The sequence below is a fragment of the Oryctolagus cuniculus genome, chromosome 21 (assembly GCF_964237555.1).
Source record: "Oryctolagus cuniculus chromosome 21, mOryCun1.1, whole genome shotgun sequence".
NCBI lineage: Eukaryota > Metazoa > Chordata > Mammalia > Lagomorpha > Leporidae > Oryctolagus > Oryctolagus cuniculus.
The window spans coordinates 12,874,616-12,944,769 of record NC_091452.1 but is presented as its reverse complement, the minus strand read 5'-3'; the positions used below and the strand labels follow the sequence as shown (position 1 = coordinate 12,944,769).

Here is a 70,154-nt window from a genome sequence, read left to right as displayed (position 1 = left end):
CGTGAGGTTGACAACTTCCGGCTTCAAGGAAACACGGAGACTGCCACAAAACGGGCAACGGATGCTCGCAAGGCGCTCTGGGCAGGACAAGGGCCCTGCGGTGACCAAGCCTGGACCAGCCTCCCAGCCTCCTCTCCCACCCGCGGCTCAGCGAAACCCCCGTGGGGGTGGGGTGGCTGGCAGGGCCAGGTGCATGTCACCCACCAGTGGCACGGTGGCCCACTCTCTCGCTGAGTTCCAGATGCAGCTCCTGTCCTGCGTCAGCTCCCAGCCTGGGGATTCGGAGTCTTTTTGGCCACTCAGCCTGCAACATCATGACGCCCTGGGTGCACACAGAGGGGAGAAAGAGGGAGAAAGAGAGACGCGGCGAGTCCAACACCAGGAGGACTTCAGTCAGAGCCTTGGAGAGACGCACTCTGCTGGAGAAAGACCTACGAGGAAGGAAAAGCACAGAGGATTGGGATGGAAGGAGGCAGAGCGAAAGGGGTGGGAAATCAGAGACAGAAAAACAGAGACCGGGAGCTGGGTGGTGCGGGCCTGGCTTCGCTGGGCTCGAGCCCCGAAGCTGGGAGCGGGGGCTGTTTTCCCACGGGCAGGTCTGGGACGAGTGCGCATTGTTCACGTTACTGCTGGCATTCCCGCTCCCTGGACGGTCGCCAACAGGAAACTCCTGGGACAAATCTTTCCACTCAGAGTCTTGAAAAACTAAACTTTTATTTATTTATTTAATTTTTTTTGGCATGGGTTAAAAAAAAAAAAGGAAAATTTTAAAAGAAAAAAAAAAGAGATGAACCACCTGGTCTTAGAAAAACGGATTGAGCCCCAGCCCCAGCCCCAGCCCCACCGGGCCAGGGGAGGCTCGGGACCCACGGTGTCCCCTCTCCACATTCTTCCTCCAGATTTATGACCTCACACTCCCATGACATCACACAGCGTTGCCATGGCCCTGCTTTGTTGTCATAAACAAAGGCTGTTCCTTGGGACGCTGGCTGGCTGAGGGGCAGGGGAAAAAGCTCTGTGTGATGTGTTTTCCTGGGAAGGCCGCTTGTTCAGGAGTCTGGAAAGCTGCGGAAACCATTGTACTTGTTCCTCCCCGTAGCCCTGTGGCCTCTGGACAGGGTTTGGGCCAGGAACAGCCAGGCTGACATCAGCCCCCCTGCAGGAGGAGCCCGGGCATGGCTGCTCCCCCAGGCCCCCCCTCCTGCTCCCAACAGGCTGCTCATTCACGCCCCTGGGGATGCACTGAGCACCTACTATGTGTTAGGCACCGACCGAGCTGGGTTCGTAGAGTGTTGAAAAAGCACAGACATCAGCCATGCTCCCTTGGAACGTGCGAGATCCAGCAAGTACAGGAGGAAGCCCAGGTGAGCGTGTGAAGTGGCAGAGTGGGCTCGCTGGGCGGAGGGAAGCGAGGATGGGAACAGAGGGAGGACGGCGCTGAAGATCAGCAATGGATCAGCACCTCTCTGGGAGGTAGCGTTGTTTTAGATTTAAAAGATTTTTTTTTTTCACAAGGCAGAGACACAGAGAAAGAGATGGAGAGACAGAGAGGGCTCTTCCGTCTGCTGGTTCACGCCCCCAGATGACTACAACCACCAAGGCTGGGCCAGGCCAAAGCCAGGAGTCGGGAGTGCCATCCGGGTCTCCCACAGGGGTGGCAGGGGCCCAAGGGCTTGGGTCATCTTCTGGACACTTCAGCAGGATTGGAAGTAGAGCAGCCAGGAATCCAACCGGCGCTCATACGGGATGCCGGCATCGCCGGTGTTGGCTTAACACGAGCCCCGAGATAGAATCTCGACATTCTCTTAAGAGAAATAAAGAGATCTGAGTGGCACGGCTCCGTACGCCGTTCCTGCCAGGGGTGAGACAGAACATACGTTAGGCTCTGTGGCGAAGTCGTCTGTATCGCGCTTACCCGCTGTGCTCTTCACAGCCCGGACGTGGCGGACACGTGGGCCCGAGCGTTCGGATGAAGCGCTACTTAAAAACGGGGGGCGGCAACTTGGCCCTGCTAGGACAGCTGCATCTACAAAAGCCCCAGTGACAAGCGTGGGTGAGGATGTGGAGACGCCGGAAGCCACCTGCGAGGACGCAATGATGTAACTGACTAGAGAAAGCAGCCGCCAGGTCCTCAGATGGTTAAACACAGCAACACTGGCCAGCGCCGCGGCTCAATAGGCTAATCCTTCACCTAGCAGCGCCGGCACACCGGGTTCTAGTCCCGGTCGGGGCGCCGGATTCTGTCCTGGTTGCCCCTCTTCCAGGCCAGCTCTCTGCTGTGGCCCAGGAAGGCAGTGGAGGATGGCCCAAGTGCTTGAGCCCTGCACCCGCATGGGAGACCAGGAGAAGCACCTGGCTCCTGCCTTCGGATCAGCACGGTGCGCCGGCCGCAGCGCACTGGCCGCAGCGGCCATTGGAGGGTGAACCAACGGCAAAAAGGAAGACCTTTCTCTCTGTCTCTCTCTCTCACTATCCACTCTGCCTGTCAAAAACAAACGAAAAACCAGCACCACCTCCCCTCCCCGGGCAAATACGCAAGGATACTGAAAACGTAAGTCCATAGAAAGCTTGGGCACGGCTGCTCATGGCAGCACCATTCAGATAGCCACCGAGGTGGAAAGGGCTCTGTGTCCACCAACCACTGCGTGGAGAAACACGATGTGGCCTGTCCACCAATGGAATATTACTCAGCATGCAAAGGACAGCAGGCCTGCTCCAGGCCGCACCACACGTGAGCCTTGAAGGGCAGTCAAGTGAAAGAAGCCAAATACGAAAGGCCACCCATCGTGGCTGGGGAGCATCAGGCCCGTGGGCCGGGAAAGGCTGGTGAAATCATTTGGTCTGACCCCTGCCACTGCCACCGCGGGCTGATTTGGAAGCCGGGAACTTTGTATGGCCCATGAATGATGTCATGGATCTCCAGGTGGCCCTGGGCAGAAGCAGGGTTCCCCAGCTCTGGAGCCCGCTGGTGTTAAGGGTCTCGAACAGACAGCTTCATAGAGAGAGAGGGGGTAGGTTACTGGTTTCCAGGGGCTGCCGTGGGAGGGACCAAAGAAGGGGAGTGGGGGAAGGAGAGCTCAAAGCTGCAGGGATCTTTCTGGATTGATGGAAGTACTCTGGGGGGCAGCCCCATGGCATGGAGGCTAAGCCACCCCAGGGACGCCTGCATCCCACACCAGACTGCCGGGTCATGTCGCGGCTCCTCCACATCCAGTCCAGCATCCGCTAATGCATCCCGCAGGCAGCAGGTGGTGGCCCAAGCGGTTGGGCCCCCGCAACCCACATGGGAGACCCAGATGGAGTTCCAGGCTCCTGGCTTCACCTGGCATAGTCCTGGCTGGGCAGGCATTCGGGGAGTGAACCGGCAATGGCAGATCTCTCTCTCTCTCCCTCTCTCTCCCCCCCTCTATCTCCCCCCTTCTCTCTGTCCTTCTGTGTTTCAAATAGATCACACACACACACACACACACAACTCTGAAGCCAACCATGGTGATGGCTACACCTATCTGTGAATACATTAAAACACGGAATCATCTCTCAACAAAGCTGAAATTTAAAAAAAATTACTGATAAAGCCAAAAGGGCAGGAGGGAAATTTGGGGGGTCGGTAGAAGTGCTCCCAAAATTGATTTTGCTGCTAATTGCATGACTGTATATGTGTGTTAACATGTATCAAATTATTCACTTTAAATAAGTGAATGTAATATTATGCAAATTATACTTCAATCAAGTTCTCCAAGGAAAAATATGTGGTCGATTGTATTTGGCCCATAAGCCATGGCATGCTGACCCCCAGTCTAAATGGGGAGGCGTTTTAGACACTGGTTAAGATGCCTGCATCCCATATCAGAGTGTCTAAGCCCCAGCCCCAGCCCCAGCTCCAGTCCCAGCCTGCCACTGGTCCAGAGCCTGAGAGGCAGCAGGTACCGGCTCAAGTGGCTGGACTCTGTCCACCCATGTGGGAGACCCAGCCTGGGTTTGTGGCAGGCACGTGGGGAGTGAACCAGCAGATAGGAGCACTTGCTCGCTCACTCACTTACTTTTCAATTTAAATTCTATTTTATTTATTTGAGAGACAGAGGGAGAGAGATCTGTCATCTGCTGGTTCTCTCCCCAAATACCCACAACAGCTGGGGCTGAGACCAGCCAAAGTCTGGAGACTGGAACTCAGTCCAGGCCTCCCATGTGGACCGCAGAAACCCAGCTACATGCACTGTCGCTTGCTGCCTCCCAGGTCCCCATTAGCAGAAAGCTGAAATCTGCAGAACCCGCTCACTTCCTATGGGATGTGGGTGTCCCAAGGGGCGGCTCAACCCTGCTGCACCCGACACCCTCCACTCCCTGCCTAACTTAAAAAACCGGGGGGTACATCAGCACTCCACAGATCCCAAGTAGGCAAACGACTCCAGCAGGCTAGGGCAAAATGAAGTCACCCAGCGAAAAGTGTCGAGGAGAGATGGGATCTATTAGGGCTCTGCACAGAGGCAGAACCAACAGGCGCGCACACACACGCACAGGCTGGGCCCCATGTAGACTCGGACACGTGTGTGCACACCCACAGGCTCACGTGATGGCGGAGGCTGAGCAATCCACGCTCGGCCATCTGCAAGCTGGAGACCCGGGAAAGCCGGTGCTGTGCTTCCGTGCGAGTTCCCAAGCCCGAGACGATGTCAGCCCCAGCCTGAGGGCAGGAGACCTATGCGAGGCCCCGGCTCCCACACAGCAAGGCAGGCCAAAGGAGTGACTGCAGCCTTCCTCTGCGTTTTGCTCCATGCGGGCTCTCAGCAGCCTGGACACTGGCCACTTCCAGGAGGAAGAGCCAGCTCCTTCACTGAGCCCACCGATCCGAGTGCTGATCCCATCCACAAACCCCTCACACACGCACACACACACACACACACACACACACACACCCAGAAGCAATATCTCACCAGGACGCCCCCAGCCTGGCCGCGTGCATGCATAAAATCAGCCATCCCAGGTGAGCTTCAGGCATGGCTGGATCTAGGGGCGCAAGGATCAGCAGAACCAGGCCTCTCTTCTCCAGGCCGCTTCCACGCTCAGTCTCCGCGAAGTCTCTCCCAGAGGAGCAGCCTTTTCCAAAGACTCTTCTAGGCATCACCATGTCCCTTCGATTCTGATTGGTCCGCATGCTCAGGTCAGAGCCAATCCCCATGGCCAGGAGAGTGCAGTGTTATGATTGGCCCAATTGTGAGTCACATCACCCCACCCCCTGAGCTGAAGAGAGTGCATTTAGTGTTGCCCAAAGCTCAGAACAGGAGAGGTGACCCTAGTGGAAAACCAGGGTGCTGAGCCCGGGGGAGCCCAGTGACATCACCAAAGCACTTCTTGTGCCTTTTTTTTTTTTCTTTGCTTAGGCAGTTTCAAAGCAGAGGAATTAAATCAACGCTGTCAGTCATGTGGTGTCTGTGAGAGACAGGAGCCCCCAGGAGTGGAGGCAGCCTGCAGGTCGTGGCAAAGCCAACCCCCGGCCCGGGGAATTCCACCTTCGCTGTCAGCGTGGGGCATACCCAACGAGGGAGGCAGACCGGAAGGGGTCACTTATTCCGCAGACGGTCAGCACAGCCAGCCACGCACACCCTGTCTGCGAAATTCTCCGAGATCAGGAAATTGAAAGTCCCAGAAATGAAAGGGCAGATGTGACAGCTGTGGAGCTGCACCCCGGGCTGGCGCCCGAGCTCTGGGGGCAGTGCCCACTGCGCGGACGAGTCCTCTTGGGCAGGCAAGAGCCTTGAGGTCCTGACCCCTGCTCGATGCTAGCAAAACTGTGTGACCTCAAACAGTTTTGAGGCCTCGGTGATGGCCAGGAGTGAGAGTCTGCTCACGCATCAGACTGTGCCCAGCCCTGTGCCCGCGTCACCTCCCCGTCCTACCTGACAGGTCCTGTCTCTTGTGTCTTGGAGACCTGCTGGCTTTCACTGCCTTCCCCTCCCCCCATCACAGGGCCAGCCCAGGAAGGCCTCTCCCGACTGAGAGCCCCTGGCTCTCTCCCTCACAAGGTCTGCTGTTGCTTTCGCTGTAGCACTGAACACCGCCATGAGTGTTTTCTTTAGCTCTCATCTGTCCGCCTCCACTGGAGTTCATACACATCGCGAGAGCAGAGGCCGCGTGTCTTTCCTGTGTCTCTGTCGTCTGGAGCCTACAGGGGTGTCCGGCCCTGAGGGGGGGCTCTGAAGCACCTGTGGGGTGGCGTGAAATCCTGCCCGGCGTCAGAGCCCAGCCATGATGCCCTTCCCAGCTCCCGCGCCTTCCTGGCCGCTTTCAGGGCTAATTTCTTCCACCTCTTTTGAGAACTTCTGTATTTATTTTCCTTGTATTTGAAGATATAGGTAGATCTTCCATGGGCTGATCCACTCCCCACATGCCGCAGCAGCCCAGGCTGGACAAGGCCAAAGCCAGGGGCCTGGACTTCAATCCAGGTCTCCCAGGTGGGTGGCAGGGACCCAGGTACTCGAGCCATCGCTGCTGTCACCCAGGGTGTGCATTAGCAAGAAGCTGGAATCAGAAGCAGACCTCTGAGAGGGGGTGTAGGCCTTAAGCACAGCGCCAAATGCCCGCCCCTCGCACCTCTTTTTTTTTTAAGGATTTATTTTATTTATTTGAAATACAGAGTTACAGAGAGAGGTAGAGACAGAGAGAGAGGTCTTCCATCCGCTGGTTCACTCCCCAGATGGCCGCAATGACTGGAGCTGCGCCCATCCGAAGCCAGGAGCCAGGAACTTCCTCCGGGTCTCCCATGTGGGTGCAGGAGCCCAAGGACTTGGGTCATCTTCCACTGCTTTCCCAGGCCATGGCAGGGAGCTGGATTGGAAGAGGAGCAGCCGGGACTAGAACTGGTGTGCATATGGGATGCAGGCGCTTCAGACCAGGGCTTTAATCCACTACGCCACAGTGCCGGCCTCCGTACCTCTTACTTTGAGCATTTGTGTGTGCCTGGGTCTTGAGCCCAGCTTTCCCACCGTCATGTGACTCTGCACCTGTCACGCCCCGCTCTGAGCCTCAGCATCCTGTTCTGGGAGCAGGAAGGGCGAATGGACTCCGTGCCGTGGGGTGTGAGGGAGAATGGGACAGCGGCTCTGCAGGGACTGACGTTCTGTGTGCTGTGTGTTCTCTGCTGAATTCCTCAATGTCCATGTCAGTGCCAGGCATATAGAAGGTGCCTAATAAATGAGCTCATGTCAGTGAACTGCTTGGCATGGTGTCTGGTACAAGTCAGTCATCCGTGAGGCAGGACTTGATGTTGTCACATTCTGCATGCACGTGTGTGCTTTGAGTGTGCATGTGTGTGCCCGTGTGTGTGTGTGTGTGTGCGTCTGTCTCCAGCACTCTGCATGAGCCCCCCTGAGGCCAGAGCGTTCATCCTAATTCTCTTTGGACACTGAGGGTCCAGCCAAGGAGTGCAGTTCCAAGATGCTTAATAGATATTTTCCCAAAGGACAAGAAAAACACAGGCAAGGACATGCAAGTGCATCTTTGCCCAGGACCCCAAGTTCCATCACCTGAGCCAGTCCCCAAGCCCGGAGCGGTGTCCGGTCTGTGCACAGCAGAGCAGCCTGGCTCACACGCCCTCTCCTGGTTTCTCCCGTGCATTGGTCAGTCCGGAAGTTGACCGTGGGCCTCCGTCCTCCCTCCCACAGTGCTTTGCCACCGCAGGCCCTCAGTCCTAACTGCCAGCCAGGACAGCTGCCCCACTGCCCATTCCGGCAGGGTACAGGGTTCGGACGGCTCTCTGTGAGCCAGGGCCCTTCTGCAAGTCCTGCCAGCCCCCACCTTGGCACCACTGCAAACCAGACCCCCGCCCCTCCCATCAGCTCCCTCCCATCCTCCCTGCCAACCCCTGGCATCTTCTAGGGGCGACTTTGCCTTCGGCCTTAACACCCTTCCCTGTTTCTCTGCCTCCTGCCAGTTCCCTCTTGGGAATCAGCTCAGTACTATAGCTTTCTAGAAGCTTCTTGGAGCAGCCCCTCCCTCTCTCCCTCCTCAAGGCTTTGTGCCCTAAAGGAAATTGCCTGCTGCCTTGTCTCTCCCTCCCCCACTGGATGTAAACATCTTGAGGACAGAAATGATGTCATTTGTCTTTGCTGCACCTAACAGTGTCTGGCACACGGTAAATGCATGATGGATGCTTTACTGCAGGAATGGATGAATCGAGTGAACGGATGCAGGTAGGAATGTGAATGCGGTGGGACTGTATCCATTTGGTCTCCGGTGTTGCTGATGCCTGAAAGAGGCTGGTCTATGGTGGGCACTCAATATTGAATCATTGAATGAATGAAAGGAATGGGGGGGGGGGGCGGGTGGATGGATGGACAGACGGATGGACGGAGGGGCAGATGGCTGGCTGGATGATGGATGGACGGATGTGTGGGCAGACAGATGCATGGCTGGCTGGATGGCTGGGTGGATGGACAGGTGGACGGGTACATAGATGGAGGATTCCTTCAAAGCTTAGGTGAAGTCGACTTCTCCATGCAGGATGACAAGTCACCCCAGTTTTCTCGGATCGTGGGCTACCCAGTGCTAAATGCAGGCAAGTCTCAGACAACCCCACCCTTCTTCCTGCACAGCACCCTGTGGGCCCTGACCCCTCACGTGCTCCTTCCACGTGTTCTACAGCTTCCTGACGGCTTCACACATGTATCCCTGCACCGTAGTTGGGCGGAGTCCCTCCTTCCTTCCAGTGACAGGAACAGATGGGCAGGGCAGGCATTTGGCACGTCCATTAAGATGCCACTTGGGATGCACGCACCCCATACCAGAGCGCCTGTTTCCAGTCGCGGCTCCGCAGCTTCGGAGGCAGCTTCCTACCAACACGCACCCTGGGAGGCAGCGGTGGGGGGGTGGCTCAGTTGGGTTCCTGCTGTCTGCGTGCATGGGGGCCCCCTGCCCTGAGTTCTCCGTTCCCAGACATTTCCAGAGTGAATGGGAGCTCGCTCTCTCCCTCTCTGCCTCTCAAATAAATAACTTGTGAATACCTTTAAGAGCGTATAAATGTTATTGACGCGCCATAACCATACACATTCGTGGAGCTCTGTGTAATATCTTGACCCACATACGGGTATACAATCTGTAGGAACCAAAGCAGGGCAATTGGCATCCGCATCACCTCAATCATCTTTAATTTCTTTGTGTTGGAAACATCTCAGATTCTCTCTTCTATCAATCTGAAACATGGAGTAAGTTGTTGACCACCATCATCCTGCTGCGCCGGAGACCCCCAGGGCCTGCCCTCCCCTCCACCGTCTGTTGTCCGTATCCACACCCGAAACCAGCCCTCCCTCTCCCTCTGTGTCTCCTCCGCCTACAGGGACACCTATCACTGGAGACAGGGCCCGTCCTAAATCCACGACGCCTGCATTTCGAGACCCTGGCCTGGTTGCATCTGCAAAAAGGTCACACCCTGATATTGCGGTGTCATGAATTTGGGGACCACCACTCAACCCCCTGCAGAGGGTGGCTGCCTCGGGGCCTCCCAGTGTCCACTGAAAATGTTGCGCTCGTCCCCACCCCCTGCCCCTGTTGCCAGGACACTCCTGCAACAGCTGCTGTGGAGGAGGCTGCCCCGCACCCCCCGTTCTGGGAGGGGCCCCTGCTGGCCCCCTGGAGGTCTGGCAGCTCTGGGATAAGCCCATAGCCCTGCTGGGAGAGGCGTGGGGGCAGCCCCAGGTGCAGGAGCCCAGCGCGCAGAGAGGGAGCGTACTGACTGTGGCACGGAAGGCCTGGCAGATGCGCGGCTTCCTAACCCCGCAGCGCCTCGCGGATCCCAGCGCCTTTGCTCGTGTGCGTCTTCATCAAAGCGACGAGCGCTGGCCCCGTGGCGGCCCGGCCTCTGCTTCCACTTCCCATGCTCGGTTCTTCTGCCCGCTCTCACTCCTCCTTCCCCGCGCCCTGCGCCCTGCGACCCCTCCCTGTGTTCATTCCTGTGCTCCCCTTCCCCAGCGCCCCTCCATCCCATCCTCATCTCCCTCCCGTCCTCCTCCTTCCCGTGGCTCAGTGAGATCAGCATTGGTTGAGCACATGGAACCCCAGCGTGGCTTGGTCCATGTGGGCCACGGGTGGCTCATGTACAAACAACAGCCTTTCAGGGCGGGCAAGTTCAAGATCGGGGATGCCAGCAGGCTCGGTGTCTGCTGAGGGCCACCTCCCCGGTCACAGGCGGCGCCTTCCTGCTGGATTCTCACAAGGCAGACGAGCAAAGGAGCCAGCCGTGCCCCTCCGGCCAGGGCGGTGTGCAGGTGCAGGGGTTCAGCAGCTGCTTGCAATGCCCACATCCATGTGTCAGTGCCAGTTCAAGTCCCAGCTGCTCCACTTCCCACCCTTCATCCTGCTAACGCACACCCCGGGAGGCAGCAGGCGAGGGCGCCAGTGATTCAGCCCCTGCCACCACATGGGCGATCTGGGTGGAGTTCCGGGCACCTGGCTTCGCCGACCTGGCCCAGCCGGGGCTGTTGTAAGGCATTCGGGGAGTGGACCAGCAGATGGGAGATTTCCATCTGTCTCTGTCTCTCCTTCTCTGTTACTCTGCCTTTTAATTTTTTTTTTTTTTTTTTTTTTTGGAAAAACCATCAAGCCCATTTTACAAAGGCACTTGTCCCACTCACGAGGCAAATGCTCATGACCCAGGCCCCGCCTCTCGCTACAGCACCTGCGGATCCGACTTCCACACAAACGCAGGAGGGAGCAAGCGTTCAGACCCCAGCCATGAGGCCCTGAAGACAAAGCAAATGACAGCACTTGTCCCGCAGGGTTCTCGTCACCTCTTCCTGCCCTGCCACTTGCTCTCCCTCCTCCCTGTGTCTCCCCTCCTTGCTCCGGGGATCTGATCTCTCTCCTTCCAGTTCCAGGCCAGGCCGGGCCGGGCTGCTTCTCCCTGCTTTGTACCGGGCACTGCGTCGAGTACCAGGGATGAGAGCAGGACTACCCAAGGAGGTCAGACTTGCCTCGGTCTCCCCACTCCATCTTGCCTCCTTTCTCCGTCATCCCCTCTTTCATTGCTGCAAACACGACCATGTTCTCCCTTCTCCCACTTGCAGTCCCAACATCGGCATCCTGAACCCGACAGGCACCATGCTACTCGCTCCCTCTGGAGCTGAGGCCTGGCTTGGCCAAACAGCGAGGCAGCGCTGGAGCCCTGGGCCAGGGGCAGGGACTGGCCGATGCACACAGACAGCCCACATCCAAAAGGTCCAGGCTCAGGACTGCGGAGCTGCCAGATCCCTCCGACCGAACAGGAGCAGCTGTGAAGGGCCCAGGCTCTGCGGGGGACACGTGAACGGGAGCAGAACGACACGTCCCTCGCCTGGCTGCGAGCCTGGCTGGCTGATGGGAACCGACGTGCAAGGTCACTGGTGGGTGGGACCCCCCGGGGCTGGGGGTGGGGGCGGCCCAGGGCAGATAGCCAGTGAGGATGCCCAGGTGCTGGGCTGCAGGCTGCAGGAAGGCCTTCCCGGGGCTCCGCTTTCCTGAACGCCCAGGAGGTTGAGAAGGAAGCAGCCGTGGGTTCAAGCCCAGGCTTGGGAGCGAGACCGCGTAGCCACCGGCTGGGTTGTAGCGGGGACGTGCCTTTCCCTGGATTTCCTATTCTGTAGGAAGTGTTGACTTGTCTTTTTCACGCATGTAAATTTTTAAATAGTCAAAAAAAAAGCACTACAATGATAGTAGTGTATAATTAGTATCATTTTGTTTAACAAAGATTTAAACAAAGTTTGACAAAACACTGAATTTGCAGCAAAATTGATATGGCTTCTCTCTCTCTCTCTCTCTCTCTCTCTCTCTCTCTCTCGCTTTCTTTTGATTTTAGCTCCCACACGTAAGGGAGAACATGTGCTCTTTGTCTTTCTGTGTCTGGCTTATTTCACTCAACGTGATGTCCTCCAGTTCCAAACACTGTGCAGCAAATGATAGACTTGCATTCTTCCGTACAGCTGAGTAATACTCTGCCGTGGCTCTGGACCACATTCTCTCTGTCCGTTCATGTGATGATGGACACCTTGCTTGCTTCTCTGTTGAGGCTCTTTGGAACAGTGCTGCAGGTTCTCTCTCTGGTACGATGAGTTCATGCCTTTGGGGCGTATACCCGGGAGTGGAATTGTTGCTTCATTGCTAGCTTCTGTAAGAAATCTCCCGACTATTTTCCACAGTGGCTACACTAATTTACATTCCCCTGTGACTTCTTCCTCTTCTTCTTCTTCTTTTTTTTTGACAGGCAGAGTTAGACAGTGAGAGAAAGAGACAGAGAGAAAGATCTTCCTTCCGTTGGTTCACCCCCCAAATGGCCACCACGGCTGGTGCGCTGTGCCGATCCAAAGCCAGGAGCCAGGTGCTTCCTCCTGGTCTCCCATGCGGGTGCAGGGCCCAAGCACTTGGGCCATCCTCCACTGCACTCCCTGGCCACAGCAGAGAGCTGGACTGGAAGAGGAGCAACCAGGACAGAATCTGGTGCCCCAGCCGGGACTAGAACCCGGAGTACTGGTGCCGCAAGCGGAGGATTAGCCTAGTGAGCCGTGGCACTGGCCTCTCCCATGACTTTTACAATCTAAAGCCACTGGCACTTCAGTTGTGCTGACTGTAACCTGCAGCCTATAGAATCCTCCGGAACAGACTGGCACAGCCTTTCCTGTCTCCAAACATCACGAGAGCTCCTAAAGCCTGCACCCCAGGACTGCTGTGAGAATTCAGGAAGCGGTGCCTTCAGCGGGGTGCGGGGCCCCCAGGGAGCACCCAGGGGGTGCCTACAGATCAGTGCATTCTTTCCCATCCGTTAGACGTGGTCACTTCTGGCCTTCTCCCCACTTCTTGGTCCCTGTGAGTAATTCACACCGGCCAGCCCCACCCCCACCACCACCTTGCAGCAGCTCGGACCAGTACTGCCCTGCGGCAGCTCAGGCACACTGGGCACACGACGCTGCCCGCTTCAATGCCGCTTGGACAGAGGTGCTGATGACAAAGCCGCCTGGCCTCCAGTGAGCTAGCTCTTAACTCAGACACACCTCCCCTGAACGGGGCCTGCGCAGCCTGGAGCGGCCCCGCCAGCTGCTGGATGGGGGCTTTTCTGGACGTCTGGAAGACGGTGCTGTGTCTGGTCCAGTGGGCAGTCACGGACTCCTCTCAGCCCCCCGAGGAGTCAGCCATTTCAGAGCCGGCGTGTGGTGCAGTGGTTTAACCTGCTGCTCGGGATCCCAACTCCCAGTGCCCATTTGAGTCCCACCCGTGCTGCTTCTGATCCAGCTCCCTGCTAATGCACCTGGGAAGGCAGCAGATGACGGCCCAAGTATTTGGATTCCTACCACCCATGTGGGATACTGGCTCCTGGCTTAGCCTGGTCCAGTCCTGGCTGTTGAAGAATGAACCAGAAGATGGAAGACCTCTCTCTCTCTCTCTCTCTCTCTCTCTCCCCTCCGCTCTGCCTTTCAAATAAATAACTCTTTAAGAAAAAAAAAGTGGGGCTGGTGCTGTGGCACAGTAGGTTATGCATCTGCCTGCGGTGCTGCCATCCCATATGTGTGTAAGTTCAAGTCCCAGCTGCTCCACTTCTGATCCAGCTCCCTGCCAATGTCCTGGGAGAGCAGTGGAGGATGGCTCAAGTGCTTGGGCCCCTGCACCAGTGTGGGACACCCAGAAGAAGCTCCTGGCTCCTGACTTCGGATCCAATCAGCTCTGGCCATTGCGGCCATTTGGGTTCAACCAGCAAATGGAAGACCTTTCTCTCTTTCTCTCTCTCTCTCCCTCCCTCCCTTCTTCCCTCTCCCTCTTATTCTCCCTCTCTTCCTCTCTCTGCCTCTCAAGTAAATAAAATAAATCTTAAAAAAAAAACAGTTGGCAATTTCAAAACATACTCACAACAAACAAAATAGCGAGGGTTGGTGAGGATGTGGAGGAATCAGAACCCCTGTACGCAGCTGGTAGGAGGGAAAATGGTGCAGCTGCCCTGGGAAACAGTCTGGGCTCAGCACAGGTAGCAGGTGCAATGGTTAAGATGCCACTGGGGATGCCCACACCCCACATCAGGGTGCTGGGTACAAGTCCTAGCTCCACTTTAAAAAATTATTTATTTGAAAGTCAGAGTTATGCAGAGAGAGAGAGAGAAGGAGGGATCTTCCATCGCTGGTTCACTTCCCAGATGGCTGTGACAGTCAGGGCTGGGCCAGGCTGAAGCCAGGAGCCAGGCACTTCTTCCAGGTCTCCCACATGGGTGCAGGGGCCCAAGCACTTGGGCCATCTTCCACTGCTTTCCCAGGCACATTAGCAGGGAGCTGGATGGGAAGTGGAGCCACCAGAACTGGAACCAACACTGATATGAGATGTCAGTGTCGCAGGGGGCGGCTTTCCCTGCTGGGCCGCAGCGCCAGCCCTTCCCCTCCATGTTTTAAAAGTCAGAATTACAAAGGGGTAGGGAAGAGAGGCAAGAAAGAGGAATGGCGCCCAGCTCCACCCTAGAGAAACCCAAACCCACATCCTGCCAGGCCCCAGGCACTTTCTCGGCCTGTCTGTCCGGCACAGAGCCTGACGCATAGTAGGTGCTCAGTGACTGTTCCTTCTACACCTGCTCCCCAGGTAGAGGGAGGAGCCTCTGTCCACCGTGGTCACCGCCGCACTGGCCCCTTTGGGCTGAGTCGCATCTGCCCCCGAGGGAGGGGCCTGTGCCCTTGTGCTCTGCCACAGGCCTGCACCTCGGGACCGGCGCCACCAGCAGCGCCGCTTGCCAGCTTGAGAAATCTGCCCAGCTCAGCTCCAGCCGGCGTAATTACACGTTGTGCTGGGTTTCCCGGTAGCTATTTATAGAGCTGGCGTCTCCCTGAGCCATTTGTTAGGGTCTTTGGGGCCTAGCTGGGCCTCCCCCGTGGCCACAAGCTCCAGCGTGCCCTGGTTGCACGCTGCTTTCCGGAAAGCCCCATTCCCTGCCACCAGCCTGCCTCTCACCTCCTCCGAGAACCCCTGGGCTGGAAGCTGTTCTTGGGGTTGCTAAGGGGAAGTGGGGGCGGGAACAGCAGCTGTGGCCCTCTTTACCTGTCTCTCCCGGCCAGAATGCAGGGATCTGCCCCGTGCTGGGCATGGGCTGGGCTGCACATGGACATGAGACTGCTTCATCCTAAATCCCAAGGAGTTCACAGTTTGGGGAGGGAGGCAGGGCCGGGGCAGGGGGTGGGGGGGAGGAGCTGTCCCTGTAAGATCCGCAGCAGGAGCAGGCAAGGAATGCTCAGGTCTGGTGCGAAATGACAACGGGGAGCCCCTTGTTCAAACATTAAGACTTTGGGGGCGGGGGTTTGGCACAGCCCGTGAGACACCCTCACCCCATATCAGAGCACCTGGTTTCTACTCCCTGCTCCACTTCCGGTTCCAGCTTCCTGCTAACGTGCACCCTGGGTGGCAGCAGGTGAGGCTCAGATACACCTGCTGCCCGCGTGGGAGACCTGGAGTGAGTTCTGGGCTGCTGGCTTCGGCCTGGCCCTGCCCTTGGCTTACTGCAGGCGTTTGAGGAGAGAACAAGCGGATAAAAGACTCTCTCTCTCTCTCTCTCCCTCTCTGTCTCTGGCTCAGTCTCTCTGGCTTTTAAACAAAATGAAAATAAGTAAACTTTTTTAAAAAGAAAAAAATTTGACTTTCAAGAGCTTTAAACACACACGGCCTTCTAAGCTCCGGGCCCTGAGTGGCCGCCGTGGTCTCCCACGGTGCAGCTGTGAGCGCTGCTAACAGTGACCCTGAACTGAGCACTCAACATGTGGGCCATGGCTGCAGGGCTCCGATTCCAGCTCTGTGTCCTGAGACCTGGGTGATCTGGGCACACGCCCCAGTGCCTCCAGGCCTCAGGAGCCACCTCTGTCAGAAGGAGGCAGTCCTCGTGGAGAGAGTGCAGGCAGGCGTCAGCTTGTGGTCTCAGCTCCAGAGCTCTGAATTTCCCGGAGGGACTCAGCTCATCTCCATAGCAACTAGAGATGGATGCCAGTGTTACACCTGTTGCCAGATAGGGAAACTGAGGCACGCCCAGTGTGAATGATGTAATCTCAGCCACCGGGAACCTAGGCATGGATTTGAACTCAGGGGGCCCAACAGCTGGGCTGTGGCCATGACCTTGTCCTATAAGGAGAATGGAGGAGTGTGCAGGGGAGGCCTTGTGTCCAGGCCTGTGGGGCAGGAGGCACAACTCCTCCCTGGAGGGCCTGTGCTGTGTGGGGCTCCCCTGCCCCAGGAGAGGGGCTGAAACTGAAGAACTGGCTTTAAGGACGGATCTGGGGGGTGCGGGCACTTTCACAGGGCTCAGCTGTCCGTTCAGCTGAGTTTGAGCATTCCCAGTTCCCAAGGGGGGCGTCCGGCTCAGCCCCAGGGACGGGCTCCAGGCCAGCGGCGCCCAGCCAGGAAGTGGCGCATCTGAGCGTGCTCTCCTGGCCCTCAGACTCCAAACCCCAGCTCTCTCTGGCCCAGGCCGCTGATCCCTCCGGGCCCTGCTTCGCCAGGGAGGACCAGACCTCCTGAACACTGCCACCATATCCTTCTTTTTGTTTCTTTATTTAAAAAAGTTACCTCCTTTATTTGAAAGGTAGACGACAGACAGACAGATGAGATTTCCCGTCTGCCGTGCCACTCCCCCAGACGGCTACAGCAGCCAGGGCTGGGCTAGGCTGAAGCCAGAAGCCTCCAGGAACTCCATCCGGGTCTCCTGCACGAGTGGCAGAGACCCAAGCGCTTGAGCCATCGCCTCTGCCCACAACATGCACATCAGTAGGCAGCTGGGATTAAAAGAAGAGTCAGGACTCGAACCCAGGCCCTCAGGTTTGGGTTGCAGACATCCCAGGGCAGCTTAGCTGTGGCGCCAAATGCCATGCAGAGGTTCAGGAGGAGAGGGGGAGCTCAGCACAGAAGCCTGGAGTTACTGCAGCACCCCCTCCTCGCTGCCGCCGGCAGTCCCCAGCGGCAGGCCCCCAGCCAGGCTTCCTGACCAAGGTGGGCGGGGGCGGGGCTCAAGGCCCTCACCTCCTCTGGGTGGGAATCCCCGAGACAAGCACAGCAGCGAGTGGTCCCCGAGGCCTTGCCAAAGTGCTTCCAGGGATCTCCCTGGGTGGATTTTTTTCCCCCAACAGCCCCTGGGAAGAGGCGCTATCTGTGGATTCTTATTGTGCAACGGCCAGAGCCCAGCCCCGCCTTCACAGCCTCCTGGGAGCCAGCTGGGTGGAGGGGGTGAGCTCAGCGGTAGCTGCTGATCCATTCCAGACGCTGCGGCACCGGCAGCCCAGGCCAGTTGGTGGCTCCCTGTCCCACGCATGCTCCTTCTTGCCGCTTAGGGCACAGCCGTGCACACCCCACAATCGCCCTCCTTCCCAAAAGTTATTGCTATTTGACCTGAAAGGCAGAGAACAGAGAGAGACACAGAGATCTTCCATATGCTGTTTCACTCCGCAAATGCCCACAACAGCTGGGGCTGGCCAGGCCACAGCCCAGAGCCCAGAACTCAGTCCAGGTCTCCCACATGGGCGGCAGCAACCCAAGTACTTGGGCCACCAGGTGCTGCCTCCTGGGGGGTGCATTAGCAGGAAGTGGGAGTGAGAAGTGCAGCCGAGACTGGAGCCTAGGCACGTTAATATGCAATGTGGACCTTTGATTATTATTATTATTGCTTCTTATTTTAATATAATTCAGCTCATGGAAAAGTTGCAAAAATAATACAAAGAATTACCATACACCTTTGCCCACATTCCCCAGACCTTAACCCTTCACTGTTTTTGCCTCTCCTTTTCTCCTTTGCTCTCTGCAGATACAGAAACACCAGGGGTCTTCAGAGAGCTTGTGGGGCAGGCGTTCGGCACAGCAGTTAAGTCACTACTTGGGACGCCGCCAGCCCGTGTCAGAGTGCCTGGGTGTGGGCCCCAGCGCTGCTCCCAATCCAGCTTCCTGTTAATGCACACCCTGGGAGCAGCAGATGATGGCTTGGTAGTTGGGTCTCGGTGCCCACGTGGGAGACCCAGATGGAATTCCCAGCCTGAGTTCAGGCTTCAGCCCTGGCTGTTGTGGGCATTTGGGGAGTGAAGGAGCAGATGGATGATGTGTGTATGTGTGTGCGTGTGTGTGTGTGTGTTGTCTGCCTTTCAAATTAATAAATAAATCTTTAAAAGTTCATGAAAGGGGCCGATGCCATGGCATAGTGGGTAAAGCTACCACCTGCAGTGCCGGCATCCCATATGGGTGCCGGTTCGAGTCTAGATGGCTCCACTTCCGATCCAGCTCTCTGCTTTGGCCTGAGAAAGCAGTAGAGGATGGCCTGAGTCCTTGGGCCCCTGCACCCAAGTGGGAGACCTGGAGGAAGATCCTGGCTCCTGGCCAGGCTAAAGCCCGGCGTAGCTCGGGCTGTTGTGGCCATCTGGGGAATGAACCAGTGGATGGAAGACTTCTCTCTCTGTCCCTGCTTCTGCCTCTCAGTAACTCTGCCTTTCAAATAAATAAATAAATCTTTTTTTAAAAAAAAAGTTCATGAAAGTGTGTATTATGAAAAAACTATGCATGGATTTCAAACATTTTTGCACCAAAATAAACTTATCTTTTATTTCATTTTCCATGAACTTTTTGAAGCACTCTCATGCAGAGAAGAAAGACACACACACATCTTGGTCAGAATCATGTACTCTTTTTTTTTTTCTTTGACAGGCAGAGTGGACAGTGAGAGAGACAGAGAGAAAGGTCTTCCTTTGCCGTTGGTTCACCCCCCAAGTGGCTGCTATGGCTGGCGCGCTGCACCGATCTGAAGCCAGGAGCCAGGTACTTCTCCTGGTCTCCCATGTGGGTACAGGGCCCAAGCACTTGGGCCATCCTCCACTGCACTCCCTGGCCACAGCAGAGGGCTGGCCTGGAAGAGGAGCAACTGGGGCAGAATCTAGCGCCCCAACCGGGACTAGAACCCGGGGTGCCGGCACCACAGGTGGAGGATTAGCCTAGTAAGCCATGGTGCCAGCCTATTTAAAAAAAGATTTACTTATTTATTTCTTTGAAATGGAAAGCAAAAGGGGGGGGGGAGAGACTGATCTTCCATCCACTTGTTCACTCCCCAAATGACTACAGCAGCCAGGGCTGGGCCAAGCCAAAGCCAGGAGCCCTGACCTCCATCTGGGCCCCCTACATGGATGGCAGGGGTTCAGATGCTTGGGCCATCACCACTGCCTTTCTAGGTACATTAACAGGGGGCCGGATTGCAGGTGGAGCAGCTGGGACTCGAACCAGCACCCAGATGGGAAGCTGGTGCTGCAGGCGGCGGCTTAACCAGCCGCACCACAATGCCTGCCCAGGAGTCACCAAACTCTTCACCTTGAATTACGTGGGGTGCACGTCCTAAACCCAACAACACTCTGTTGCAAGACCACAAACACAATGAGAAAAATCAGGCATCGTTGCAGCATGATTGCCTCATCTATGAACTTCATTCAGATCTCACCATTTCCCCCCACAACCTCCACTCTCACAAGAAGAACACCTGCCTGGGCGCCGGGCATCTCTCTCTCTCCCTCTCTCTTTCTCTCTCTCTCTCGGCACTCAGGGAATGTGTCTCCTTAGCTTCCTTTAAGCCGGTTCAGTCCCTAAGTCTTTTTATATCTTTCCGGACACCGACATTGTCTAAGCGGACAGGCCGGTTAGTTTCTAGAACATCCTTCCATTTCGGTTTGTCAGCTGCTTCTCTGGGCGGCACGCGCTGTCATTTTCTCGGTACTGGTGATACTGCCATCCCTGGGTTAGGGACCCTGCACTGTTTTGGTTCACTCCCTAAGTGTCTGCAACAGCTGGTGCTGGACCAGGCCAAAGCCAGGAGCCAGGAACTCAATCCAGGTCTTCCATGTGAGCAGCAGGGACCCAGGTACTGGAGCCATCGCTGCTGCTTCCCAAGGGTGTGCATGAGCAGGGAGCTGGAGGCTGGAGCCAGAGTCGGGACTCAGACTTAGGCCCTCCAGTGTGGCATGCAGGTGGCTTAAATGGCAACTTTATCATTACTTAATGAGAAAGAGAAAGAGCGCTACATCCCAACTCACTAAGTCTTGTGGACGGGAGGAGGGGCAAAGCCCTTGAGCAAGAGCGTGTGATAGGATCTGTGGGAATCCCCTCTCTTCGCAGCTGGGGTCGGAGCCCCGAGGAGGAACCCAGCCTTGGCCAGGCCTTTCCCAGGGCAGTGTCCCAGCCGTGCTCCGGTGCCCCGTGTTCACTCTCCTTTTCAACTCCGTGGTCCAACAAAGCCTGTCCCGGGCAAGTGATGTTTGCTGAGCACCTGTTTCTGTCCACAGGGCTCAAGGCCGGAAATGAGCTGGCCACACCCTCTGGGAGCTCACAGCCTGGAGACAAACCTTGGCGGATCATCTGTCAGGAAGTGGGTGTATGGGGCACGGAACCCAGAGAAGGGACACCAAAGCGACAAGACGAGGGGCTGGGGTCGAAGGCAGGGCGCCTTCCCTTCTGCTGCTGGGGCCTAGGGAGGGTGCAGCGCGTCTCTGCACAAGTGTAGCTAATTTCCCGCCCCCAGGAGCCCACGTATAAGCACTTAGCCATGCAGACCCCCATGCGCTTTGCACTGCAGAGACCTGGCCTCGAGACGTGAGAAGGGTAAGAGTGGATTTCTAGGGAGACCGACTCCATGGGCCTCACCCTGAGCTGGGAGGAAGTGGGAGGAGCCAGGGGTTCCTCTGGGAGCTATGGGGTTTGGGATGGGCATGAGAGGGCGGAGCTTGTGTTCCCTGTAGCTGTTGGATTTGGTCTGGGTTTACTCCTCAATAGCCAGACTGCAGGTCATTAAAAGCCGCTGGGCCCCTAGAGGGAATCCCATGGGGCCCCATGATGCGTATGTTACGCCTCCCTTTTCACACACACACACACACACACACACACATCACCAGGGAGGTCACAGCTTTAAAGGCGAAGCGCCATGGCTCGAGCCGCTGCGTGGGATGCCCGCAGCCTGTATCAGTGCAGGTTCAAGTCTCTGCTCCTGTGCGCCTCATCCAGCTTCCTGTTAACGCATCCTGGAAGACAGCAGGCCATGCCGCAAGTGCTCGGGTCCCTGCCACCCAAAGGGAGACCCAGATAGAGTGCAGGTCCCTGGCTTCAGCCTGGCCTAGCCCTGTCTGTTGCAGGAGTGAACCAGCGGATGGAAAATCTGTTTCTTTCTCTGTCACTCTGTCTTAAAAATAAATAAGCATTTTTTTAAAGGAGAGCGAATGCATTTTTAAAGATCTTTACATAGTTAAACCCTCAAGTAACCCAAGCATAGCCCCGAGGAGAGTGGCCAACGGCCGCATCATTAACACGTGGCAGCATGCTGAAGTTTTGTGAACCATGTAACGGTTCATATAGAGGATTTTCAAGATTTATTTATTTATTTGAAAGGCAGAGTTATACACACACTCTGATACACACACACACACACACACACGGAGAAAGAGAGACTATGAATCTTCCATCTGCTGGTTCCCTTCCAAAATGGCCTTGGCTGGGACTGAGCCGGACTGAAGCCACGAGCCCACAGATCTCTCCTGGTCTCCCGCGTGGGTGCAGGGGCCCAAGTTCTCGAACCATCTTCTGCTGCCTTCCCAGGCCTTTAGCAGGGAGCTGATCAGAAGGGGCACAGGTGCTGCGTGGGGCAGCTTAGCTCACTGCACCACGATGCCGGCCCCCCGATGTGGGGTTTTTAAATTGAAGAGGCATGGGTTATTCTACATTGTACACCCATGGGAGACTTTATCTCCTACGTATTTTTATGCTGGGCTGCTTCAAGTTTGCCATTCTCTCTCTCTCTCTCTCTCTCTCTCTCTCTCTCTCTCTCATGTCGTCCTCAGGAGTGCGAGACTCAGAGGGGTCAGGTCCCATCCAGGAAGCTGAGCCCGAGCCCAGCGGGAGGAAAGCCCATCCTTAAACTCTGAGCTGCACAGAGGAGTTAGAGACCCAGCTCCTGGCCTCCTGGCTGACCTGGGGCAAGGCATTTTTAGCCCCCTCTGAGCTCGGCGTCCTACCACGGTGACTATCGGCCCCCTCGGGGTACTGGGGAGTTCCCTCGCTTGGGGCTACAGGTAGGTAGCCTGTAGGTGCCTACAGGGAGCCGCTCCTCCGTTTTGGACCACACTGGCAGTCCCCTGAGGGCAGGGCCTGTGTGGCCTCCAGGGTTGCAGCCCCAGCCCCGCCCCACCTTGCATGCTCCCTGCAGACCCTAGGAGTGGCGGGAGAGACTCCGTGTGCCTCCGGGTGCTGTCCTTCCTTCCCGTTCCACACCCAGAAGCCTCCTCTCTGCCTCCCTGGGAGTGGATGAAGCGAGCCCCTTCCCCTCCCGGCACTAGCTGTTTCTCTGGGCCCCGCCCCTCCATTCCAGGGGAGATGGTAAACACCGATAAAAGTGGTTTACCCTGAGGCTCTGGGGAATCAGAAGCGAGATTTGCATCTTAAAGGACCCCCGTGGAGCGAGGGCAGTGGAAACTCAAAGGAAGGGCTCCCTAATGCTAAGGAGAATTGGGCCAGAGAGCTAGAGAGGGAGTTTGGAAATGAGAGCGACCGCCTGCTTCAGTGACAGCGAGTTGGAGTTACTGATCTCTGCACCCAGAGGCAGAGACCAGAGCCCGGGCAGGACACCTCCCGCGTCACCAGCCCCCGGCGCTAGGCTTCTTCTGCACAGAGGCGAGCCCCTGCTCCGAGAGAGGGGACGCACAGCCTGCAGGCTACAGAGCGGGGTCCAAATCCGGTATGGCCGCAGCCAGGCCGGAGTTCCTGGTCGGATGCTTCCTGCCGGGAGAGACTGTGAGGACCACTCAGAGGAATGGAACGTCTGACATTCAGCGGCCTCACCAGCTCCCCCAGAAGCCCCCCGAGGGAACTCGACTCAAGCCTTGGAAATGAGTCCCCTCGGCCCGCCTGCCTCCTCCCTGCAGCCACCCTGGATCTCAGCATTCCCTAAACATCCCTTGTGTCGGTACACAGTGTTCCAAGTCTGGAATTCCCTCCTCCCCCGCCCCGCCTTGAAAACAGTCTCACCTCTCTAATGGTCCAGGCTGCAAGTCTCCCTGATCCTGTGAGTCCCGCTCACGGCCTTATCTTTTTCTCCCGGAAAGCAAGGCGGCCACGCATTGTTGTACAGGTTGTGCACTGCACAGCTCCGGGAGTGCCAGCCACATAGATTGCAGTAGAGACCAAGCCATAACTGGTACCAGGGCAACACAGATGTCCAGTGACTCCTACAGGAGTCCTGCCAGAAACTCGCTCCTCCAGGCTAGCGCACAGGGTCCCTCGCAGGGCTGCGCCGCGCACGGCCTACCAAGGCCTCAGGTCCCTCTGGAGTTCCCCCCTCTGGGGAGTCTGAGAACCAGGCTCCAGGCCACACAAGGAACTCCTGCCTCCGGCATTACGGTCCCAGGCCTCTTCTCTTCCCAAGTATCCCGGGCTGCCTCACCTTTTATTCCTCAGGCCTGGTTCTTCCACCCAAAGGACTGAGTACCCCCTCCCATACACACACACACACACACACACACACACACACACCGGAAACGAGGACCCCAGGCTGCAAGGAGAGGGAGAGGCAGGGGCTCACCCAGCGCTGACTCCCAGGGTGCGTGGTCCGGGGACGGCCTCGCTTGGTGGACACTTGTATGGGTGTCCCATAAAGCGCTCGAACAATGCCGTGGAAAGCTGTGCACTTGGACAGAAATGGATTTTGAAATCCAAGGGTGATTTTCTCACAATTTGCATGACTTCGTGAAGATCCCTTGTACTTGGGTAGGTTGGAGCCGGGGCCCGGGGGTGGGGTGGGGGGAGGTGTTCACAAATCCACTCTGAAGGGCACAGTGATGCATGTGGGGACTGTCCCTCACAGGCAGGGGCGGGCGCCGCGTCGGAGAGATGCTCGGACGTGATCTTACTTAATCTTCGGAACCGGGTGGTGGGAGGAGCCTAACTCCCCCCCCCCCCATCTTGTAGACAAGCAAAATTGAGGCTTGGAGGGGCCAAAGTACCTGCTCCAGATCCCGGGGGAGCTGTGATTGAGATCCAGGCCTGTCAGCCATCTGAGCCCAGCGTCTGTCGCTGCTGCTCTCTCAGGGGCTTTGGGGGGAGGGTGCTACAGACAGCTTCCTGTGCTGTGTCGCAGCCCTGCGAGTTGGGAGTCTGGGCTTCCTGGGACTCACTCCCCTGGAGGCAGCTGTTTTAAGCTTCCCTTGCAGCTAGGACTCAGCCCTACCTGTCAATCAGATTCAACTTTCTGAACTCATGGAGAAGCCAGTGGTAGAAGGAAGTGGGCCCCGCCCCCTCCCACACCTCCTCCTTGCTGGTGAGGTGGGCGGCAGCAGCAGCTGCAGGGGGTTTCAGAGACGTCAGAGGCTGCCGTGTGCGTAGCACTGACCAATGTCCAGAACTGCTGGCCATGCGGAAGCCAGAGAAGTGCGTCTGCACCAGAGGGGACAGCAGTGGTAACGTCCCCTCCCCTCGGGTAAAGGTGGGGGCCTCCTCTGGGCTGCAGGAGCTCCCAGTCTAATCGGCCAGCTGGGGATTGCACCCGTTGCCCCATAGCCTTCAGACACTTCTTTGCTAATAAAATTGGCCAGCGTGGGTGTCTGTTGTTCTCAGGGGTGACCCGAGCCAGTTTACAACAGCCCAGAGGAGCTGAGTCTTTGTATCTCTTCCAAATCAGGGCTTTCTGTTTTTTAAGAGCGGATTTATCAGCGTTCTGTGGGCTTCTCTACAATTCTAAAACCGAGCCGTGGGCTAGCTCATGTATGCAGCCCATAGGAAAGAGTTTGTAATCGTCTTTCTCCAGATAAGGAAACCAGAGAGATAAAGGGGTTGTTTGAAATAAAAAACCCACCAGGTGATAAACCAGGGAACCGAATTCCTAATACCACATCCTCTAGTTCTAAACTAAGCTAGGAGCCGGCACTGCGGTACAGCTGGTTCACAGCCGCCGCTGGGGATACCTGCGGCCCGTATTGGAGCGCCAGTTCGAATCCTAGGTGCTCTGTTCTGATCCAGCTTCCTGCTAATGCACCTGAGAGGCTGCAGATGGTGGCTCAAGTGCTTGAGTCCCTGCCCTCCCTGTAGGAGACCCGGATGGAGCTCCTAGTTCCTGCCTATGGCTGGCCCAGCCTTGGTGTTGCAAGCATTTGGAGGAGATGAAACAGTGAATGAAAGATCTCTCCCTCTCTCCTCCTGCCTTTTGAGCAGGTGGAAATAAACCTGGAGAAGGAGAAAAAGAAATAAGAATGCTTTAAAAAAGAAAGTCAAAACAAAACCAAAAACCATGCAAACTTCCAGAAACTTCCACTGACGCTGTCCAGTCACCCCATTCAAATCACTAAGAATCTTTGGCTGCAAATGGAGGGCCGAGGGTAAGCATAGAAGCATTTGGTCCGCTGTGAGGCACAGGCTGCTTGGTGGTTAAAACCCCCTCGGTACTTTGGATGAGGAAGGAGACAGAGATACAAAGAATCCTTTGGAGGGGAATAGATCACAGGGCTACACACACAGGCAGACTCACCTGGATGCTCTGAGTCTCAGGCTCGCGCTGGGGGCGCCGACAGGTTCGCCCTTAGCACGGCAGGTGCAGAGCCTGCACGCCTACCCACAGGAGGCATTCGTGACACCCGCTCAGCGGCAGGAGCATAGCAGCTGCGGGGTGCCTACTACTTCCGGGCAGTGAGGATTCCTGGCTGCACAGCTGGCCTCGCTGCTGCCCGCTCAGCCTGGGAGCCAACACTGTGGCATCCTCGAGGCAGTCCTGGGGACAGTCCCCTTCCCTTCTCCAGGGACTTCCTGGCCACTGCCCAGGAGACAGGCAGGTGTCCCAGCAGGGGCAGCAGCTCCCCGAAGGTGCACAGGGCTCTGGGGGTGGGAACACCCTGCAGGGCTGGGCAGAAGCTGTTGGCGTCGCAGAAGTCGGCTGCAGAGAGTGGACATGTCCAGGACAGACTGTGGCAGTGACAACAGTGACAAACTCTTCCATTTTTACGACAGCGACTGTGTCTGCTACACACATTGGCTCCAGTCCTTCCCACAGCCTTGCTGGTCTCACATTCTACCCCCCATTTTCCTGTTGAGCAAATAGAGGCCTGGAGAGCGTGCTTTGAGTTCACCACTTGTAGGCGGCATGGTCAGGATTTGAACCCAGGGCTTTATGACTCCAGTGCTTGGATGCTGTGCAGGGTTGAATATCACTTCCCCTCCCTCTGGCTCCAGCCCAAACCTGCCCACGTGACCTTATTTGGACGCAGGCTCTTAGCAGGTGTAATCAGTTAAGGTGGGGTTCTACTGGGTGAGGGCGGGCCCTACAGCCAATCTGGTGTTGTTATAGGGAGGAGGAGCTTGGACCCAGAGACAAGACACACATGGGGAAGCAGCCATGCCAGAGCGCGTGCGGAGACTGGTGTGGAGCAGCTACAAGGGCCTCTAGAACTGCCGGCCACAGCAGAAGCTGGACGAGACCAGGAAGGACCCCGCCTGGGTGACAGTGGCCCTGCTGACCCCTTGCGTCCACCTGCTGGCACCCAGCAGCATGCAGTGGTAACCTGACGCGGCTTCCAGCCGCCCCGTCTTTGGCATGGGTCAGGGCGGCCCCTTGGCAGGAAGGACTTTGGTGCTGGGGTTGGGGGCCTGCAGGAGGCGGGGTGAGGCTGCCCACACACACCTTGACCTCCACCGTGGTGCTCCAGGGCAGGTGTAGGACCAGGGTGCTTCCTGCTCTGGAAACGGAAGACAATTCTAACTCAGCCTAAAGACCCAATGCCACCGTGGCCCGTCCCTCCCCTCTCCATCTTCTTCCTCCTCAGGAACCCGCCCAAAGCGACCCTGCAGTTGTGGGTCCAAAGCTGACAGCTCTGTTTGCAAGACAGGCTCCCAGCTGAAGGCTCTGCAATGTTTCCCTCTCACTGTTGTTTTGGGTCCGGGATCACAGTCCACCACGGTCACTCGGTGTCTCTGGGGGCCACCGCAGCAAGTCCCTCCAGACTGTGTGGTTGGGTGCACCCTGCCAGGGGAGCACCCAAGGAGAATGGGCCGCCCTCTGCTTGCTGCCTGAGGGGAAGTCTCCGGGCCCCAGTCACAGTGCATTGCTGTACTTCCTCTGGCACCCGTCTCCCCACGTGACAGTGGTCCTGGTTTCTCCCTTTTTGGGTTCCCAAGAGCTAACATGTGGTAGGGTCGTTGTAACTGTTTGTGCACTGCACACATCCTTCCACTCGCCGTCAAGAATCTTGAGTCTTGCAAGCCAGTTCGCTCACCGATGGGGCCACTTGGAGCAGGGGAGTGCCATTTTGGACCTCCTGCCGAGCGTCTGCTGTCACCTGAGCGAATATGTGATGAGGAGGCAACCTGGGCTCGGAAAGGTGGCCTCACAGCGCAGACGGGGGAGGGAGCCGCCGGAGTCCGGGTCTGCAGACTCGGGAGTGGCCTCCAAACCCGGTCTATTCCCAGCACGCCCACTCCCTCCAAGCAACCATCTATTCAGAGGCTGTGGGACGCCACCGGGGTCCAGATGGTGCAGAAACCAAATGGAAAAACTCGCACCGTCTCTGAGTCGAGCATTCTTCCTGCTAGGTGTCTCCGAATCTCCTCAGTCCACCTCCCTGAGGTTCCCCAGGAGGCCAGGGATAAGGACCTCCTACCCAGAACCTTGTCATTGCTGTCGCAGAGTGACTGTCGTCCTGGAAGGTCTGGGAACGGGAGGTGAGCTTTCTTACCCCCATCAGACCCCGGAGCTTTGCGAGCCGCTGGATCTCCAGTGCTAGGAGATGGCTTTTTCCTAAGCAGGTGATGATGGAGATGGTGGTGATGATGATGATGGTCATGGTCATGGCCATGATGGTGGTGATAGAATTCTGATGACAATGTTTATGGTTTTGATGATGGTGATATGATGGTGATGGTCATGGCCATGATGGTGGTGATAGAATTCTGATGACAATGTTTATGACTTTAATGATGGTGACAAGACAATGATGATGACAGTGACCAAGTAATGATGATGGTGGTGATAGTGATGAGGATGATGATGGTCATAGCTGTGATGGTGACTGTAATGGCGCTAATGATAGAATTCTGATGACGACGATGGTTGTGGTTGTGATGGTGGTATCATGTATGATGGTGATGGTGGTGAAGTGCTGAGATGGTGACCGCGGTACTGACATAACTCTGAGTCCCCGCTTGTTGAGGATGTGCTGTGGTGCGCGCAAGTTTCCACACTCAGTCCTCGCACAGAACCCTGTGCAGGATGCTCTCCCCATTCTACAGATGAGGACACTGAGTCACCTCTCTGCACTCGGACCCCTGGTGGCCGTTAAACTGCCTCCCACTTCCTGACACTGCTGCCTCCAGACAGAGCACGGAAGGGCCTTCCAGAATGTTCCACCTTTAGCTCGCCTTTCGCTCCCACAGAGGACAAGCCTACTTGGCCTGCAGGCTTTTGCCCTACAAGAGACTTAATTTACTTCTGCCCAGAAACCAGCGGGATCTCCCCATGCTGCTGCTGCGCCCCCCCGGGGAACTGGGACCCAGCATGAGGGCGGAGATTTCCATGACCCCTGGGGTCACCTTGGCAGGAAGGCTGCAGCCCCCCTTTAACCTGTCAGTGGCTTGTCTTAGCATCAGCCCGGTTTCCGGTGTCCAGGTGGAGCCTAATCAGGGCTAAGCAGTTTGAAGTCTGAAAAGCACCATTATCTCTTGCTCCAGGGTCTTCCTTCTCCAGGCCTCCAAGCAAAATACAGAAACACACACGGGTTTCTAATGCAAATTGGGTTTGAAGAGGCTGGCTGGGCTCTCAGGAGTTCCTGGTCGCCCACCACAGAGGGCACACCCCAGGGGGCACCGTTGCCTTGGGCAAAGAATTTCCTCTCATCAAGACAAAACCCAGATACAGCCGCTTCCCCCTTTCAGACCCCACCGGGCTGCCGTCCCGCCCCCAGCATCCAGCTGGAATGTGTCGGTGGGATTCCCAGCTCTGCGCTCCCCTCCCCCGGCCCGCCCCCTCCCGCTGCCTGGCTCGGCGCACCGTGCACGCACCACACTGGCTCACACCCACACACACAGTCACCCAGTGCACTCACACCGTTCTCACACGGTCACACATAAATGCTCATTCACACCCACACACGTGCATGTGCACACGGACACACAATCGCACAGTGCACTCACACAGTTCCTGCACACCCTGCAGACACGCTCGCATGTGTGTGTAAGGACTCAAACACACACACAGGTACACCCTTGCACACCCACTCCCAAGGAGACACCCTCCCCTCGTATGCTCACACACCACACACACACATTAACACACGGACACACACATATAGACACGTGTCTGCACCGTGCTCACACTCATATTCCTACACACACACAATGCTCGTGTGGACACTCAGCACGTGTCCAAAGACAGCCACTCACACACGTGCACACACGCTCTCAAAAACTCCTTCAGGTGCAGACACTTACACACGTGTGCACGCGTGGGCATCACACACTCCTTGGCCCTTCCCTGCTAACCTACTCCTTTCTCCCTGATGTCATTTTTGTGCACTGTCTTGGTGTCTTCGCCTCCTCCTCAGCCTCTCCCAGCCCCGGGCCCCCCGGTTGTACCACCTGCTGCCCTGTGAGTGCCGCAGGCCCCCAAATGCCCTTGGCCTTAATGGACATTTTCTTCTGAACGTCTGGCACCAATGCCACCTCCCGTCTGGGAGACACCATCTGGGACCCTCACATCCCATATCTGAGTGTCGGAGAGTCCAGCTTCCTGCTACTGTGCACCCTGGGAGGCAGCGATGATGCAAGGACTTGGTCCCTGCCACCCAGGCGGGAGACCTGGAGTGAGTTCTGGGCGCCTGGCTTCAGCCTGGCCCAGCCCCAGCGCTTGTGGGTATTTGGGGAGTGAACCTGTGCATGGAAGATCTCTGTGTGTCTGTCTCTGTATAACATCATCCACACAGAATTAAATTGTTTGACCCTAAAAGCTAACTTTTTTTCCCGTTGATTCTAAAAGAAATGCAGGCGCATTGGCAGGGAGCAGGATCAGAAGCAGAGCGGCCGGGACTTGAACTGGTGCTGTGACATGAGACGCCTGCATCGGAGCCCATGCTTCATCCACTGCATCACAACGCCGGCCCAGTGTCTCATCCTCAACAGAAACAGAAGCCAATCAATACCCGTGTGCGGGGGGGGGGGGGGGGCTCCCCGTACCTCACCCGCCACCCCCACCCCCCACCCCCCACCCCCAGCTCACCCTGGGGAGCTTGCCCGTGAGCCTGGAAGCTCTTCCTGGTTCCCAGCCCGGTTTCCCTCCTCCTGTGCCAGGCCTGATAGAAAGCACCTGGGCCCACAGGGACCCTGGCTGCGCTTCCAGCGCGCTGGATGGCCACAGGCCAGAGCCCGTACTCCATGACCCCAGGGCCCGCGCTGGCCTGCGACTTATTTTCCTTGGCCCATGCAGTGTTCTTACGAATGTGCAGTTAGTTGCCAACATTTCAAAACTGAGAGATTTCCCATGAAACACACACACAATTTCCAGCTCCTCTGGAGAAGTCAGAGGCGCCAATCACTCTGGGTCCGTGTTCCCTGGTGGCTGTGGGAAAAAAACAGGCAGTAGCTGTCCTGTTGGGAGGACCCTGGCCTCCAATTTGCCGCAGTCCCCACCATGCCCTATAGTCCCAGCATCTATGTCTCCTGCCTGGCCCCTGTGGCACTGCAGTTGATGTTGCCAACCTTGGGCAAGTGATTAGACCCCGTCAGCAAAATCAAGGGGGTGGATCAGGTGGTCTTTAGGGATCTTTTCAGCCAACAGTCTGTGGTTTTTAGCTGCAAGCTTGGTTTCTCCCTGTAGCCAACCCTGATGTGCAGGCTTGGGGACAGGAATGAGAAGTTGTTACAGAACACTCTTGGTGCCCTCTTCCCCCACCCCCTCCCACTTTCCAGTGTGGCCCTGGCTCCCTGGGCAGTGAGTGTTGACTGCTGACAGTTGGCAGCACTGACCTCAGCCAACCAGGCAGGGTGTTCCCTAGTATGCTCCCACCCCTAGAGCAGCCCACAGCCAATGGCTGACTGAGAAGGGTGTGAAGGGCCCGCCCCCTCACCTCAGTGGTAGGAAAACTACCTGTCTGAGGCCACTCTGGCTTCCGAGCTCTCTGTGGGACCAGGCTGAGCCTCGCTCCCCACTCCCCGGCCAAGGCCTGCCGCCACCCCTCCGTCGTCCTGAGAGCCTGTGGCAGGGTCCAGCACCCTGTGTGTTCACTTGTGGTACACGAACATCTGCACGTGTGTGGTCTTGTGTGCATTTCATTTATGCAGATGGCACCCGCAGTCAGCCCCATTCTGCAGCCTTTCCCACTGCACGCTCTGTGCCGGACAGGCGTCTATTGGAGGCCATCACCACCATCCCATCCTTGGGGCTGCCAGGCTCAGCCCCAAACAACCACCACCCACCCACCACCACCTCCACAAACAGGACAGAAAAAGGGAAAAGAAAGCGTATAGCCGGAGCAGTCGAATCTCAGCCGTCACTGTAGGTAGAGCCCCTGAAATACAAGTGTGCTATAAAGGTTTGTGGAAAATGGAATTTAAAGGTAAATTCATTTTGGTGCCAAAAAATAAATCTGGAAATCCACGCACACTAGGGGGGTCTTCAAAGAGTTTCTAGGCAGATGTCATGACGGGGCGGGCTAATCCCCCACCTGGGACACACACCTGGGACACACACCGGTGCCCGGGATCTGGTCCTGCCGCCCCTTGCTACCCGGCTTCCTCCTAACGCGCCCTGGGAGGCAGCAGAAGCAGCTCCAGTGGTTGGGTTCTTGCCACCCTGCGGCTTCCTCTGGCCCCGGGCTTCCTTTAAAAACGTCCGTTCTCGCCAGGTGGGAGGGCAGCTGCTCGTGTGGGGGCCTGTTTTCCACGGCACACTCCTCGTGTCTTCACCCACGAGCACGGCACCCAGTATACAGTAGGTGTGCGTGCAGCACCACATCCAATCTGCACATCCCTGGCGTTTAGCGCAGTGCCTGGTGCCTAATGAGTGCTCAAAGCACATTTGACGAATGGCTGATGATTCTTACGAGGGCAGTTGCCCCGAGAAACGCTGGCGCGCCTCTCTCTCTCGGACCACGTGTCAGAGCCCCGCGCGGCGCAGGAAGCCCACGGTGGCCACCCACCGAAGCCCATAAATCACAGCACACCTTAATGACTGCGCCACCACCAACATCTGTCTCCCTCACCTGCAAACGTCCTTTGAAACTCACTCCTAATCATGACTGAAAGCAACATGTTCCCGATTTCCATATTATTAGAAAGAGGTGGAGCTCGCCATAAATGATTCAAGACGTGTCAATCAAATGACAATACAGATGATGCGTTGCTTTAGATGGCTTGCTTTGTTCCAGCTTTCTCCTTCTGGGGGGTTCTCACGCCCTCCCTTTCTCTTTGAAGTGCGTTGGTTAATATTTTATTCATGGCAAAATTTAACAAAGGCTGCATGGCAAAAGAATCCAGGTTAGTATCTGTAAAAAAAAAAAAAATGGTGGTTACGGGCATCAGCTAGAGACCCTGCCACTCCAGTTGGTCATCTCAGACAATTCTGAGTCCTCCAAGTTCATTCTACCTCTGGAGGAAGAGTGGGGACACACAGAGTCCCTGCCCTCCCCAGCAGAAATCCTCGTTGTGACAGCCGCTGGGTGACCAGGTGGGAGGCATGACCTCTGGCCCTCCCCTGGGTGCCCATTCCTGCTTCTGCACAGACCCCAGGCTGCCCACAGTAATGAGGGTTTGGACTTTGCAAGTGCGGTGGTTTGGATGCTGTTGGAGTGTGTCCCCCTGAGGTTCCCATGCTGGAAGCATGGTCCCCGGTATGGCCCCTTTAAGGGGTGTGGCCGCGTGGAAGGTGATCTGGTCATTTGGTGGCCCCACCCTTGGGAGGGAGCGATATTCTCGCAGGGCCCCAGTTCCCCCAAGAGCAAATTCTCACAGAAAGAACAAGCCTGGCCCCTGTCGCGCGCTAGCTCTTCCTCCTGCTCCACCGCCATGGCGGTGCCGTCCTCACCAGGGCCCCAACGCGTGGAGCTCCTCGGTCTTGGATAAACCGTGAGCTCAGCAGACCTCTGTCCTCCATAAAGCACTGAGCCGCGGGTATTTTATCACAGCAGCGGGAATGAGACTGATACGGCACCCGGCAAACGGCCACCCGCGTGTGCGTCCCCTGTGACACTGGAGTTGTGCTCTCCATCATGTCTCCTGGGGAACCATGAAGACATCACAAAGCCTGAAGCCCGTGGCAGGGAACCTCTGACCTTATAAAGGTGCTTCCTGTGGGCTCCCCATTTCACTGTCCGGCAAAGCCTGCAGAACCCAGGTGGGCTGGCATCGGTCTGTGGTCGGAGGCTCTGCACCACAGGTGTTTGCTAGACTGCGTCTAGAAAAGTCTACATAGCTGAAGGTAACAGCAGGGCTCTCCAGACGGATTGCTTTAGTTTAGATTCGTTTCTTGCAGCCTGAATCGTCTTCTGAGACCATTACTTACCTATACTCTGCCAAAAATTACAAGTGAAAATGAAATGCCTCATATTTAATCAACCAGCCAATCACCTGTGCTCTTTGTCTTCTGTCGTGAACGTGACCCCGTGTCACAGCCACAGTGGCCATCCCATCACTGTGGCTGGAGGGGTCCCCGCCCCGTGTGCGCGCCAGGGTGTGTGTCTCCTTCTGTCCGGCTCATGTGCCCTGCAGGGATTGTGAAATCGAGGCAGATTGCGCAAGGGTGGCTGTTTATCACCCGGAGTTATTTTTATTGGTTTGTAAACTGAGCTCTCTTCCTTGGGAACTTCTTGGGGCTGTGGAAAACCCGAGACCCTGTGGAGCGAGGACAGTGTGGGCCTTGGCAGGGACCCCCTCGCCCAGGGTCAGACAGAGGTTGGCATTTCGGGCATTCGTCTGGGCTGCCTGGTGGAGGTGATGATGGTGATGGTGATGGGGAGGAGGAGGAGGAGGAGACAAGCCTCCCTTTGCAGGGGTGTTCTGGCTGAGATTGTGCAAAATGATCTCAATGACCGACAGGAAGGAAAACGTTAATCTGTGACCCGGGGCTGACGCTGTGGCACGGGGAGTTTAGTGTTGCTGGCATTGCTGGCGTCCCATACTAGAACAGTGGTTCGAGTCCTAGCTGTTCTGCTCCCTTCCAGTCCAGCTCCCTGCTAACGCTCCTGGGAGACAGCAGGGGATGGCTCAAGTACTTGGGCTTCTGCCACCCGTCTGGGAAACCTGGATGGAGTTCCTGCCTCCTGGCTCCTGGCTCCTGGCTCCTGGCTCCTGACTCCTGGCTCCTGGCTCCTGGCTCCTGCCTCCTGGCTCCTGGCTCCAGGCTCTGGGCTCCTGGCTTCTGCCTGGCCCACACCTGGCTTTGCAGCTATTTGGGTAGCAAACCAATGGATAGAAGCGCGCGCGCTCTCTCTCTCTCTCTCCCCTCCTATTGCTCTACCTTTCAAACAAATACATAATTTTTTTTTTAAAGGCAGAGATACAGAGAGGTAGAGACAGAGAGAGAGGTCTTCCATCTGCTGGGTCATTCTCCAGATGGCCACAACAGCTGGAGCTGGGCTGATCTTAAGCCAGGAGCCAGGAGCTTCTTCTGGGTCTTCCACATGGGTTCAGGGGCCCAAGCACTTGGACCATCCTCACCGCTTTCCCAGGCCATCAGCAGAGAGCTGGCAAGGAAGTGGAGCAGCCGGGACTCACTGGCGCCCATATGGGATGCTGGCCCTGCAGATGGCAGCTTTACCTGCTACACCACAGCGCCGGCCCCACATATATAAATCTTATATATATGTAATACATATATTTATATTAAGTATACATTTACAAATATATAAATCTCATTTGAAATCTCTACATTGGTTATAAATGTTTAAAGAAATGAAAAAACATGACCTTTCTTCCGTACACTTTAAGCTAGAACACAAGAAGCCCCGAGATTGTATTTTTCTCTATAAAACTATCAAGGAGAACTTGAGCAGTCCTGCCTGCTCCTACTCATTGCTGAGCCACCGACCCAGGGAGACGGCTGTTTAAATGCCTTGGCAAACGGTTAGCCCTCGTTCTAAGACCAGCGCCCTCTCCACCTTTTTATCCTCTGCACGTTCAGTGTTGGGAAGTATCTCCCCCAGTTCCAGGGACAGCTTCACCATTTTGGCCACCAGACCCGCCCTGGCCTGTTTCTCCTGCGACTCGGCTGGTTGATTTCAGGGATCGGCTGCTCTGGGGCTTGGCGTCAGGTGTTCGGTCAAACTGGGTGTTTCCGTGGAGGTATTGTTTAGGTAAGATCTGTATTTAAGTCAGCAGACGTTGAGGCAAGCAGATTGCCCTCTGTGCGTGTGGTGAGCCTCGTCCAACCAGGTGAGGATCAGGACAGGTAAGGAGTTTCCCTGAGAGCGCAGCAGCTCGGCCGCCGTGCCTCGGCGCTGGAACCCAGAGCCCTTCTTCCCTGGGTCTGCCTGCCCTGCGCGGCTCACCTTCCCCAGGCTCCACAGCCGCCTGAGCCAGCTCCTCGAAACCTCACGCTGCCTATCCATCCGTCCATCTGTCCACCTGAGCGTGTGTCCGCCCGTCTGGTCATACACCTGTCACACCTGTCTATCATCTGCACGCTCGTCTACTTACCTGCACGTCTATCTTCGTTTGTATCTGTCTGCATGTCTGTGTGTCTATCCTATTGGCTCCGTTCCTCTGGGAAACCCAGACCAATACAAACCCCACTGATGTTCCATTCAACTCCAGCGTTACGGCTTCTCATTTCTCTGCTGTACTGCCCATCGTCTTTGTTGGCCAGTTTCTCCCTCTTCTCTTCTCTTCTCTTCTCTTCTCTTCTCTTCTCTTCTCTTCTCTTCTCTTCTCTTCTCTTCTCTCCTCTCCTCTCCTCTCCTCTCCTCTCCTCTCCTCTCCTCTCCTCTCCTCTCCTCTCCTCTCCTCTCCTCTCCTCTCCTCTCCTCTCCTCTCCTCTCCTCTCCTCTCCTCTCCTCTCCTCTCCTCTCCTCTCCTCTCCTCTCCTCTCCTCTCCTCTCCTCTCCTCTCCTCTCCTCTCCTCTCCTCTCCTCTCCTCTCCTCTCCTCTCCACTCCTCTCCTCTCTCTCTCTCTCTCTCTCTCTCTTTTTTCTCTCTCTCTCCTTACTTATTTGCAAGGCAGAGTTGCAGAGAAAGGGAGAGACGCAAGGAGACCTTCCCTCTGCTGGTTCACTCCCCAGATGGCCACAAGCGCCCGTTCATGGAACGCCAGCATTGCAGGTGGCAGCTTTAACATGCCACGTCGCAGCCCCGCTCAGCCGGTTTCTTCTTTTCATTCTCCATCTGCGTCCGATGTCGCGTGTGTTACCGCTGAAAGCCAGGGCAGCGACACAACTCTCCCCTCAGCGGCCTGCCAACAGCCTTTACAAGAAGCGTGGTGACCGGCCATCGATCCGACGCGCATCTGCTGTTTGCGTAGTGATTTGTGAGCTGAAGAGAGAGCAGCGGCGTTTGCACTTGACGCAATTATTCACACCTGATAGACCGTGGAGCGTGGAATTGGAGACACGTTGCTGGGGACAAGTGTTATTTTTTAAACACGATAACCGAAACTCATGCCTATCCAAAGTGAGCAAAAGTGAGGACTGCTGTCGCAGTGAGTGACAGCTGGCACTTCAGGGCCCGGGATCCACGCCAGGCAGAAACCCAAATGGAGCCCTGATCGCTACCTGAGTGCTCCACGTATCTTAACTCATTTGATGCTTGAAACTGATCGGGCGTGAGGCCGGGACTGCGGGCTCCCGGGCACTCGGCTTCCCAGTGTGAGTCATCTGCCGGGTTCCACTGTGGGCGCCATTTGATGTTGGGCTCGTTTCTCAAGATGGATTTTTATTTGAAAGGCAGAGTGACAGAGAGAAATAAAAAGAGAGAGATTCTCTATCTGCTGGTTCACTCCCCAAATGGCTGCAACAGCCAGGGCTGAGCCAGGCCAGAGGCAGGAGCCTGGAACTCCATCTGGGTCTCCCAAGCCCTTAGGTGGTCTTCTGCTGCCCTCCCAGGCGCCTTAGCACGGAGCTAAATCAGAAGCAGCGCAGCTGGGACTTGAACCAGGGAACGTAGGCGTGCGGGCTGCAGGGGTCCCAAGCAGCAGCATAGCCAGCCGCACCATCACAGTGGCCCTAGGGCTTTTGTGTGACTCCACTGTGGCTTCTCTTTCTCTCTCTCTCTTTTTTTTTTTATTTGACAGATAGAGTTAGGCTGAGAGAGAGAAAGAGAGAGAAACAGAAACAGAGAGGTCTTCCTTCTGTTGGCTCACCCCCCAAATGGCTGCTACAGCTGAGCTACGCCGATCCAAAGCCAGGAGCCAGGCATTTCCTCCTAGTCTCCCACATGGGTGCAGGGGCCCAAGCACTTGGGCCATCCTCCACTGCCTTCCCGGGCCACAGCAGAAAGCTGGCCTGGAAGAGGAGCAACTGGGACTAGAACCCGGTGCCCATATGGGATGCTGGTGCCGCAGGTGGAGGACTAACCGAGTGAGCCACAGTGCTGGCCCCATTCCCTGTGGCTTCTCTATGATCTCCCAAAGCCCACAAGCCGTCGCATTTGCTGTGCCCTCTGCCTGCTGATGAAGCACCCCCCATGCCGTATGAGAAAGCCCAGCCAGCACGTACTGACCACAGGACCTCAAGGCAGAGACACGACCTTCTAGAAACAAAAGCGGCTGGAGCCCAGCCTCATCAGGACCAAATGAGATCAGAATGAGTCAAGTGCGTGGCAAGTACTCGACACAGGTTAGCTGTTATCATTGCTATCAACGTCCCAGCCGCGACGAGGACCTCAAACTGGTCACACTTCTTCCTCCCCAGTGCACAGAGCTACTTAAGGAAAATGAACCTTTCCACCTCTGGTCTCGGCTCCCAGTGCAGTGCCTGGCATGGAGTAGGTGCTCATTAAATACTTGTTAAGTGAGTGAACGCAAGCCAAGAGGAGCTTTGCTCCCAGCCTGCCCGTGTGGAATGCAGCTGCAGATAATGGCCAATAACACTTATTGAGGCCTCACCCTTGCCAGGAAGCCATGGTGCCGGGCCCTGTAGGAACACTATCTAGTGCTTTAGCCAAGCAGCTCTGTCAAGTGCATGCTATTAGTTTCCTTGTATTTAAGTTGCACAGAGGCAAGCCTGGGATTCCGACTCAATCATATGCACTTTGCATCTCATGGACTCTGTCCAGCAGGAGCCAGGGGGCCAGCCAGTGGCAGGGGAGAGGAGGCGGGGTGGGGGGGCAGCCCTCCCCAAGGGTGCGCGCTCCTCCGTGCGGGGCAGACCCGCGGCAGTTGTGGGGTGCACCAGGCTTTGCTGCCCCTCTTCAAAGGCACGTCACTGCGATGCTGCGCCTCACCCAGCCTTCCCGTCTCCTTCCAAGGAGGGCCTGACTGTCTGCTCTCTGTCAAAACTTGCCAGCCTGGGTTTCGTGCCCCCCGGGGCTCCTGTTCCCTGCCGCTGATACATGGGTGGTACCGGGTTACTCAGCTCACACGATCCGGGCTGGCCCCGACCACACAAGTCACTGTGGAGCAGCTCATCAGGGAACCAGATGCAGCGTGGGACCGCGCTTCTGGGGCTGCACAGAGCCGTTTTTTATGGTTCTTCAAGTTTTCACACGTGGGTTGTTTTGCAAGCTCCCGTTTCACTGCCTGAAGCCACCCCCACCCACCGCGGGCCAGAACACAGCAGATAGCCAAGAACTCCCCCCGCCCCGCCCCGTTTGCTTTTCCTCTTGTCTGATCTCCCCTGGCAAAGCCCCCGCTTCGTACCACTAGAGACACAAGAAAGAGAAGATCTGGCCAAGGACATGGGGGAGGCCCAGAGCCAACCCCTCGGCCCACCCTGCTCCTGCCTCCCAGCCCCCGGGGACCCCGTCAGCACCAGGCAACCAAGTTTCAAGAGCTCTTGACTGTTTCGTCATGGGTGTTGAGTTTTCTGTTCTCTGCAAACTTCATTTTTTAAAAAGACTTGTTTTTTTTTTAATTTTTTTATTTTTTATTTTTTTGACAGGCAGAGTGGACAGTGAGAGAGAGAGACAGAGAGAAAGGTCTTCCTTTGCCGTTGGTTCACCCTCCAATGGCTGCCGCGGCCGGCGCACCGCGCTGATCCGATGGCAGGAGCCAGGAGCCAGGTGCTTTTCCTGGTCTCCCATGGGGTGCAGGGCCCAAGCACTTGGGCCATCCTCCACTGCACTCCCTGGCCACAGCAGAGGGCTGGCCTGGAAGAGGGGCAACCGGGACAGAATCCGGCGCCCCAACCGGGACTAGAACCCGGTGTGCTGGCGCCGCTAGGCGGAGGATTAGCCTAGTGAGCCGCGGCGCCGGCCAAAAAGACTTGTTTATTTACTTGATGGGAAGAGTGACAGAGAAGGACACACACACACACACGCACGCACGCACACACTCAGGTCTTCCATTCGGTGAGTCACTCCCCAAATGCCCGCAGCAGCCAGGCTGAACCAGAAGCCTGGAGCTCGATTCGCATCTCCTACAGGGGTGGCAGGGACTCGAGCACGTCCATCAGCTGCCTCCCAGGGGCACTAGCAGGAAGCTGGAGAGGCAGACGCAGGTGGAGTCCCCACCACTCCACTATGTCGGCCCCTTCTGTAGATTTCTTGAGAGCAACCAGGATGAAAGAGAGAACACGCGGCACCTGGAGCCAGACTTGATTTGCTTCTGTGCTTTGCCACCTACCACCTGCTTGGCCTGCAGCAAGCCCACCTCTGGCGGCCTCAGTTTCTTCCTCTGGGCAGTGGGGGGCATTCACATGTGCCTGTCTCACAGCGTGGTTACCAGGATCAGGTGAGCTATGCTGAAGCACCGTGTGAAATCTAAGACAAACTGGGGTGGCTCCTTGTCCTGTGAGGGTGTATACACAGTGGGGCTTAAAGAGATGTTGGCTGAGTTTGAGGAAACAGGTAACATTTCCTGGGGCAGCAGGTGCGGTGGTGGAGAACTCCAGCGCAGAGATAGGACCATGGGGGAGCCTGGGGCGCACAGTCCATGCCCTTCCGTGGTCCCACGTGCACCGCTCAGTGCCTCATTTACACATCAGACTGGGCCTGGACCCAGGAACCCTGTGGGTCCGGGCAGTGGGTCTCACAGCAGAGCTTAGCTGTGTGCTAAGACTTTTACATGGCTTCGTTAATTTTCATGATGACGCTACAAGCCCCATTATCAACCCTGGTTTACAGATGAGAAACAGGCTTCACATCGAAACGGAAGCAGGAAGGGGCTGAGCCTGGCTCTCGAGCCGGATCTGTGTGCTCCATCACCCCTGCTTGCGCTGTCTCTAATGCCCCGGCCTCCCTCGGGAGTCGGGGCCTGAGCACTGCTCTCATGTCCCACGGGGCTGCCTGTTGACCTTCACAAATAGGGACAGAAGAGCCGGCAGTGGCCCAGGCTCTGACCGCGCCCCCGTGGGGCTCCGGCCTGGATTGTGGTGCATCCCAGCTGAGTTGCCCCTGACCCCCAGAGGAGCCTGGGGCCCAACTCCATCAAGAGGGCACTTGAAGGGCGGTTAACTCACCACTGGGGACACTCACAGTCCATATCAGAACGTCTGGATTCAGGTCCTGGCTTTGCTGCTAATTCCAGCTTCCTGCTAGTGCACACCCTGGGAGGCAGCAGAGTATTCAAGTACTTGGGTCCCTGCCACCCACAGGGGAGACCCAGAGTTTCTGGGCTCCTGAATTCTGCTTGGCTCGGCACTGGCTACTGCTGGCATTTGGGGAATGAACAAGTGGATGGAAGCACACACTCTCTCTCTCTCTTTCTCTCTCACTACCTTTCAAATAATAAGTAAATAAATATATTTTTAAGTGGTCAAACATCTACTTTTTTAGAATTTTGTAAGTTAATGGCTTGCAACAACCCAAGGATGGTTTCTTCCCAAAGCATGCGACTCTCGGGAAGAATTGAGTCTGGGCTGTTTTACTTCGCCCTCTGCTCCTCTGCCTTCCCCAGTTCGGGGTGCTCATGAAAACCTGCAGCCTAGGAGCCCAAAGTTCCGCCCCCAGAGAATTGTCACTGCTTGGGTTGACTGGCAGCTTTCTGGAAAGCTCCATTCTTAAGGCTTCTCTGTATTCAATCTGACTCAGGGTTCACCCGGTTCTGTTCCCAGGGCATTTGTCAAAAACAATCAGTGGCAATCCTTTCACATCAGAGCTGCCTGAGGTGGTTTCGCCAGTTGAGCTAAAAAGGGGTTGACTGGAAACCCCAAATGGGGAAACCTCAGGCTACCGGCTCTCTACAGGGGACTCCACACAGCTCTGACGTGTGGCTGGGGATCTGGAAGGCCATGCACATGTGCGGACGGTGTGCGTCCAATAACTACCTAGGAAAGCACTCCTTGCTCACCTCTGGTTCACGTTGAGGGTCTTCACAAGGAAAAGTGAAGGCTAAGGAAGTTACGTGCACCTGCCATGGCATGGCACACACACATGCACACACACACGCACACACACACAGCCTCTTGGCAAATCCTGGGAGACTGCAGTGCCTCTAACAGCATCCTTAGGGGGTGGCATTATGCTGTGGCTTGGGGTACCAGAATATGTTGGAGGCCCTGGGATTGAGTCCTGTCCCTCCTCTCCATCCGGCTTCCTGCTCTTGCAGCAGATGATGGCTCAAGTACTTGAGTCTCTGCCACCCAAGTGGGAGACCCAGATGCAGTTCTGGGCTCCTGGCTTTGGCCTGGTCCAACCCTGGCTGTTGTGGGCATTTGGGGAGTGAATCAGCAGGTGGAAGATAGACTTTCTCCTCTCTCCCTCCCTCCCTCCCTCCCTCTGCCTTTCACATTAATTAACTATCCAACAAACAGCTGACTACTAAGTTAATCAAGCAGAGACATCAGTGGCCATACACAAAAAAAGGATACAGATTTTGCAGAATTATTCCAGGATAGTCACTTAAAAAAAAAAGAAAAAAGTAACAGCAAAAAGCAAAAAAAGAAAGCCTGAGGGAGAAGGAAAATCTAATTTCCAGATTTCCCATATTATAGGATTAAGAACGTCTAGTTTTCAATAAGAATATTAGACATGCAAAGAAGTAGAAAGGAACCTGTGATCGTATGTGAGAATCTGTAGGGTACAGATTAAGCTGTCACTTTGGATGCTGACACTCCATATTAGAGCACCAGTTCACATCCTGGCTGCTCTGCTTCTGATCCAGCTTCCTGCTAATGCACCTGGGAAGCCAGTGGAGGATGTCCAAGTGCTTCAGGCCCTGCATCCACCTGGGAGACCTGGATGGAGTTCCTGGCTTCTGGTTTCAGCCTGGCTGCAGGTTTTCTGGGGAGCGAATCAGTAGAGGGAAGATTTTTCTTTCTCTTTTTTTTTTTTTTTTTTTTTTTTTGCCCCCCTTAGGCTCACCCACCGTGCCACAACTCTGGCCCCAGATTTCTCTTTCAACTTCAACTTCTGTCTGTCTGTCTGTCTGTCTCTCTCTCTCTGATACGTTCAAAGAACTAAAGGGAGCCTGGTCAAATAGATATTCTAGAGCTTAAAAGTACAATAACTGGAATGAAAAGTGCACTAGAAGGGCTCAAAAGCAGATTGAGGCTAGGCCAGGAAGAATTATAAAACCTGAAGTAAATTGAGAGAATGCAATTCAAGCAACAGGAAGAAAAAGAATGAACAGTCTCAGATGTGGGATTCCATCAAGAATACCAACATACACTGATATAACCGAACTCTGAAAGGAAAGGAGAACGAGAAACAGCAGAAGAAGGAGCACCTGGAAAATAGTGGTTGAGAATCCCAAATGTGATGAAGAATTCTTAATGCATCCAAGAAGCTCAAGGAACTCCAAGTAGGATAAACCCAAAGTGACCCACAACTAGACGCTTTATAGTCAGACTATCAGAAGCAAAAGATCAGAAGAATTTTGAAAGTGGAGGAAAGCGACTCATCACCTCAGGGATATTAGCAGGTTTCTCATCAGAAACCATGGAGTTCAGAAAGCAGTGACAGGAGCCATTCACAGCGCAGAAAGACTGCCAACCAACAGTTCTATGCCCAGCAAACTATCCTGAAAAGTGAAAAATTAGCATTAATAGACAAACAAAAGCTGAAAGAATTTATCACTGGGAGACCTACCCTGCTAGAACTTCTGAAGGAAGTCCCTCAGGCTACAAGGAACAGACACCAGGCAGTGAATTTAATCTAACACAGAAACATAGAGCTCTAGTAGAAGTAACGACACAGCTAAATCTAAAGAGGATGTATTCTCCTCCTCCTTTCTGATATAAAAGATGCCTGCATCAAGCGATAACTACAACCTTGCGTTCAGGAGAAAGGTGTCGTACAAAGTAGAGGATAGGGAAGAGAGTTATACTGAAGCAAAGCTGTGCATACTGTTGCTATTAATCTAAAGTAATTATTTTTTTTTTTTGACAGGCAGAGTGGATAGTGAGAGAGAGAGACAGAGAGAAAGGTCTTCCTTTTGCCATTGGTTCACTCTCCAATGGCCGCTGCAGCCAGCACACCGCGCTGATCCGAAGGCAGGAGCCAGGTGTTTCTCCTGGTCTCCCATGGGGTGCAGGGCCCAAGCACTTGGGCCATCCTCTACTGCCTTCCCTGGCCACAGCAGAGAGCTGGCCTGGAAGAGGGGCAACCGGGACAGAATCCGGTGCCCTGACCGGGACTAGAACCCATTGTGCCTGCGCCACTAGGTGGAGGATTAGCCTATTGAGCTGCGGCGCCGGCCTAAAGTAATTATTTTCAATTAAGGTATAATTTATAATCCCAAGAGCAGTCACTAAGAAAATAAGCCCTTCCCTCCCCACCCCAAATATAGTGAAAGAAACAACAAGGACTGGGCACCTGGCCCAGGGGCTAAGACATCCACGTTCCACGTTGGAGTAGCTGGGTTCAACTCCTGGCGCTGGCTCCTGACTCCAGCTTTCTGCTAATGCGGGTATCAGAAACAGCAGTGATGGCTCAGGTGATCGGGTTCCTGCCACCGTGTGAAACAGGTGACCTGGATGGAGTTCCCAGCTTTCAGCTTCCAAGCATTTGGGAAGCAAACCAATAAATAAGACTAATTATCTCTCGCGCTTGTTCACTCGCTCGCTCGCTCGCTCATTCTCAATAAAAAGTAAAAATAGTTTTAAAACACAGGGCCGGCATAGTGGGTAAAGCCACTACCGGCAATGCTGCCATCCCATATGAGGCTGTTTTGAGCCCCAGATGTTCCACTTCCAATCCAGCTCCCTGCTAATGGCCTAGAAGAAAGCAGTGGAAGATGGCCCAAGTGCCTGGGCCCCTGCACCCGAGTGGGAGACCCAGGGGAAGCTCCGGCTCCTGACTCCTGGCTTTGGATTGGCCTAGTTCCAGCAGCTGCAGCCATCTGGGGAGTGAGCCAGCAGATGGAGGATCATTCAATCTCTCTCTCTCTCTCTCTCTCTCTCTCTCTATCTCTATCTCTATCTCTCTCTGTGTGTGCATGTGTGTGTGTATCTCTGTCTATTCCTCTCTATAATTTTCAAAACAAATCTTTTTAAAAAGTTTGAAAAACAAAAAATAGTACACCAGGGAACGTAGTAATAGAAGAAGAGTACAACGAAAGTATAAATAAGCAGAAAACAGTGCAAAATTATAAATACCTTACTGTGAATTACATTGAAATATAAGAAGCCTACTAAATACTGCCATTGAAATTGGCAGAATAAATTTTTTAAAAGATTTATTTTATTTATTTGAAAGAGTTACAGGGAGAAGTAGAGACAGAGAGGTCTTCCATCTGCTGGTTCACTCCCAAATTGACCGCGATGGTCAGAGCTGTGCCAATCCAAAGCCAGGAGCCAGGAGCTTCTTCCAGGTCTCCCACATGAGTGGTCCAAGGACTTAGGCCATCTTCTGCTGCTTTCCCAGGCACATTAGCAGAGAACTGGATCAGAAGTGGAACAGCTGGGACTTGAACCAGCGCCCAAGTGGGGATGCCAGCATTGCACCACAGTGCTGGCCCTGACAGAATAAATTTTTAAAAATCCAACTCCGCATTGTCTGTAGAAGACATATTTGATGTATTCTAAAGGTTATTACTTATTTGAAAGCAGAGTGACAGAGAGGGAGAGACAGAGACAGAGCGATCTTCTACCTGCTCACTCACTCCCCAAATGCCCACAACAGCCAGTGCTGAGCCATGGCAAAGTCAGGAGCCTGGAACTCCATCCATGTCTCTCAAGTGGGTGGCAGGCACCCAATCAATTGGGCCATCACCTGCTGCCTCCCAAGTGCAGTGGGAGGAACATGGATTAGAAGCACAGCCAGGACTTGAACCAGCACTCCAACATGTGATGTGGGTGTCCCAGGTGGTGGCTTAGCACACCGTGTGAGAATGCCTTCTCCAAAATTCACACTTTGGATTCAAACCACAAGTAGCTTGAAAGAGAATGAACGGATGGGAAATGATACAGCATGGGGACCGTATCCAAAAGGGATGCTGGAGTGGCTATGCTAATATCAGGCAAAAGGGATGTTAAGGCAGACATTGTACTGGAGACAAAACCCAGAAAGAGATAAAATAATAATGATAAAAGAGCCATTCGATGGGTTAGCCGTAATAACTATAAACATACCACAACAGAGCCCCAAAATACACGAAGCAAAACCTTGCAGAATTGAAGGAGAAATCAACAACTCAACAGTAAAGCTGGAGACTTCACTACTGTACTTTCAATAAGGCAGAGAATTAGCATAGAAATAGAAGACTTGAGCAACACCAGAAACCAATTAGGCTTTGCAGACATCTATAGAACACTGCACCTAACAGCAGAATGCTCCTCGCGTCAAGTGCACACGGAGCATTCTCCAGGAGGGACCATCTGTTAGGCCATTGAAAACTCCTCACACAATCGTAAAGGGATGAAATCATGCAAAGCGTATTCTCTGCAAACAACGGAACGAAACTGAAATCAACAACAGAGGGAAATTTGGGAAATTCACAAGTATGTGGGAATTAGACAACACATTCCTCAAGACCCAACAGGTCAAAGACGAAACCACACGGGAAATTAGAAAATACTTTGAGATAAATGAAAATTGATGGGCTGCAGGCAGAGCGGTGCTTAGAGGGGAATGTATCCCTGTAAATGTCTATATTAAAAAATAAGATCACAAATCAATACCCTCAGCTTCCACCCTAAGAAACGAGGAAAAGAACGTGATAAACCCAAAGCGAGCCACCGGAAGGAAATAATAAAGAGCAAGACCAAAATAAATTAAACACAGAACAGAAAAACAATAGAATCAAGGAAGCCAAAAGTCCTTTCTTTGAAATGAACAACACATTTGACTAGACCTAGAGAAATGAAAGAACTCGGGTTCCTAAGACCAAGAATAGAGGAGTAACAAGGAGTATGAGGGAATACTATGAGCAAGCGGACACCAGCACGTGAGCCCAGCCAGATTAAAGCGGCAAATTCTTAGAAACACACAAGCTACCAAACTGACTCAAGAAGAAATAGAAAATCCAAACAGTTATAAGATGTAATCAAATCCGTCATTTTTAAAAGACTACAAAGAAAATTCCAGGCGCCGATGACTTTGCTGGTAAATTGGGTCTAACCTTTAAAGGACTGACACTATCTTTCGCACACTTCCTCAGATCAGACAGACAGCACTTTCCCAATCATTCTGTGAGGCCAGAATTATCATGCTACCAACAACAGCAGTCAAAGCACAAGAAAAGAAAGCCACAGAAAAATATCCATTAGTCATACAGATGCAAAAATTCTCAGCAAAATGCTAGACTGCATTAGCAGGAAGCCGGACTCGAACCAGCCACCAACGCAGGACGCAAGCCTCGCAGGCAGCAGCCCCGCTATGCCGTAGTGGCAGGTTAAGGGAGAAAAGCGTAGATCGCGTCAACAGACACGAAAGAGCCTTTGACAGACGCACCATCCTTCCATGATGCAAAGTGCTGACATCCTGCGGATGGCGGGAGTTTCTTCAATCTGATAGCCGCCGACTGTGAAAAACCCACGCGCTAACAGCAGGCTGAGGATGAAAGACCGACTGCTTCCCCCTCAAGATCAGGTGCAAGACAAGCCTGTTTACTCGTGCCACTTCCATTCAACATTTCACTAGAGGTTCTGGTCAAGGCAATTAGCAAGGAAAAGAAATAAAAGGCAATCAGATTGGAAAGGAAGACGGAAAGCTAGCTCTGTGCACAGGCGTTGTTGGATCCTGTAGAAAATTGTGAGGAATCTACCCACGAGGGGGAAGACAGAACGGAACAAGCAAGAGCAGCAAGGTTTTGCAGGAGACACAATCGATAGACAGAAATCAGAGGCTATCTACACCCGAGAAATGAAAACAGCTCTGTTTGTAAGAGCGTCAAAAAGAATAAAATACCCACAAACAATTCGAGCAAAAGAAGTGCAAGATTTGTGCACTAAAAACTACAAAAATCTGATGAGCACACATCGTAGACGTGTATTGAAATGTCACAATGCAGCCGACGCATTTGTATTGTTGTTAGTAAAGTTTATTTTTTTAAGCTACAAAACATCATTGACATGAAAGAAGGTCTAAGTAAATTGTAAGATATTCCATGATTATAGCCTGGGAGACACACTATTGTGAAAAAGGCAACACAGACTTCTTCAAGAAGTTTGTGGAAAATGTGGAATATGAAAAACTCTGCATGGATTTCAAAATACTTCCGCACCTAAATAAATCTTTTTTCAATCCCATTGTCCACGACTTTTTGAAGTACCCTTATATTTTGGTCCAAAAAAATTTTGAAACCAGCGCATGGCTTTTTCATAACACACATTTTCCATTGGCTTATTAAGACCTCTTGTGTGACCCAAATTGACAAAAGACTCAAAAGCCCAGTTGCATTTTGCAGAAATTGATCATTCAAGAAGTACAAGGGACCCAGCATGGCCAAACTGTCTTGAAAAAGTAAAGTTGAAGTGACACTTCCCAATTTCGAAAGGTGTTAGGATTCTGCAGGTACGCGGACAGTGCAGCATTGGCGTGGGGTGGACACACAGGCCAAAGGACTAGGACTGCAAGTGCAGAAATAAATCCTTGCATTTGTGGCCGATTGGTTTTCAACACGAGTGCCAGGGCCAATCAGGGAGGGAGGAATAATCTTTTCCACAGATGACGCTGGGACCAGCAGACATGCCTGCGTGAAAGAGGGAAGGTAGACCAGCACTTCACTCCATCTCCAAAAGTCATCTCAAACCGCGTCCAAGACCAGGAGCTCAAACCTAGAGAAAAACATCGGCATAAATCTTCATGACCTTGGATTAGGCAATGATTTCTCAGAAATGTCACTGAAAGCGCAAGCAACAACAATAACCAAAAGATAAATTGGACTGAATACAAATGAAAAACTTTTGCTCGTTCTCCCACAGAATGGAAGAAAACATTATTTACAAATCATAATCCAGTGAAGGATTTATAGCCATTAAATATATACACTCTTATTTTTAAAAAAGGTTTATTTTTTATTTGAAAGTCCGAGTTACACAGAGAGAAAAGGAGAGGCAGAGAGAGAAGAGAGAGGTCTTCCATCTGCTGGTTCACTCTCCAGATGGCTGCAATGGGTCTGGAGCTGTGCCGATCCGAAGCCAGGAGCCAGGAGCTTCCCCTGGGTCGCACAGGTAGGTGCAGGAGCCCAAGCACTTGGGCCATCTTCCACTGCTTTCCTAGGCCATAGCAGAGAGCTGGATGGGAAGTGGAGCAGCTGGGACTCGAACCAGCGCCATATGGGACGCTGGCACCACAGGCTGCAGCTTTCCCCGCTACGCCACAGCACCAGCCCCCATTCTTAAAAAAAAATTGTTTTTTGTTTATCTGAAAAGCAGAATTAGAGGAAGAGACAGAAATATCCTCCACCTGCTGGTTCGCTCCCCAGATGGCCACAACGGTCAGAGCTGAGCCAGGCTGGAGCTTCTTCTGGGTCTCCCACACGACTGCAGGGCCCCAAGCACTTGGGCCATCTTCCAGCGCTTTCCCAGGCCATTAGCAGGAAGCTGGGTCAGAAGTGGAGCAGCCGGGAACTCCACAGGCACCCACATGGAACACCCGTGTCACAGGTGGCAGCTTAACCTGCTATGCCACAATGCAGGCTCTAAAATATATATAGTCTTAGCTGGCGCCGCGGCTCACTAGGCTAATCCTCTGCCTGCGGCGCCGGCACACCGGGTTCTAGTCCTGGTCGGGGCGCCGGATGCTGTCCCGGTTGCCCCTCTTCCAGGCCAGCTCTCTGCTGTGGCCCGAGAGTGCAGCGGAGGATGGCCCAAGTGCTTGGGCCCTGCACCCCCATGGGAGACCAGGAGAAGCACCTGGCTCCTGCCTTCGGATCAGCGCGGTGGGCTGGCCGCAGCGCGCCGGCCGCGGCAGCCATTGGAGGGTGAACCAATGGCAAAAGAAGACCTTTCTCTCTGTCTCTCTCTCTCTCACACTGTCCACTCTGCCTGTAAAAAAAAAAAAATATATATATATATATATAGTCTTATAGATCAATCATAAAATGAAAAATAATTTTTTTAAATGGAAAGGGGATTTGAATAGATAGTTCTCCAAAGAAAATTCCTCAGTGTTGTTAGTTATCAGACAAATGAAAATTCAGGCCTGCAGGAGATGTCACTCCCTTGGCCCTGCAGGACGGCTGTGTGAGGAACAGCAGATGTTGGCAAGGACAGGGAGAGGCTGCAGCCACTCTGGGCCTTGCGCACTGCTGTGGAAGTTCAGCACGGGGCAGACACTTGGCCTTGCAGTTCAGGTGTATGAGCCCCACAGCAGAGGACCTGGGTCTGATCCCGCTCCAGCTTCCTGCTCATGCAGATCCCGGGAGGCAGCGTGTCCGCTCCCGGGGCTGGGTCCCCGCCCACATCACGGGGCTGGGTGCCCGCCCACACGGAAACCTGGTCTGCGTTCTGGCTCCCAGCTTTGGCGCTGGCCCCGTCCCCAGTTGTTGCAGGCATCCAGGGGAATGAACCAGCATATCAGAGTGCATACTCTCTGTCTCGCTTGCTCGCTCTCTCTCTCAAAAAAAAAAGTTAAACATAGAGTTACCATATGAAGTTCCTCTCCTAAGTATATATATCCATGAAAATTAAAACATATATCCACGTAAATACAGGTGCAGGAATGTCCGTAGCAGCATTATTCCCGAAGGTTAAAAAGTGAAACCAACCCAAATGTCCATCAGACGTTGAATGAATAATCGAAAGTGTTCCAGCCAGTCGTGCAGCGGAATAGTATTCAGCCATCAAAAAGGAATGAGTTACGGGTACATGCCACAGCCTGGATGAACCCTGAAAACATCATCTAATCAGGGTGGGGAACCTCCGGCCCATGCGCCGTGTACGCGGCCAGCAGAATCATTGCGTCTGGCTCTGCCAAGGCAACCGCGGGCAGGACTCGAAATCCAGCCCAAGCCCGGCAGGCTCATTTGTAAGCGGATGGTTTTGTACGGCCCGCTAGTGATGTTCTAAACACGCAGATGGCCCTTGGCAGAAACAGGGCTCCGCACCCCTGAAAGTGACAAACACCAGCCCCACAGGCGCCACCACGTTCCGCTTCCATTTGTCCGAGGCGTTGAGAATCTGCGTTCGCGTTGGAGGTGATGGGAAGCGGCGAAGGGGCGACGGCTGCCACTCAGAGAGGTGACGGGAAGGCTCTGGAAGGAGCCAGCAGCGAGAGGGGCGCAGCCCTGGGGATGCCCTGCGAGCCGCCAAGGGCACGCTGCGAAAGAATGACTTCTACCGCATTCGAATTGCATCTCTGTCAAGGGCTGATTTTAAAAATAATAGGTATAGGCCGGTGCCGCGGCTCACTAGGCTAATCCTCCACCTTGCGGCGCCGGCACACCGGGTTCTAGTCCCAGTTGGGGAGCCGGATTCTGTCCCGGTTGCCCCTCTTCCAGGCCAGCTCTCTGCTGTGGCCAGGGAGTGCAGTGGAGGATGGCCCAAGTCCTTGGGTCCTGCACCCCATGGGAGACCAGGAGAAGCACCTGGCTCCTGCCATCGGATCAGCGCGGTGCGCCAGTCACAGCGCGCCGACCACAGCAGCCATTGGAGGGTGAACCAATGGCAAAAAAGGAAGACCTTTCTCTCTGTCTCTCTCACTGTCCACTCTGCCTGTCAAAAAAAAAAAAAAAAATGATAGGTATAGTGTGGTTCCACTGATGTAAAATTTTTTAAATGCACACACAGATGATTATTTAACAGGTAGATGATTGGTTGATTGATAGGTGATAGATGATTGATCAGTGATAGATGAATAGATGATGGATCGATTGTAGATAAAGGACAACTGCATGCATGAGAACGAGCGGTGAAGTTCAGGGTGGTGGGGACCCCTAATGAGGGAGGGAGGTACAGGTGCAGAAGGCGTGTCTGTAGCATTATACAGCTTTTGTGTTTTCACCCCAAGATGAAAGACATGACCGGGAATGTTCGGACCTGTCAGTCCTGCTGCTTCACCCTGTGCGCCTCAGCCTTCGAAGCAGTTACTGGTTTCAGGGGCCGTGGGAACCCCGGCGTCTCCGGAAGCTGCTGCGGGTTGGAACGGTGTGTCCGCCCGACCCAGTGACTGTATCTGAAAACAGTCTTTGGCGATGTAATTCAGTTAAGGTTCTTACAGTGAGTTAGGGTGATCCTAAGGGCAGTGACAAGTGTCCTACTGGGACAGGAAGGAGGGAGGGTACATGGAGCCAGGTGAACACAGGCAAGATCCATGTTGCCCCAGCAGGAGCGCCTGCATCACCCTGGTGTTAGACTTCAGGCCTCCAAAGATAAAAGAGAAAAGCAATCTCTGTCACTTGAAGCCCTCAGGTGTGTGGCATTTTGTTAGAGCAGCCCCAGTAAGCTGATACACTGCCTTTCTTTTAAAAACAAATTATTGGCCGGCACTGCGGCTCAACAGGCTAATTCTCCGCCTGCAGCGCCGGCACACCGGGTTCTAGTCCCCGTCGGGGCGCCGGATTCTGTCCCGGTTGCCCCTCTTCCAGGCCAGCTCTCTGCTGTGGCCTGGGAGTGCAGTGGAGGATGGCCCAAGTGCTTGGGCCCTGCACCCCATGGGAGACCAGGATAAGTACCTGGCTCCTGGCTTCAGATCAGCACGGTGGTGCACCAGCTGCAGCGCGCCGGCCGCAGCGGCCATTGGAGGATGAACCAACGGCAAAGGAAGACCTTTCTCTCTGTCTCTGTCTCTCTCACTGTCCACTCTGCCTGTCAAAAAAAAAAATAAAATAAAGAAAGAAAGAAAGAAAGAAAGAAAGAAAGAAAGAATGGGTCAGCTGGCACCACGGCGCACGAGGCTAATCCTCCACCTGCACCACCAGCACCCCCGGTTCTAGTCCCAGTTGGGGCACCGGATTCTGTCCCGGTTGCCCCTCTTCCAGGCCAGCTCTCTGCTGTGGCCCGGGAGTACAGTGGAGGATGGCCCAAGTGCTTGGGCCCTGCACCCCATGGGAAACCAGGAGGAGGCACCTGGCTAATGGCTTCGGATCAGCGCAGCGCACCGGCCGTGGCGGCCATTTGGGGGGGGTGAACTAACGGAAGGAAGACCTTTCTCTCTCTCTCTCTCTCTCTCTCTCACTGTCTAACTCTGCCTGTCAAAAAAAAAAAAAAAAAAAAAAAAAAAAAAAAAAAGAATGGATCAAGGCTGCAGCCAGCAGCAGCCAGGAAATCCACCCAGGTCTCCTGCCCAGCTGGCAGGAACCTGACCACTTGAGCTATCACCAGGCCTCCCAGGGTCTACGTCAGCAGAAAGCTGGAGCCTGGAGCCAGAGCCAGGTATTGCATCTGCCGTGGGAGGCAGCAGCACTGATCCTTCCTGCTCGTCCGGCTCCTTCCTTGTCTCAGGCACTGCCCCGACCATCCCAGGAGCGCCCGGCTTTCACCTCTCCCCAGCCTCCTCTTTGCCCGGCCAAAGCATTTCGCCAGCTGCGAGAAAGGAGGGTGCCACAGTGGCTGCGCTCAGCAGGGCCGCGTCCCGCTTCATCTAGGGTTCCGTTTTCACTGCTTTTGCCCGTGGACTTGCAGGTCTCCCTGCCTACCCTGCCTCATCCTCTCAGCCCCTCTCCCCAAGCCTGACCCACCCGCAGCCATCCGCTGGTTCACTCCCCAGACGGCTGCAATGGCCGGAGCTGGGCCAATCCAAGGACAGAAGTCAAGAGCTTCTTCCAGGTTTCCCAAGTGGGTGCAGGGGCCCAAGCACTTGGGCCATCTTCTACTGTTTTCCCAGGCCATAGCAGAGAGCTGGATTGGAAGTGGAGCAGCTGGGACTCGACCTGGCACCCATATGGGATGCCGGCACTGCAGGTGGTGGCTTTACCTGCTATGCCACAGCGCTGGCCCCCAACTGCTTGTTTTTGTTGTGTTTGGAGCATTTGTTCTTTTATCAGAATGGGTCTAGATTGCGCGTTTTGAGGTTGCTTCTGCTTGCAGCCTGAGGTCAGGCCCTGGGACTTGGTGGCCGTGGACCCTCTGGCCCGGGACCCACGGGCAAGTCTCTGCGGCCCCTCCGTGGTGGCCGGTGAGGGGCAGCCTCCGGCATCAGCTGGCTTCCATGAGAAGCGGGACATCGCCAGGCTCCGCAGGCCCCGTCACCGGGAAAATGCCTTCTTCCCTGGCTTATTTGCTCAGGGTTTAAAAGATATTTCTGGGCTTTGGGTAAGAGGAAATTTAGCTTTCGAGCAAATCCTCGTGCACTGGTTTTCTGTAAACAGCTGAACGGAGTGTGTGCAGCCTGGGAGCGCGCTCTGCTTGGCTTCTCCTGGATTTCCCAGCCAGTCGGGGCGAATGAAGTCAGCGTGAGGCCTGACAGACAGGTCCTGGGTTCTGTGTCCCCAGCCCTGGAGTGGGGACATTCAGGGAGGAGGCTGAGCAGGGTCAGTAGGAGCCATGGAAAGGGATGAGGGCTGAGGGCTGTGAGTGAGCCTTCTCCCCGCTCCGTCCAGGGAGCAGCGCTGGGGCCATGCGCCTTGAAGATGAGCAGGGCCTGGCCCTGCACCCGACACACGGGCTGCTCCCTTCGTGTTGCCTGAGTTTGGTTGGAGGTGAACCCTTTCCCAGGACAAGTGTAGACCAAATACCATCACATCAGCAACCCCTCTGAAGGGTAAGCGTTGGGCACAGAATCCAAGACCCTGTGTGAGACGCCCGCATCCCATACTAGGGGGCTTGAGCTGGAGCCTTGGCGCCACTCCTGTGTGCAGCTCCCTGCTAAGGCACACCTTGGGAGGCAGCAGTAATGGTTCACGTAGCTGTGCCCCTGCCAGCCAGGCGAAGACCTGGGTGGAGTTTCAGGCTCTTGGTTTCGGCCTGGCCCGGCCCCAGCTATTGCGGGCATTTGGGGAGTGAACCAGCAGATGGAAGATCCTCTCTCTCTCTCTCTCTCTCTCTCTCTCTCTCTCAAATACAGTAAACAATGAAATATTTTAAACATGGACACAGTAAGACATCTGTATGAGTGAAGGTGCTAACCCGGCGGGTACCCCAGTAAACTCCGAGGTCCACATCACAGCCCCAGCCAGCACAGTTGGGGAGCGCTTGGTTGTACGCAGCCTCTCTTCCCTGGGACCCTCTTCTGCCTCTGGCCGGGCTGCCTTCTCACTTCCGCCTCCCCCCTTCCACCATCAGCCAGAGTTCGCTTCCTGCCGGAGTCTGTGTGTCTCAGGGAGTGAGAACAGGGGACGTGGAGAAGGCACAGTGTTGTCTGCTTGCCGGCTCATTTTCCCAGAGCCACGTGTGCCCAGGGCAAGGAATGACCGTGCTGCTGGTGGTGAGTGCGGTGACAAGGATGGGGGCTTCCACGTCCCCAGCGCCAGGCTCTCTGCTCGCCAGGAAAACCAGGGGCCTCCGGAGCCCACGCTGCTGCCTTCCCAGCCAGCTCCGCTCCGTGAGGGCTCAGCCCCTCGGGATAAGTGGCCTCGCTTCTGCAAGCCTCAGTTCACTCAGCCAGAAAACAGAGATGCTCATCGTAGTACCTAAGTCACAGAGGAGGAGCAAGGGCCGGGTCCTTCCCTCCCACGTGAGGGAGCCGTGCCATGCCGTGCCATGCCCAGACTTGGCGCTGGTCTCCTTGGGTGCCCCCCTACCACCCAGGGGCTCTGTAAGACAGCGGCCAGGTCACCTGTGCCCCTCTGAGCATCAGCCTCTGCATCTCGACAATGGGTACAAAAACACGAGGTGGGCGTGTGGTGCAGTGGTGTAGTCACCGCTTAGGACAGCTGCATCCCCCATCGGAGTGCCCGGTTAGAGTCCTGGCTTCTCCACTTCTGAGCCAGCTTCCCGCTGTTGCACATCCTGGCAGACAGCAGGTGCTCTCTCAATACTGAGGTCCCTGCCACCCACATGGGAGACCCACATGGAGTCCCAGGCTCCTGGCTGCCTCTTGGCCCAGCCCCGGCCGTGGTGGACATTTGGGGAGTAAACCAGAGGATGGACAATTTCTGTCTGTATCTCTCTCTCTTTTTCAAATACAAGGAAAATAAAGTGATACTATGTTTAAAATATCATTCCTGCCCCACAGAGTAGCATTAGCACTAAAAGAAATAAAACAGCGAAGAGCTTCGCTGTGTAGCCTAACACAGAATGAGCGCTCAGTCAGCGTGCGCTCTTAGAATTATCACACAGCCAGCGTTATATGAGTGCACGCAACGCCTCCTCCCTGGGATACAAAATGACAGATGAGGTTGCTCGGGTGTGTTGCCTGCTTGGAGAATGAATGAATGAATGGAGGAATGAATGACTCACCACGCTCAGCGCCGTCTTCTGCAGCAGTGGGTGCACAGGCTCCGTTTCTCGGAGCAGTGGTGATGTCTGCCAAAATAAATTAACTTTCCCACATCAGTGACTCATTTGGCTGGAATAAGAGCCTTGCAGACTGAATGGGGGCGGGGAGGGAGGAGGCCGGCGGCAGGGGGAGGCTGGCGAAGAGCGCTGTAATGACTCAAGACAGAAGAACCCGCTCTTGTTCTCTCTCTCTCTCTCTCTTTCTCCCTCTCTCCCCCCTCCCTTTTTAACTCTGGCATGTACATAAAACCTTTTGAAGTGGGGGAAGTGGAAGCCCCAAGCTAGCCAGTGGCTTTGGATATCAGAACCATAAAAAGGAGCCTTAGGGACAGCAGCATCAGCCCGTCTCTGGGTGGACAGGGGTCCAGGGCCCGCCGTGGCCACACCATGGGTGGCAGGCCCAGGCCAGCTCCAGCCTACCCCGCTGCCAGCCAGATCTCCCTCCCCACCCTCCCGCGCGCCCTGGGACACTCGCCCTCCCCTTGCCATTCCCACACTCTGCCCAGGCTTCCTCCAGTGCCTGCAGAGGCTGCAGGGCAGAGCCAGGCAAGATCAAAGACGGAGGCCACAGGTCCTGCCGCCGGGGCGGAGACGGCCGAGAGGGACTTAATTACCTGCTCCTCGTCTGCATGGGGGTTTTCGGAGCAGCCCTCCCGCAGCAGCCCTGCCTGTCTCCTGGAAACCAGAACACAGGCAGTGACCTGGCACAAAGGAGAAGGGTGTGAGGAGCGGAGAGGAACTTCGTGGCCTTGCACACGGCGGTGTTCCATCCGAGAAGTGGCTCCAACAGACTCACCCTCCCGCTCAAACCGTCTCTGGCTCCCCACTGCCTGCAGGACACAGCCCATCCGCACGCTATGGTTAACAGCGTGGGTGCAGAGTAGAATCTATCTCATTGGTGACCGAAGATTGAATGCGGCGACACACGGGAAGCGCTCCGTTCATGGGCTGCTGGGTAGTTAGGGTCCATTATTCGCGACCCAGGGTAACCACTCTTGGTCCCTCACCCAATAGCTGTGATCTCTTTTTCCTTGATGAATTCCCATGATGCTGTTGTGTCCAGGCCTACCTGATGAGTCATATCCAAGTCTAAAAATAAAAAATTGGGGGGCAGGCATTTAGCCCAGCAGCTGACACACTAGCTGAGACTCTCGTGTACCATGTTAGAGCCCCTGGGTTCAACTCCCAGCTCCAGCTCCTGATTCCAGCTTCCTGCTAACTCACACGCTGCGAGGCAGCAGTGGCTTTCTGAGTGATTGGATTCCTACCTCCCACATGGGTGGCAGTGGGAGATGTGGATTGAGTTGCAGGCTCCTGGCATTGGCCTTGGCCCAGCCCTGGCTGCTGTGGAGAAGTGAACCAGTGGATGGGCCTTTCTCTCTCTCTGTCAAACCATCTGCTTGACCCTGCCCCCTGCTTCTCAAATAAATAAATAAATATATATATATTTTAAGATTTTATTTATTTTATTTGAGAGGTAGAGCTACAGACAGTGAGAGGGAGAGACAGAGAGAAAAGTCTTCCTTCCGTTGGTTCACCCCCCAAATGGCTGCAATGGCCAGAGCTGCGCCAATCCTAAGCCAGGACCCAGGAGCTTCCTCCCAGTCTCCCACGTGGGTGCAGGGGCCCAAAGACCTGGGCCATCCACCACTGCTTTCCCAGGCCACAGCAGAGAGCCAGATCAGAAGTGGAGCAGCCGGGACCAGAACTGGCACCTATATGGGATGCTGGTGCCGCAGGCAGAGGATTAACCTACTGCACCACAGCGCTGGCCCCAAATATATATTTTTAAATGTTGGTATCAGGGCTGGTATTGTGGCGCCTCAGGTTAAGTCGCCACCTGTGAGGCCAGCATCCCACGAGTGCCTGTTTGAGTCCCAGCTGCTCCACTTCCCATCCAGCTCCCTGCTCGTGCACTTGGCAAGGCAGCAGAAGATGGCCCGAGTGCTTGAGCCCCTGCCACCCACATGGGAGACCCAGATGGAGTTCCAGGCTCTTGACTTCAGCCTGGTCTAGCCCTGGCCATTTGGGGAATGAACCAGCAGACAGAAGATCTTTCTCTCTCTCTCCCGCCACCCCCATCCCCCGTAACTCTGCCTTTCAAATAAATCTTTTAAAAAATAAATGAAATAAAAATACTCGTATTGTTCCCTTTGCCAGTGAGTGGCCTGCTGGTGTGCACAACCCAGTCTTGTTCAATGAAATGTAAAGTTTGCTGGGGATCATGGAAATATTTTTCTCTCCCAAGGAAAAAAGTCGTTGTTAAGAACAAGCTTTTCTCCCCGCTTGCTCTTTTTCCTCCCCTCTCATACTTAACACAGTGTGTAAGGATGAAGGGTGTGATATCAGGTGCCTTGGCAGCTTTCTTGCAACCAAGAGAAGAGACCTCATCAATACCCTAAGGTTGACAGAGAGTTCTAGATGACATCGTTGGCCCTGACAGGGTTGGGACTGTGCACCTTTGTTCAATATATAGTAAAAGTTCATGTAGTTCAAGTCACTCTTAGTGGGTTTTTCTGTGATGTGCAGGCTAACACATAACTGAGGTTTTAAAAATATTTATTTGAGGCCGGCGCCGTGGCTCAATAGGCTAATCCTCCGCCTTGTGGCGCCGGCACACCGGGTTCTAGTCCCAGTCAGGGCGCCGGATTCTGTCCCGGTTGCCCCTCTTCCAGGCCAGCTCTCTGCTGTGGCCAGGGAGTGCAGTGGAGGATGGCCCAGGTGCTTGGGCCCTGCACCCCATGGGAGACCAGGAGAAACACCTGGCTCCTGCCTTCGGATCAGCGCGGTGCGCCAGCCTCAGCGCGCCGGCCACGGTGGCCATTGGAGGGTGAACCAACAGCAAAGGAAGACCTTTCTCTCTGTCTCTCTCTCTCACTGTCCACTCTGCCTGTCAAAAAAAAAATATATTTATTTGAGAGAGAGGGAGAGAGAAATCTATCTACTAGTTCACTCCTCAGATGGCCGTGACAGTTAGATCTGGGCCAGACTGAAGCCAGGAGCCAGGAACTCCACCTTGGTCTCTCACATGGGTGCAGGAGCCCAAGCACTTGGGCCACCTTCTGCTGCCTTCCCAGGTGCATCAGCAGGGAGCTGGATGGGAAATGGAGCAGCCGGGACTTGAACTCCGTATTGGCTCCAATACGGGATGCCACCTCCACAGGTCGTGGCTTAACCTGCTGACCACAATGCTGGCTCCAAGAGCAGCCAGTCTGCAAGGTGGCTCTCAGGGACCCCTGCCCCCGGCAGTCACAGCCCTCTGTGATGCCTGTACTCCCTTCCCACACCAAACAGAGCTAACCTGGGTCATCAGTTGCATATCACAGAAACCACGAAGCCTGGGACATCCGCCGTGTCGTGGCTCTTGGCTCGTGCTCTCTGTTGGTGACTCACTCAAGAGGGAAGCCTGCCACTGCGCTGTGAAGACACGCACACAGCCTTGTGGGGAGGTCCGTCTAGGAAGGAAGGGAGTGGTCCCGCTGGCAGCCTGCACCCACTCGCCACATCAGCGCGCCATCTTGAAATACAGCCTGCAGCCCCCTTGGAGCCTTCGGCTCAGAGTGCAGCCCCAGCTGATAGGGTGAGCTGATATGGCGCCCAACCACTCCTGGATTACTAAGATAGCTCAATAATCTGACCCAGGTGTTTATTATTGTCAACCACTAAGAGACAGGCCACAAGCTACACAGCACGAGATAGCTCACACACCCCATACTCAAAGCCACCTAATAGGAGGCCCCGTCCCTAGCTTCCCCTCCGCCCTTCCTCCTCCCTCCTCTGCGAGCACTCACTCCCTCGCGCTCCTCCTGTGCACCCTTCTTGCCTGGAGCACCGGGCCCTGCAGCTTCTCTCTGGCTCTGCTTTCCACACCCGGTGGTTCGGATTTCTCCTTTTTCCCGGTCCTCCATGAACATGGTCTCTCTCTGCAGCTCCAGAGCATTTTTTTTTTTAAAGATTTTTATTTATTTATTTGAAAGTCAGAGTTACACAGAGAGAGGAGAGGCTGAGAGAGAGAGAGGTCTTCCATCCGATGGTTCACTCCCCAATTAGCCGCAATAGCCAGAGCTGCGCCGATCCAAAGCCAGGAGCTTCCTCCTGGTCTCCCACGTGGGTGCAGGGCCCCAAGGACTTGGGCCATCCTCTATTGCTTTCCCAGTCCATAGCAGAGAGCTGGATCGGAAGTGGAGCAGCCGGGACTCGAACTGGTGCTCATATGGGATGCTGGTGCTTCAGGCCAGGGTGTTAACCCACTGTGCCACAGCGCTGGCCCCCACCTCCAGAGTATTTAAAGCACTTTATTTATTTAGTATTTGAAAAGTAGAAAAATTCCATCTACTGGTTCACTCCTGAAATACACTTGACCACCAGGGCTGGGCCAGGAGCCTGGAACTCACAGGTGGTCGGGACCCAAATACTGGGGCCATCACCAGCGGCCTCCCAGGTTGTGCAGGTTAGCAGGAAGCTGGAATTGGAAGCAGAGGCGAGTCTTGAACCCAGGTAATTGATATGTGAGCGTCTCAGGTGGCATATTAGCCATTGCACCAAATGGACCCCACTCCCAGAACTTTGGCTGTGTGCTTCTAGAATCAGCAAGCAGTTGGGGAGGGCCTGCTCTGTGTTAGATGGTTAGAGTACAGTGAACAATGGTATTCCTGAGACGGAGGAGCTGTGTCTCCCAGTGGATGCTGCGGTGAGCTAGGTGACTTTTTACTTTAAGGAACAATAGTGTCGTGAGGCCAGATTTGCTGGCTAATTCGGATCCTCGCGTTCCTGCAGAGCCCTTAGTACACAGCTCATGGGAAGAACTCAGCGAACCCCTATGAACCGAATGGCCCAAAGAGGCTTTAATGGGTAACACGATCCCGATGTAGGGTTGCTGCTTCGCTGGTCCACAGCGTTTCTCAGGTGAAGGTTCCACGTGCGAGGCTGGATCAAGGGGCTCAGGTAAGGTCATCGGGGCCCGGAATCTGCACTTTTGTTGCTGCTGATTTCTTTCTCTCCCAGGGGGATCCTCCAACTCCAAGACCAATGCACAGAGCATCCCTTGCCCTCTGACCTTGCCCAAGTCCCAGGATTAGCTCAGATCGGCTCTGATTGAGTCACGTGGGCATCTCTGAACTAATCCTTGCGTCTGGGAGATTCGGTGCTCTTATTGGTTAGACCTGGCTCGCATGTCCACTGCATATCTATTGCTACATAACAAATGAGCCTAAAATGTCACAGTTTTTTTAAAGTACATTTATTATTATACATTTTCTTTTTTTCGTTATTTATTTGAGAAGCAGAGTTACAGACAGAGAGGGAGAGATAGAGAGAAAGGTCTTCCATCCACTTGTTCACTGCTGCAATGGCCAGAGCTGGGCCCATCTGAAGGCAGGAGCTTCTTCCGGGTCTCCCGTGCAGGTGCAGGGGCCCAAGGACTGGGGCCATCATCCACTGCTTTCCCAGGCTATAGCAGAGAGCTGGATCAGAAGAGGAGCAGCCAGGACTCGAACTGGCAGCCATGAGGGATGCCAGTGCCGCTTAGCCCACTACACCACAACGCCAGCCCCGCATTTTCTTTCTTTTTTTTTTTTCAAATATTTATTTGTTTATTTGAAAAATAAAGTGAGAGACAGAGACAGATGGAGAGAGAGAGAGAACTTCTGTCTGCTGGTTCCTTCCCCTAATGGCCACACAGCTGGGAGCAGGCCAGGCTGAAATCAGGAGCCAGGAGCTCCATCCAAGTCTCCCAGGTGGATGGCAGGACCCCGGGCACTTGGGCCATCTTCTGCAGCCTCCCAGGTGCATTAGCAGAGAGCTCAATTAGATGTGGAGGCAGGACTTGATCCCAAACACTCTGATAAAGGATGTGGGTGTCCCAAATGGTGGCTTAACCTGCGGCACCACGATGCCTGCCCCCTTTCTGTTGTCCTGTAGGAGCTGGACACGCACAGAGGCCTCGATCCACAGGCTCCAAGGAGCTTCCTGCGTGATGCACACACACGTGCGGGAGCACACACTCAATATTGTTTCAGTGCGAGGCAGCCGTCCACCCTCCGCTGCTTCAGTCGGGCCCACCACTGTGCCACGTGTGCCTACGGCGAGAGGTTGACCACCTGCAACTCAGCAGAGCGCCCTGTTCGGAACCTGGCCGCGTCAGCACTGTGACCATGGACTTCCAGCCTGCGGACTGTGAGAAATGCACTCCGGCTGTTAATAAGCCACCCGGTCTGGCCATCACAGAGCCCCCTCCCCTGCCGCTGAGGGCCTCTGCATTGAACATGGAGAGGCTGCTCTGCTTCTGCAAGGCCGCGCTGCTCATCCCGATGAAGGAGCACCGGCTCGCCACATCCCCGCCAGCGTTTGCTCGCCCATGGCGTTTGCTCACTGGGAAGTGGTGCGTGAGTCTGTGCCTCTGACGATCGCCCTCCGCGTCCCCGCTGTGACTGCTCCTTGAGCATTTAGCCTGTGCTTGCCTCTGAAGCCCTAGCAGGACCAGACTCTCCCGGGGCAGTGGGACCGGCTCCCTCCAGGGCCCACAGGCCGAGTCCGCTGCTCCCCGCAACACAGTACCAGTGGTGTTTACCGACTGATGAGTTTTAGGCTCTGTCGATATTTGCTGAACGGGTGCTCCTTTCACAAGAGGGACTGGGGTTCTGCACGAACTCCAGGTGTCGCTGAAAGCAGCCACCAGTGCCCTGGTCCACACGGCGAGCATCGCGGCGGCGGCTCCAGTCCGGGACTAATAAGGTTTGTTTAGCACCGCAGCCCACCCGTTGGAAATGAATGGCTCAGCTGCAGGGGCAGGCAGCAGACGTGTTGTCTCCTCCTTGGCATAAATGAAAGATTAATTTTAAAGTCTTATTTAAATAACTCTCAAAGAGCCGCTAGAGAGGAAATTGCTTTTAATTGGGCAACTTAGCCCCAGCTTTGGAATGCTCAAGTGAGCGGAACAAGATTTCGATGTGTTTCAGACTTGAACTTGTCGCCTGTGTGTCTCACCGGCCCTCCTCCCGGGCTGAGGGAGGACCACCGGCTTCTGTGAATTGGAGGCCGCCTTCGGCACGGCTGGAGACTCCTTCACCCCCTGCTTTGTCACCCGACGCCGCGAGACAGCAGCTGGAGTGGGGAAGGTGCCCGCTTCCAGGTGTCTTTGCTTCATTCGGCAGACAGGAAGAGCGATCCAGGCAGCGGAAATGGCACGAACTGGGATCAAATTCTGGCTCCACCGCTTCCTGGCTGTTGACCTGGGGCAAATCACTTAGCATTCCTGAGCCTCAGCTGCCAAGGGAGATTGTATTACGCTCTGCAAAGGTTGTGATCGGTGGTGCGCCGCTGACTGTTTAATAACAACCGGCTCTCCCGGCAAATCCTGGATGTGTAGCATCTGCCGATTTCCATGGTGTAAACGCTCCCAGCGAGCCCAGCGTCAAGCCACGGACGTGCAGTCACGGAACACAGCTGCAGTGGGGTGTGCAGTAGCAAACCACTGGCCAGCGTTTTTAGCATAAATTTAGCATAAATTCAAGAACAGCACAGCAAACTAATTAAGCGAGGCACTTTGACTGTTATCACCTTTCTTTTTCAAATACAATTTATTGAATGGTAATTTAATTGTTTTACACAGTCACTGTGCCTCTCTGCTCTTGAAATCCAATATCCTGGGGATCCGAGCAGCCAAGTTTGGAGGTGAGCTGCCTGCAGGTGGCATAGTCCACTGCGAAGGTGAGGACTGGCAGCGTCCAGTGGAACAGGTCTGGACTCAACCTCTGCTTCCACACATGGGTGACCTGAGGTTGCTGCCCCTTTCTCTGCTTCCAGTGCTCATCCATAAAATAGAATCATGGGACCCGTACTGTGGCACAGTAGGTTAAGCCTTTGCCTGCAGTGCCAGCATCCCACATGGGCACTGGTTCAAGTCGTGGCTGCTCCACTTCCCATCCAGCTCCTTGATAATGTGCCTGGGAAAGCAGCGGAAGATGACCCAAGTGCTTGGGCCCTTACATGCATGTAGGAGACCCGAAAGAAGCTCCTGGCTTTGGCCTGGCCCAGACCTGGCTGTTGTGGCCATTTGAGGAGTGAACCAGTGAATGGAAGATTTCTCTCTCTCTCTCTCTCTCTCTCTCTCTGTCTCTCTCTCTCTCTGTCTCTCTCTGTCTCTGTCTCTCTCTCTCTGTGTGTGTGTATATATATATGCCTTTCAAATAAATAAATCATGAAAAAAATACAGTTATGCCTCACTTAACGACAGACAGAGACACATTCTGAGAAATGCATTGTTGGAGATCTCATTGTATGAATATCATAGCGTGCATTCACTCAAACCTAGATGGCACAGGTCACTCCCTCTACCCAGCCTCTTGACACGATCAAGAAACATGGTTGCAGCAGGCAGTGTGGCCCAGCGGGTTAAGCCTCTACTTGGGATGCCCACATCCCATATCTGAGTGCCAGTTCCAGTCCTGCTCCTCTGCTTCCAATCCAGCTCCCTGCTAATGTGCACTCTGGAAGACAGCAAACGATAGCACAACCGTTTAGGTTTCTGGCTTTGGCCTGGCCCATTCTTGGCTGTTGCAGGGATTTGGGAGAGAACCAGCAGATGGAAGATATGTCCATCTGTCTGTCTGTCTCTCTCTATGTCTCTCATCTTGCCTTTCAAATATAAATAAGTCTTTAAAAAAAAAAAACGGATGCATGGTCAACACGAGATGTGACACACTCTCACAATGAGCTTTTATTAAGTGGGAGTCCACTCTCAAATAATGGTAAAAAGTACAGTGTAGCAAATACATAAGCCGGTATCACCACTGTGCAGTGTCATTATCAAGTATTTTTGTATGGTACCTAATTGCAAGTGCTGTATTTGTGTGCAACTGACAGCGCAGTAGGTCTGTTGACACCGGCATCATCACAAACATCGGGCGTTATAATGGCTGCAATGTCACTAAGTGACAGGACTTTTTCAGCCCCACCGTCTTCTCAGGGACCCGACCTCTGTGTGGTCTATCGCTGACCAGTGCATCCTTAAGCGGCGTGGGGCTGCAGCCCTCTCCTCTTAGCTACTGCCGGATCTACCCGAGACCACATGGGGCGAGCTTTCAACACCACGCCTGGCGCACGGTAGCAGCTCAATCGTTGGCAGCGGCTCCCGTTGGTATCGAGGTAACGGTGCTGATGGAGAAGTGAGTGTCCCATGGCGAGCTCATGGCGAGCTGGCAGAGGTGCCGAATGAGGCGCTGAGTTCTAGCCAAGTGCAGGGAGCGAGGTGAGGGCTGTGGTTGGAGCTGGAGCATCAGGAGGGGGCCTCCTGGCTCTTACAGATAATGAAACAGGGACAGGGGCTTGGTGCAGTGGCTGAGATGCGGCTTGGGATATCTGCATCCCGTGTTGGGAGCATCTGAACACGAGGCCTGGCTCCACTTCCACTACCAGCTTCCTGCTACAATGCACCCTGGGAGACAGCACAGGAGCCCCCTGGCTCCAGAACTTCAGTCCCCACCATTCATGCGGGAGACCAGGTGGAGTTCCAGGCTCCAAGTTGTGGCCTGGCCCAGCCCAACCCAGCCCGGCCCAGCCCAGCCCGGCCCAGCCCAGCCCAGCCCAGCCCAGCCCGGCCCGGCCCAGCCCATGGCAAACATTTGGGAGTGAACCAGCAGATGGGATATCTCAGTCATCTCTCTACTTTTCAAATAAATACAAATTAGAAATAAAAATAAAAGACAGAAATGGAGACATTGCATGTGAGCCCCCCTCCCACCCCACCCCCAGCTCCGGGGTTGGAATGAGGGTTGGGAGTACAAATCAAGGGGCTTAAAAAATAGAAACAGGAAACTAGTGGTCCAAACTGTCTGCCCTGTGCACCTGCCAGTGGATTGTGGACTCACGGTGGGGGTGGGGGGCAGGAACCACAGGCTGGGGACCAGGTGCTGGGAGCAGGAACCACGGCGCAGGCTTGGAGACCAGCCCACGACTGACCTTAAGGAGAGGCCTGTTCCTTGTAGAAGGACCAGACTCACACGCTCTGCTCAGCCTGTCCTCACTGCCCGAGGTCCAGCTCCCCATCCTCTGTGGCTGAGACAGAGACCAACAGGACATCAAGAGGTGACCGGGATTGTGCCGTCGGAGCTGACTCTCCGCGCAGTGCTCCTCCACCTGGGAGATGATCTGGGTGGAGGAGAGAGGAACTGGACCGCCGAGGAGGGCTGGCAGCACACTTCCTCATAGCATTGCTTGGGCGCCGCAGCCTCACCTCCCTGCCTGGCCCTTCCAGGGTGAGCCCGGGGGTTTCTTAAACAGGAAATTACCGGTCGTGGTGAGCCCTGAAGATCCAGCCAGCTGGCCGACCAGCTCGCCCGCCTTTGGTCTGCTCCCAGATGAGGCCACAGCTCACTTTGCTGCCTTCTCACTTCCTCTTTCTTTCTTTGATTGATCTGTGTATTTATGGACCTATTCAGTTATTTGAGAGAGAGAGAGAGAGAGAGAGACCACTGTTCATTCTCCAGATGCTCTCAAGAGCCAGGGCTGGGTCAAGCTGAAGCCAGAAGCCTGGAATTCAACCCAGAACCTCCCTGTGGGTGGCAAGGACCCAGTTACTGCCACCTCCCAGGGTGCACTTTAGCAGGAAGTTGGAGTCAGGAGCAGGAGTTGGGAATCAAATCGGATAGGGTTTGCAGCATCTTAACCACCAGGCTAAAGCTCACCCCTACTTCCTCTTTTCTGAGCTGCAAAAAGAAAGATAATAATAGCTACTATTACTGAGGCCACTGTATGGGCAGACTCTCATTAACCCTCACAACAACCTAGGACGTAAGTTTGATTCTATTACCCCTGTCTGATGAATGGAAAAACTGAGCTCAAATGAGACAACTGGCCTACATGTGGTTGCCCAGCTACCAAGCGAGAGAAGTCAGAATTCAAACCCAGGGTTCAGACTCGGAAGTCTTCTAGTTGCCAGTAGTCCCCGGATGTTCTATCTCTGACAAATCAGCACTGGGGTGAGGCCAGGAATAGGGGAAGACAAACCAGGTGCAATCTTTAAGGAGGCACTCGATCTTGGATTCACACAAGCCCACTGTTGGCACTTGCACAATCTTGAGAACAAGTTCCTCCTTAAATTGTGTTCCCTTGGCACCTGTCCCAGCCCTAGATAAATACTCAGCCCTGCTGTCCTCAGGGAAGGGTTAGTGGCTCCTGACCCATCCAGAGGTCAGGGAGGAGCCGGAGCCAGGTAGAAGGAAGTTCTGATCAACCGTGACCGCTGTGTCCCACCTTCCTGGTGGTTGTCCCTGTCCTTTGTCCAGTGTGCCAGTGGTCCCATGGGCCTGTCCAGAACCCTCATCACAGCTCCCTCCACTGGTGGTGGCCCCGTCCCCCCTGATCTCTCACAACCCTCCCTGTGGAAATGTCCCTTCTCCATGAACCCCGGAGCGAAGGGTCAGGTGCTGCAGCCAGAGCCCGGAGCCCTGGGTGGGAGCCCTGCCTTCTTTCTAAGCAGTTGTGGGAATTCAGACAAAGGATTTTCATCTCTCTGCATTTCAGCTTCCCCATCCTGTAAAATGGGCTCATTCCCACTGGCTGTGCAAGGTGCGCTAGCCTCTAGTGGTCGCCCTGACGCATCACCACCAACAGCAGAGGCCGATTCTCTCCAGCTTCTGCTGAGGGGGCTCCAAGAATCAAGGTGTCAGCAGGGCCATGTGCCCCCCGGAGGTGCAGGAGGAGGCTGCCTGCTGGCTTTTCCAGCTTCTGGCGGCTCCTGGGAGTCTCTGGCTTGAGCTGCAGGCTGCGGCCCCGTCTCTCAGGTCACATGGCCCTCTCTGTATGGCTGTTTTCTCCCATCTTCTGTTGGGACATTCAGAGGGGTTTAGGGCTCACTCTAACTCACTGTTACCTCGATCACATCTGTAGAGACCACATTTCCAAAGAAGGCACACACCCACGGCGCTGGGCAGTCTTTCCCTCAGCTCTCCCCTGCCCCACTGGAGACCTTTTCCTGCCAGTGGAAAGAGAAAGGTTGCTTCCCAGGGACATGAACTTGGACAGGTGCAACCCCCCTACTCCCATGCTTGTAGACCATCCGCAGGCTCTTCCGTGTGGTTCCTGAGTGTGAGGGTGGGAGGAGGGGTCAAGGCCAGAATCTCCGCTGATTGGAAGTAGACTTCCATGGAAATGAGTTTTCCCAAGGAGGCGGCTGCCCTGCTATCCTCAGCCCGAGCCTGAGCCGACAGCCACGCTCATCACAAGGTGAAGCCACCGTCCGTGGAAGCCAGGCAGGGGTTCAGCTCTGGCTGCCCCCTGGCACAGCCAGGTGTCACAGCCGGTTTGCAGACAGGTGACCGAGGGCCCAGGAGTCCAGGAGGGGCCTGCGGTTACGCTGGTGGCCTCGGGCCCTGGTCCACAGCACAAGTCACTCGCAACAGCACAGGTTTTGTGCCTGGTGGGACAGGGCACTCGGACGTCCATCAGCTCCCTTCTGTCTCGTGGCCACCTTACGAGGCTGCTGTTCCCCACCTGCAAATAAAGTTCAGAGAGGCGGGGAGAAAGGCAGCCAGACTCCGTGACCCAGCAGCTCTCAGAGCCGGGTCAAACCCAAGGCCACCCCTCCCCCGACTCTGCATTTTCTCTCTTCCCTGACCCTTCCCTGATCTCTCCCTGCTCCATCTTTCTGATCTTTCCCCGAGTAGGGGGCAGGTGTAGGAGGATTTCCCAGGAGGAGGGGGTGGGGTGTCTCCCCTTCATCTGGTCTTCATTCTGCAGAGAGAGGCAGAGGACGTATAACCATGGGAACGCGGGCGGCCATATCCCCGTGCGTGTGCCCGATCGTGTGGTCGTGCGGACTTACTGTGCGTGAGCATGAGAGAGAGTCTGTGTGGGTGAGTGTGAGAACGTGTATGAGTCTGTGGGTGTGTCTGTGTGTGACCCCGGGAGCGAGCGTGTGCATGTGTGTGGTTTTCCATCTGGGAGGGAAGGGGCAGGAGTGGGAGTCCCAGCCCTGGAGGTCGGGCCAGGCTGGTGGGGGCATCGTCTCCTCCTCCCTTCTCCTTCCCGGAGGACTCGAGGGAAGCCAGGCGAGGGGTCAGCAGGGGCTAAGCGGTCAGGGCACCGTCCCCTGCCTTCCCAGGTTCCACAGCCAGGGCTAAGGATTACAGCCCTGACTGCTGCTGTTTAATCAGCTGGTAGCAATTTAACCATTACACCCCAGTGAGAGAATCCAAGACATTTCCTACGGGAAGGGAAAGGGGCCGGCTAAGATGGGAGGAATGCGGGGGGTGGGGTGGGGTGGGGGAGTGGGGGGGTGGAGCCACACAACAGCTTCATTAAAGAGTAAAAGGGAGGAGAGAAGGGGCCAGGATCTGTCACTGTATCTCACTTTGCAGCAAAGCTCCCAGGGCAGGGCAGGGTGGCAGGAAGCAGTCTCTACCCCGGAGACGCTGGGGCCAGGGAAGGTGGGTGCCCGTGGGGGTGGGGGAGGGGCCCTGGTGGAACTTGGATGTGGGATGTGGGAAGGACTTTTGCCTCCTGCAAGGAGAGAGGCTGGCCCAAGACCCAGAGAAAGCCCTGCCCTGTACAGGCCCTGCCTGGGAGGGCCCCTTGGCAGCTGGAGCCGGGCAACGATAGTCACTGGGCACTGGATTATTACTGTGTGTAGCCAGCTGCTGCCCTGGGCCCCCACACCAGGCAGCAAGGCTGGCCTTTGGGGCAGAGAAAGAGCCCCTGCCTTGAAGCCTGGGGCTCCAGCTTTGAACCCTGGCTTGTGGAATTCGGAGGGCAGGAGGAGTCAGCACTCAGCCCCTCCAAACCTCAGTCTGCGTCCAGGGGCTGGCACATTTTGCGTGCAAAGCACCTGGTGCTGACCGTCCCGTGGATGGTCATTCAACTCCACTGCTGTAGCCACAGTCAGACTCAAGGGAACAAGGCTCAATTGATAGAAACAGCCAACCAGCCCGTGAGCTGTGGTTTGTGTGCCCCTGAACCAGAGAATAGGAGCCGTGATGCGACCCTCCTGGCGTCCTGGTGAGGAGCAGACACGGTGCGTGCCCCAGGACGCTGCCGGGGGAACAGTCCACACCTGATCTCACGGGATGGGTCACGGTCAAAATGCAGGTGTACTAAAAATACGGAAGAACCGCGTCCACTGAGTGCCGTCCAGGGGGATGAGGAGCACCTGGAGACCTTCCCCGCCGACAGTCTGCCCAAGGTTTTGTGCCAACGTGCGAAAAGTGCCACAGTGAGGTCAGTGTCTTAGCCTGTTTTCTGCAGCTGTGACAGAATGCTGGGGACTGGGGCATTTATCCAGATGTATACAGTCGCTTTAGCTGGCAATTCTGGAGGCTAAAGGCCAAGACCATGTCTGCCGAGGGCCCTTGTGCCGATACAACACGGTGGAGA

The 70,154-nt window shown here is 54.9% G+C and overlaps 3 long non-coding RNA genes across 3 annotated transcripts; 1 reads left to right on the top strand and 2 right to left on the bottom strand.

Moving 5' to 3' along the window:
• The first annotated feature begins 15,202 nt into the window (after positions 1–15,202).
• Positions 15,203–30,144, top strand: LOC127484715 (uncharacterized). Its single transcript, XR_007911911.2, has 3 exons — positions 15,203–22,049; positions 26,306–27,675; positions 29,984–30,144. It is a non-coding gene; the product is annotated as an uncharacterized lncRNA (long non-coding RNA).
• Positions 30,145–31,479: 1,335 nt separating this feature from the next.
• On the bottom strand, positions 31,480–33,225 carry LOC138847367 (uncharacterized). Its single transcript, XR_011385118.1, has 2 exons — positions 33,026–33,225; positions 31,480–32,486 (listed from the first exon to the last, which is right to left on the bottom strand). It is a non-coding gene; the product is annotated as an uncharacterized lncRNA (long non-coding RNA).
• A 14,262-nt stretch (positions 33,226–47,487) lies between these two features.
• LOC127484714 (uncharacterized) lies at positions 47,488–56,837 on the bottom strand. Its single transcript, XR_007911910.2, has 3 exons — positions 56,402–56,837; positions 55,749–55,814; positions 47,488–48,245 (listed from the first exon to the last, which is right to left on the bottom strand). It is a non-coding gene; the product is annotated as an uncharacterized lncRNA (long non-coding RNA).
• Between the last annotated feature and the right edge of the window lie 13,317 nt (positions 56,838–70,154).